This window comes from Ovis aries, chromosome 14 (assembly GCF_016772045.2).
Source record: "Ovis aries strain OAR_USU_Benz2616 breed Rambouillet chromosome 14, ARS-UI_Ramb_v3.0, whole genome shotgun sequence".
NCBI classification, from domain to species: Eukaryota; Metazoa; Chordata; class Mammalia; order Artiodactyla; family Bovidae; genus Ovis; species Ovis aries.
This window is the reverse complement of record NC_056067.1, coordinates 20836426-20908514: the sequence shown is the minus strand read 5'-3', so window position 1 is coordinate 20908514 and position 72089 is coordinate 20836426. Positions and strand designations below refer to the sequence as shown.

The following is a 72089-nucleotide window of genomic DNA, read 5'->3' as shown; positions in this document are numbered from 1 at the left end:
TTCTGCAGTGAACAGAGGGGTACACATATCTCTTCAAATTAATGTTTTCCTTTTCTTTGAATAAATACTCAGGAGTTAAATTGTTAGACTGTGCAGTAGTTTTATTGTTTAATTTCTTGAGGAATTTCCATACAGCTTTCCATAGTGGTTGCACCAATTTACATTTCCACTGACAGAGTATTAGGGTTACTTTTTCTCTGTACTCTTGCTACCACTTGTTTTTTGGTTGTCTCTTTGATAATTGCTCTTCTGATTGGTGTGAGGTGATAGCTAATAGTGGTTTTGATTTGCATTTCCTTGATTATTAGATGTTCAGTATATTTTTAAAATGCTTAAAAAAACCCCTATGAAGCACATCACATATTTCATGTTAATCTATATATTGGGTTGTTGAATTTTTCTTAACTTGTAACAAAACCTCTTATCCTAGACAGAATTACCCCTTTGTCATACGTGGTCACAAACACTTTTTGTTTGTTTGTTTTTACACTTTGTTTACAGTGACCATTTTATTCTAGAGATATTTAAAAATTTTATGAAATCAAATTTTAAACTTTAAAATTAATTTTGTTTGTGACTTTTGGGTTTTATATCAAGTGGCCTTTTCTATTACAAAATTTAAAAAACTAAATTATCCTGTGTTTTCTTTTAGTGTGTTCACTTTTTTTGGTTTGTTTAAATGTTTGATTTAGTTAACATTTATTTTGGTATAAGAAGTGAATTAAAGATCTGGTTTTCTCCCCCACTAAATAGCTAACCAGTTGTCATAATACCTTTTATTAAAAATGTTTTAGTTTTCTCCACGGACTGAAATACTAGCTTTGCCACATAATACATTTCCATAGGTATTTAAACTCATTTCTAGTCTTGCTATTCTTTTCTCTCTGTTTTATGCACTTGGACCAAATTATTTTAATTATTGACGCCTTGCAGCTCCCTAGAATCAGATTTACTCATTTAAGAAATATTCCATTATATTCGTTATTGAGCTTATATAAAATGTATGGGTTGATTTAGGGTGAAGTGACGTCTTTACACTGTGTAATCTTCTTTCCAAGGACAGAGCTGTCTTTTCATTCATTCGAGTTTTCTTTGATGTCCCTCAGTAGTGCCCTAAAGTTTTCTTTTTACAGATTCTGCACCTTTTAAACTTATTCCTTAATATTTTATCTTTTTGAATATAAATGAGATTTTTCCCTTCCATTATGTGTTCTAATTGGGATACTGTATACAAAGAGCTATTGTTATGTGTATATAAAATTTAAAGACTTACTTTATTGAGTTCTCTCTTTTTTCATAGCTTTGTAACTGATCCTCTTGAGTTTCATTGGTATACAAGCACATGATTTTGCCTTCCCATTTCCGATTTTAACCATCACATTTTTGTGGCTTGCTGAAGCATCTGGAGGAATGTTAGATAGCAGTAGTGGCGATGGGTATCTTCCTTTCTTTCTTTAAAAGAATCATTTATTTATTTGCGACTGTGCTCGGTCTTCATGGCTGTGTTCGGGCGTTCTCTAGTGTGGGGAGCGGGGGCTGCTCTTTAGCCGTGCACAGGCTTCTCACTGTGGTGGCTTCTCTTGTTGCAGAGCAAAGGCTCTGAGATGCGTGGGTTCAGCAGCTGTGGTGAGCGGGCTTTGTTGCCAAGAGGCAGGTGAAATCATCCCAGATCAGGGCAGATGGCTTGTTAACCGCTGGACCACCAGGGAGGTCCAGGTACCTTCCTTTATTCCAGAGCTTAATGAGAATGATTTGGTAATTCACCATTACACATGATGATGCCTTTTCCTTACATATATTTCATATACATACTTCTGTGTATATATATATATATGTATATATATATATGCTTAAAATTATATTAAAGATGTATCTATTTCTTCATGCTTTAATAAAGAGTTTAGTTTTTTTCAACCAAGACTGTTTTGTTTTGTTTTTTACCTGATACCTTTCCCAGCATCTTTGAAGATGGTTGGATCATTTCTCTCCATTGACATGTGTCTCTAGTGAGTCCTAATGTTGAACTTTCTTTGCATTTTAAATCTTGTTATAGTATTATTTTAGTATGCTGCCAGATCCTAAGTGCTGATATTTTATTCAGGATTTTTGTATTACTATTCATAAGTGAGATTTACTCTATTTTTTTTATTATACTATTTTTGTCAGGTTTTGGTTTCCAAGTTTTGTTAGCTTTGTAAAAAGAAGTTGGAAATACTCTTTTAAGACTCTAAACAGTTGAAGTAGCACCAGAGTTCTGTGAAGATTTGGTTATTTTTTGAAACTCTCTTCTAGCTAGCTCTTTTATTTCTCTCTGAATTACTACTAAAATTAGTGTATTTTTAAAATACACTATAGCTGTATGCTATATGCATACAGCTGTATAGCTGTATGCAGTGCCAGTTGTGATATAAAAACATTATGATAAATTAATGTGCATAAAAATTAGTGTATTTATATTCTCACCTCTTCCTGGGTCAGCTGTGATATATTTTTCTAGGAAATTATCTATTCCATCCCAGTCTTCAACTTTACAAGGAATTGAAGTCTTTATTATCATTCTTTGAATCCTCTCTTTTATTATTTCCCTGTCATCACTTATATTTCGTGCTCTGCTGTCTTCTTGTTTCTTTATTAGATTAGTTAATGGTACATAACATTTTATTATTTTTTCCCTCAAAAATCTAGCTCTTGGATTCATTCCCTAGTCACTACTTTTCATCTTAAGTCACTAATTTCTGCTTTTGAACCTACTTATTCCTTATTTTTGATTTCCTTAGATTTATTTTGTTATGCTTTAAAAAAACCTTTTGGAAGTCTTGCAGCTTATTTTTATTTTTTCTTATTTAACAATATACATATTTTAAGCTTTGATTTTTCCCTGAATATGGTTTTTGTTTTATTCCACAGGTTCTGATGCACCGTCTTTTCACCTTTGTACATAGTCCAAAATTTTGATTTTGATTTCTTCTTTGGCACAAAATTTACTTAAGATGAGGTTTACCACTTTTTCAGTGGCAATGTGTTTATTGTTTAGTGCATTCTTATTAACTTCTAGCTTTGTTTCTTTGTAATTAGAGTATGTTGTCTGAGTTTTTTTCCTTGTGGTAAAATTTACATAAACATAACATTTATCATTTTGACCATTTGAAATATATAGCCTGTGCCATTAAGTACGTTTACACAGTTGCGCAACCTCCATCAGCATTAATTTCCAGAGCATTGTCATCTTCCCTGTACTCATTAAATAATAACTGCCCTTTTCCCATTTCTCCCACGGAGGTGTTTCTTTTTTTTTTTTCAGCTTTTTTAAAATTTGTTTTTTAATTGGAGGAAAATTGCTCTACAATGTTGTGATGGCCTCTGCCACACAACAGCATGAATTAGCCATAATCATACATGTATCACCTCCCTCTTGAGCCTCCCGTCCCTTCCTCCATCCCACCCTTCCAGACCAGCAGAGCTCCTGGCTGCTGTTGTGCTTGTTGTTTTTAAAACTCATTTGTTTTTAATTGGAGGATAATTGCTTTACTATATTGTGCTTATTTCTGCCATACATCGATGTGAATCAGCCATGGACATATACGTATGTTCCCTCCCTCTTGAACCTCCCTCCCACCTCCCAGCTCATCCACCCGTCTAGCTTGTCATGGAGCACTGGTTTGAGCTCCCTGAGTCATACAGCAAATTCCCACTGGCTATCTATTTCATATGTGGTAGCTTCCCAGGTAGGTATATGAGCTTTCTATATGAGCTTCCCAGGTGGCTCAGTGGTAAAGAATCTGCCTACCAATGAAGGAGGTGCAGGACACATGAGTTCGATCCCTGGGTCAGAAAGATCCCCTGGAAGAGGAAACGGCAATCCTTCTCAGTATTCTTGCCTGGGAAATCCCTTGGACAGAGGAGCCTGGTGGCTGCAGTCCATGGTGGTGTAGTCAGACATGACTGAGTGAGCAGGAGCAGGAGCGTGTGTATGTCTCTGCTACTTTCTGCATTTGTCCCGCTCCTTCCTGCCCTGTGCCTGCAACTCCATTCTCTGACGCTGAGAATTTGCTGATTTGTGGCCTTACTCACACATCACCACTTTCTGTTTGTTTTTACCTGGAACATCTTACTCACTCTTTCACTTCCAATCTTTCTGAGGGATTTTGTTTTAGATATATGTCTTGTGTGTAGCATAGAGTTGAACTTTATATTGTGATCCAATCAATGTATTTTAAAGGGTGTCAATCAGTCAATCAGTTGAGTCACTTAGTCGTGTCCGACTCTGTGACCCCATGCACTGCAGCACGGCAGGCCTTCCTGTCCATCACCAACTCCCAGGAGCTACTCAAACTCATGTCCGCTGAGTTGGTGATGCCAACCATCTCATCCTCTGTCATCCCCTCCTCCTGCCGCTTTCAACTTTCCCAGCATCAAGAAGTGAAGTCACTCAGTCATGTCCGACTCTTTGCAAAGCCATGGACTGTAGCTTACCAGGTTCCTCCATCCATGGGATTTTCCAGGCAAGAATACTGGAGTGGGTTGCCATTTCCTTCTCTAGGAGATTTTCCCGACCCAGGGATTGAAGCCGGGTCTTCCACATTGTAGGCAGATGCTTTACCGTCTTAGCCACCAGGGTCTTTTCAAATGAGTTAGTTCTTTGCATCAGGTGGCCAAAGTATTGGAGTTTCAGCTTCAGCATCAGTCCTTCCAATGAACACCCAGGACTGATCTCCTTTAGGATGGACTGGTTGGATCTCCTTGCTGTCCAAGGGACTCTCAGGGGTTCTCTCCAACACCACACTTCAAAGGCATCAGTTCTTTGGCACTCAGCTTTCTTTATAGTCCAACTCTCACATCCATACATGACTACTGGAAAAACCACAGCTTTGACTAGATGGAATTTTGTTGGCAAAGTAATGTTTCTGCTTTTTAATATGCTGTCTAGGTTGGTCATAACTTTTCTTCCAAGAAGTAAGCATCTTTTAATTTCATGGCTGCAGTCACCATCTGCCGTGATTTTGGAGCCCCCCAAAATAGTCTGTCATTGTTTCCACTGTTTCCCCATCTATTAGCCATGAAGTGATGGGAACAGATGCCATGGTATTAGTTTTCTGAATGTTGAGTTTTAAGTCAACTTTTTCACTCTCCCCTTTTATTTGCAATCAAGAGGCTCTTTAGTTCTTTGGTTTCTATCATTAATTGTAGTGTCATCTGCATATCTGAGGTTATTGATATTTCTCCTGGCAATCTTGATTCCAGCTTGTGCTTCATCCAGCCTGCCATTTTCCATGATGTACTCTGCATATAAGTTAAATAAGCAGGGTGACAATATATAGCCTTGACATATGCCTTTCCTGATTTGGAACCAGTCTGTTGTTCCATGTTCAGTTCTGACTGTTGCTTCCTGACCTGCATACAGATTTCTCAGGAGGCAGGTTAGGTGGTCTCGTATCCCCATCTCTTGAAGAATTTTCCACAGTTTGTTGTAATCAACACAGTCAAAGGATTTGGCATAATCAATAAAGCAGAAGTAGATGTTTTTCTGGAACTCTTTTTTTTTTTTATCATCCAATGGATATTGGCAATTTGATCTCTGGTTCCTCTGCCTTTTCTAAATCCAGCTTGAATATCTGGAATTTCATGGTTCACATACTGTTGAAGCCTGACTTGGAGAATTGCTAGCGTGTGAGATGAGTGCAATTGTGCAGTAGTTTGAGCATTCTTTGGCATTGCCTTTCTTTGGGAATGGAATGAAAACTGACCTTTTCCAGTCCTGGGGCCACTGCTGAGTTTTCCAAATTTGGTGGCATATTGAGTGCAGCACTTTCACAGCATCATCTTTTAGGATTTGAAATAGCTCAACTGGAATTTCATCACTTCCACTAGCTTTATTCGTAGTGATGCTTCCTAAGGCCCACTTGACTTCACATTCCAGGATGTTTGGCTCTAGGTGAGTGATCACACCATTGGGATTATCTGGGTCATGAAGATCTTTTTTGTATCATTCTTCTGTGTCTTCTTGCCACCTCTTCTTAATATCTTCTGCTTCTGTTAGGTCCATACCATTTCTGTCCTTTATTGTGCCCATCTTTGCATGAAATGTTCCCTTGATATCCCTAATTTTCTTGAAGAGATCTCTGGTCTTTCCCATTCTGTTGTTTTCCTCTAATTCTTTGCATTGATCACTGAGGAAGGCTATCTTACCTCTCCTTGCTATTCTTTGGAACTCTGTATTCAAACAGATATATCATTCCTTTTCTCCTTTGTTTTTTTGCTTCTCTTCTTTTCACAGCTATTTGTAAGGCCTCTTCAGACAACCATTTTGGCTTTTTGCATTTCTTTTTCTTGGGGATGGCCTTGATCATTGCCTCCTGTACAATATCATGAACCTCCACCCATAGTTCTTCTGGCACTCTGTCTATCAGATCTAATCCCTTGAATCTCTTTGTCACTTCCACTGTATAATCATGAGGGATTTTATTTAGGTCATATCTGGATGGTCTAGTGGTTTCCCCTACTTTCTTCAATTTAAGTCTGAATTTGGCAATAAGGAGTTCTTGACCTGAGCCACAGTCTGTTCCCGGTCTTGTTTTTGCTCACTGTATAGAACTTCTCCATCTTTGGCTGCAAAGAATATAATCAATCTGACTTTGGTGTTGACCATCTGGTTGTGTCCATGTGTAGAGTCTTCTCTTGTGTTGTTGGAAGAGGGTGTTTGCTATGACCAGTGCGTTCTCTTGGCAAAACTCTGTTAGACTTTGCCCTGCTTCATTCTGTACTCCAAGGCCAAATTTGCCTGTTACTTCAGGTATTTGTTGACTTCCTACTTTTGCATTCCAGTCCCCAATAATGAAAAGGACATCTTTTTTTTGGGTGTTAGTTCTAGAAGGTCTTGTAGGTCTTCATAGAACTGTTTAACTTCAGCTTCTTCAGCATTTACTGGTTGGGGCATAGACTTGGATTGCTGTAATATTGAATGGTTAGGGTGAGCATTTCCCAGATCCTGACCCAAGTATTCCAGAGCAAGCAATTGATTTGGGAGCTGATCCCAGGAGACAATTAGCAGGGAAGAGGGGAAGTGAGACAGGGAAGTGAGGACAGCCAATCCAGGGAGCTGGAATAAGCAGCTTTCTATTCCATCCTACTCGGGATCTCTGGAAGACAGTGCGGTACCCACCTCTGCATTGTCTATGGAAGGGTTAAGGCTCCTGTTCTTCACTGACAGAGGGCTGCTCTCTACCCTGCCCTTCATGTGGGCTGAACATGCTCCTGCAGCCAGAGAAAGCCCTCAGACACAGTCCCGGTGTTTGCAGTAGAAACCATTGGTCCACATGGGAATGATGAGTGCTGAGGGGTTATGAGCGGAGGTTTGACATCATCACTCTGAGAAGTGAGGTTCAATTCACAGAGTGATGGGGTTTCTGAGATGCTCAGAAGCTAGGCTAAGAATATGGTTCAGAGGCCAGAGGCACTGCCTGGTTTTTTTCTTCTTTAAACTGTGTTAGAATGTTGCCCTACCAACCCTAACTTTGGTTGAGAAGTGAAAAGCCTGTGATGTCCATACGTATTTTCCATCAAGGGCACCAACTGTTTATGCACAACTTATAAGTCCCATGTGAAGCAGCAAAAATTGAGCTTCTCAGTTCTCGCCGAGCCTTGGCTTTAGCATCACAGAAGCTGTAGCCCCACTGGGGTTGCAGTTATAGTCCATATGGCCATTCTGCACCTGTGAATTCTCTCTATATTTGGCTAAACAAATCAGGAATTAATCTTACGATGGGCCTGTGCGTCTTTCAGTTTAAAGCTTACCTGCAATACTGCTATCCCATTTTCCCTACTGGGAAGAGACCTCTGCTTTTAGATGGGTCTTATGTTATACTGTCTGTTTTTTAATTCTTCAGTGCACTGAAGGAATACATGTACTTAAGTTCTTTTAATTCTATAACACTTATTTATTGGGCCAGATTGTGTAATGTTGAGCAATCAGTCATATTGGGTTTGAGTTTTGCCTCCTCTGCTCGCTGTGTGACCTTGAATATGTCACCCAAAACTTCCACTTCAGATTATTACATCGAGAGCGAGAATAGAGTATTTTTTAAGCTATGAAGTTAAATCCTATCCAGTGTCTCTTATTCAATAAAAGTTTATTGATAAACCAAAAACTTTCTTTGATTCTGCCTCCTAATTGTATCTTACATTTATCTCTTTTGTTTTGTTAATATCATTATTACTACCATCCTCATCCATGACATACTCAATGCTCACCTGGACCTCTGCAGGAGCCCCTTAAGTGGTTGCCTGATATTTGTTCTTGCATCCTCAGGGTGGACATCCATTCTCATTTTCTTGGTTGCAGAAATGTGATTTTTCTTGGGGGAACATCCAGTTCCATTAGGTATAGTCCTAGTGGGAGGATCAAATGAGATACTCCTTATTCCTTCCAACCCACTCATCTGCCCAGGGGTGAGCATGTGACCTATACGAGGCATTCAGATTCTCTGTCTTAGAAATTTAAGTTTGAGAAGAATGTAATAAAGACTGAAAATGACTGGAGTTATTCGTCCAGTTGGCAGTACAAGAGACTAACCCTTAATTTTTGCTTCCCAGCCAGGCTCTTTAGATTTCCCTTTGATTCTGGGCCCTAGTCCATAACCTTCTAATAAATTGCCTTTTTTTTTTTTTGCCTAAGTTAACCTGAGTGAATTCCTGTTGCTTATGATCAAAGAAATTTAACTAATATTCATGATATTGGTGAGGATAAAGACTAAACTGCTGTATCAGAAGTTTAAAACACAGTGGGCCAAGTTTGTCTGTTAGAAACAAAGATCTAAGTTTGTTTTCTCTTGTATAACAGTCCAGAGTGAGGGAGAAGGTCTGTTCCCTGAGGTCCCATGGCCCCAGGGAGCTTCCTTCCGTCTTGTTGCTCTGCCAGTTCCTGGGGTTCTGTCCTTGCTCTCATGATCGATGCTGGGTCACCGCCACATTCACATTCCAGCCCACAGAAAAGGTGAGTGGAAGCCTGTGGCAAGCCATTCCTGTTAAACAAGCAACTAAAAGTGTTAGCCACTCCATTGTGTCCCACTCTTTGCAGCCCCATGGACTGTATTCTGCCAGGCTTCTCTGTCCGTGGGATTTCCCAGGCAAGAATACTGGAGTGGGAAGCCATTCCCTTCCCAGGGATGGAACCTGGGTTTCCCACACATTGCAGGCAGACTCTTTGCCATCTGAGCCACTAAGTGACTAGAAGTTGTTTACTCTGCTAATGCTCACATAGTTTGGCCATGCCTGGCTGAGAGGGAGGCTGGGAAATGGAGGCTCCAGCTGGGTGAACATGTGCCCAGGAAGAAAGGAAGGAGGATTTGGAGAAAACAGGCAGTTTGCCACATGCCATCTTTCTGATTCATTTCTTCACACTGAGGTGAGGGTGGTCACACACACACACACACACACACACACACACACACACGTGAACATGTCATCTTCCTGCTTACAAGCTTCCCATGGCCTCACGCTGTGGCTGGATTAAGACCAAGACCATCCCACGGCTTCTAAGTTCTGCTCGCTGGGTCCACTCCTTCATTCTCCCAGCCCTGCCAAATCACCCTGGCATCTTCTTAGTTATATGAGTATCACTTAAAAAAAATGCATCCTGGGTGGTTTTATCTGTTTGGAACATTTTTCTCTCCCTGTCCCTTGATTTGTTAATTCCTATTTACCTTTCATTTCTCAGCTTAGTCATCATTCTTTCCAAGGATGCCTTTATAGACCCCCAGATTAGTCCTAATCCTCTGATAAACCCTCTTGTAGTAACCCATACCTTATTTTTCTATTATTTATAAGCTTAAGCCAACATGTAACTGATCAGTACTAGTCTCCTCTCCCAGAACGTCAGTCTGCTGAGGACAGGGAAAACCCCACCCATCACCCTGGGATCCTTAGCACCCAACACAGTGTGTGACATGGGGAAGATTCTCACAGAATACCCAGTGAGTCTGCAAATGAAGGAAGGATGTGGGAGGGTGGTGTAAGAGCATATTTGGGATGAAAGTTTCTTGAAGAAACTGGTGTAGATTCCAAGTGTATGTACGCATGTCCTGATGCAGAATTCTCAGAGATGAGGGATGCGGACAAGGGGTAGGGAGAACCAAAGACCTCGGCTACCACTGGAGATTTTAACTGGGAGTTCTCCCTGCCTGGAAGCAAACCCTAGGGATACTGTTTTTCTTGGCTGAGTCCTTGGCAAAGAGAAAGGGAGGAAGGATGGGGAGAAAGAAAGGAGGAGAGATAGGGAAAGAAAAGAGCAACGTGAGTGATGACATTCCTTGGGTAGCCGCTAAGGTGTTCATGCTGGTTAACAAGCACAGTGACCATCTTTACCTTCTTCTGGGATTCAGCGTTCTCGAAGTGGATTCACAGACGTCATTTCATCTGTCATTTCATCCTTTCACAGCCCTTTGGGGTAGGCAAGACTTCTTATCTGCTTATAAGGTACTTCTTATCTTCATTAAAAATATCTTCAATTGCTCACAAATGACAGATATTTCCTATAGGAATGTTATGGAACACAAACTAGAAGAAGAAAAAAAAATCTTCTCACTCGGAGATAGATACTGTTGACACCTTGATGTATATCTTCCTCCACTTTTCCCCCTGTATATTTACTATTCTCCCTTTAGGGATGATGATGAGGCTGGGGAGGGTGAGTGTTTATGTGTCTATTTCTTTCTTTATTTATATAACTATTTCTTTCTAACAACCTCCCTAGGAAAAGGATTTGAGGCATTGGGCTGGCACAGTCATGGGAGACTGACTCACACTGGGTGCATATATTCAAACTCTTATTTACATTCACATGGCTGTTTCCGCTTCTCCAGCCAATGGAGCTTCAGGAATAAGAATTTGTCTTCTCCTCCCCGGCAGGACTGGCTTGAGCACCAAGAGACACGGGGGCTGGCTCTGGAGAGAGTGGGAAGAAGGCAGGTTGTGGATGGGAAGCAGAAGGAAGGCTGATACAGCCCAGGACAGATGGACAGACTTTCTGATGAGACATTCTGATGCCCGGCCTAACAGATGACAATTAGCAGTCACCAGCTGTACAGTGACTGTAAATGCTGCTTCAAATAAAATGCGTCTTTTTTTTTTTTTCTGACGCATTTAGTGAAACATTTAAAAATCCAGCAATGAATGTTTGTTGGCAGAAGCTGTGTGACACCAGGGAGAGGCTGGATATTTGCTGCAGGTGAAGGTTCCTGTGCTCTTTCTACTTACAGCAAGACACTGTTGCCTAGAAGGAGGGACATGAACCCATTCAGCGGTGCTCCTGTCTTGCTGGTTGACCTTCAGAGAGTTCCCTTCCTCCATCTGTAACGGGTCTCCTTGCTTCCACTCTTGCCCCGCACCAACTCCCACCCCCTACCTTCATTTTTGACATAGTCTCTAGAAGTGATTTGTAAAGATACCAATTCATTTGAATCAATCTCTCTATGAGGATTTGAACTAAATCCTCCCCATGCCAGCCCTTTATAATCCTCGCGTGGCAGCCCTGTATAATCCTCCCATGTCAGCCCAATCTCCTGCTTTAAAACCCTCCTGTGGGAGTGAAACTCAAACTCATGAAATGTAGACCACATAAGAAGGTTCTATGCCAACTAGTGCCCACCTACTTCTCCAGCCACGTGTTTTTTTTTCTGCATTGTGTGGCATGGGGGACCTTAGGTCCCTGACCAGGGATTGACTCTGTCCCCCTTGTAGTGAAAGTGCAGAGTTTTAACCCCTGGACCTCCAGGGAAGTCCCTCCAGCTGCGTCTTTGACCACACTCTCTCTTGATCACTAAGATGCAGCCCCACGCCCAATGAACCAACCCGATTTTCTGGCTTGGGGTCTTTCCACTTACTCTTCCCGCTGCTGGGAACTCTCTTTCCATAGAGACTATGGCAGGATCATGATTGTCCAGGTCTCAGTTCAAATGTTACCTTGTTTCCTGAACATCCCAGCTTAGGAGGCCTCCCTGGTCCGCATTTGTTCCTGACTTAACTCGATTTTATTTCTTTTATTTTATTATATTGTTGTACAACATATCCTTGTCGCTTATTTTATACATAGTAGTTGGTTCCTCTTAATCCCCTACGTTTACCTTACCCCTCCCCTCTTTCCTCTCCCCACCAGTAATTGCTAGTTTGTTCTCCATATCTGTGAGTCTGCTTCTTTTTCTTGTTATATTCACTAGTTTGTTGTATTTTTTAGGTATTCCATGTGTAAGTGCTATCATATATTATTTGTCTTTCCCTGTCTGACTTATGCCTCAGCCAGTGCTCTCCAAGTGCATCTATGTTACTGCAAATGACAAAATTTCATCCTCTTTTCATGGCTGAGTAGTATTCCATTGTATACATCCACTTCCCACTCTTACCTGTGTTTCCTGGGATCCTCTCCCAAATAAACAACTTGAGCTAGAAACCTCTCAGGATTTGTTTCTGGGAGAAAATAAATTGAAATCTGTGTGTTGCCCATTGACAAAAAGGCATTGTACCATGCATTCTACTTGTTCTATGATTTGCTTTTTTCAGCCATCAGTAACCATACTGATGCATAGCAATCAATACAGATTGATCTGCCTCATTTCTTTCATCAGTATGATTCTCTTACTTCTAGTTGGAAGTACAGAGTTTTAAAATGATATATAATATCTTTCGCTGCTTTTCTTGGAAGCTTCAAGGACCCTAAGAGATCATGGCTGGGCTTGTTGGTTGGCTCCAGCTATTGTGACATTTTGGTCTGCACATTTCTTTGCTGTGGGTGACCATACTGTGCATTGTGGGATGTTCAGTGGCATCTCTGGTCTCTACCTACTGGATGCCCATAACACACTCCTAGCTGTGACATCCAAAAATATATTCAGAGTCACCAGATACCCCTTGGGGAAAATATGGTCCCCAGCTGAGACCACAGCTATAGGCACACCCCAGTTTTACCCAAACCTAGAGCTGTATCCGACTTCACTTTCACTTTTCACTTTCATGCATTGGAGAAGGCAATGGCAACCCACTCCAGTGTTCTTGCCTGGAGAATCCCAGGGACGGGGAAGCCTGGTGGGCTGCTGTCTATGGGGTCGCACAGAGTCGGCCACAACTGAAGCGACTTAGCAGCAGCAGCAGAGCTGTATCCAACTGCAGTGGCACTCCCTGGGGGGTCAGGGTACATTCTAACTGAAAAGTTACACCTTCAAAGACTGTTCAAAGGAGCTCAGACGTGCATTTGGGTCTGCTGATTGTTGTCCCCCAGGGATTTGTATCACATTACCTAAGTTGAAGCTACATTTCCCAGAACTCTTCTCCTTGAATTTTTCCGAATTCCTTTCCTTGCGTGGCTCTGTGTTAAGCCTGGCTATGAGAGAAACCCGGGGAAGGTTTGGAAGGTGGAGGTGCGGCCGCTGCCTTGTTTCTGTGGAGGGTGGTGGGAGGCTCAGGTTCTGCTGCAGCTCACATTGGAGGTCTCTGGTCTGATGATCGCATTGCGGCCATGGACCAGCATGCAGGGTGGGGGTGGGGGGATGGGGAGCAGTGCCTCCTCCCGCTCCTGGCAGCTCCTCTCTCAGCTTCTCTGAATTCTCCATCAGGCTCGTGTAGGGCTCTCCAGCAGGTCACCTGTATCAATGATGCTAGTAGGCTTGGAAGTGGTGAGAGACCAATGTGGGTGCCTGTGAGAGCTAGACACCCATTCCCATGACTCCCTGTGATTCCAGAATGTTCTTCTGGTCCGTTTTGGCCTTGTTCACCCTCATGTCACGATTATCTCCCTTTTGCAATGTCTAACCCTGCTAACTTCAGGACTAGACACAGGGCGACAGACTTTCACCAATGACTAACTGGCTTCTGGGTCACAGATGGCCTAAATCCTATAACAAGTCTGTCTTTTCTCTCGTGGTGGCTCTGCATCTCTGATGGCAACCTAGCTGCTAGATACATACCCCTTTAGGTGTTCAGGTACATTCTGACTAAGAAATTGCACATTCAGATTGCTCAAAAGAGCCCTGATGAAACCATTTTATTGCAGTTTTGGAGTTTTGCTCTTTATTGTTCCCTGGGAGCCATCAGAGGAGGGAAAATGAATTCTTTGCTCTCTCTCTCTCTCTCTCTCTCTTTCTTTTTTAAATCTACTGCAACTGTAGTCCTTGGACTTTAGGAGTCCTTAATATTGACTCAACAGAATTGCATGGTGGGAGAATCAAGAGAGGATTCATTACCTGGCAGGCTTTTTCTACAGAAATGCTCTGAAAACTCAACATTTGAAAGTGTCCATCTCATCTGAGACTGTGTGCCCTCTTCTTTCCCCAATTTACTCAGGGCCACGTCTTCCTGCTCATGCAGATGGCTTCTCACCCAGTACACAAGGGGTTAATGTACCCAACTGCCTGTGGACTCTATGGGTGATCCCATATTTATTTCAATTATATAAGTATACTGGGCCAGTGTATTTATTTTAAATCACATTATCTACAGCTTCCCAAGCATGTGTCAACAAAAAGAACGGTTTCAATTTAGTAGACTTTGAAATGGTGTGCAGTTTATCCTCACTTCAATTATACCCTCTCCAGTAAGTCATGGGCAGCTTCAGGATTATTCAGGGCAACGTAATGCTATCTGAAAGCATCGATTTTTCCCTCCTCTTCAAGAACAGTTCACTGAAGGATGCACTGGAGCCTCCTTTAAGGAAACATAAAAATACATTTCTCAGCTGCAGCTTCTGAGAAATCTCAATCTTAGGGGCTCCAGAGGAGACTGCTGGGAAAATGTCTAACCTTTAAAGGAAGTTGTGCAAAGCTGGTTGCAAAGAAGTGACAGTAGCAGGAATCGTGTTTCTTGACTTGAAGGGATGGGAGATAGATGGACCAAGGAAGAAGAGAATCTCAGAGAATTTTTGCACTTTATCTACTTCTAGATACACAAGTATTTATTGGGCACCTGCTATGGGGCATGTATGCAGTGGTAAACCTAAAGACCAGGGCCAGTTCTATGGGCATGAGACTTCTGCTATTGCCCAAGGCTACATGCTTATGAGGTCCCATGCTTGGTTTAATGTTCTACTGATGGTGTCTTGAAATTTTTATTAATTTTGAAACAATGTTTTCATTTTGCCCTGGCCTGTAAGAATATGTAGCTGGTCTTGATAGATACACAATTAGTTCTGCTCTCATGGAGCTTAGAGTTTTGTAGGAGAAACAGACATGAACTAAATACAGAAGTTACTCTTTCAATTGTGACAAGGGCTACGAAGAGACAGGTCCAGGGGCTTAGAGGGTGTGTAACAGAGGGACCTACTAGGCTGGAGTCAGTGGAGTCATCCAGAAGAAGAAGGATTTGAGCAGACATTGGAAAGGTAGATCAGGCAAGCCTGCAGAATTCTCTAGGGAGATCGTTCCAGCTGGAGGGAGTAGCATGGGCAAAGGCCCCCAGGCAGGAAGGAGCTTGGCTCATTAGAGGAGGCGCCAGTGAGAATAAGGCACAGTGGACATAGGAGCAGATTAGTTTCTCTTTAGCAAGAGTAACAAGATCTGGAGGTACCATGGTTAGATTGATAGAATTTCCCTGTTGGTAACTTAAGGTGACCCATAGACATTTTTCTGTTAGTGTCCCATCATTGTTGGCTGATTTATGCATGAATCTGGCCTCCCTTAATATGGCAGTTTTAAAGAAATGGGTAGATATTTCACAAATACCTCAGTCTCTCAAAACACTAACCGTATGAAATTATTTAAATTTAAATAATATGTAAGTAATAATTATGGAGTATTTATTCAAGAATCCAGAATGAAAATGTCAGCTACACCCCTGCCCAAAGCCTTGGCAGCAGATATTTACATACACAGCCTGCACAGTGTTTGTAAGTTCATTATACCACTGGGTGTTGAGCAAATCATTTTATTCCTGTTTGTTCTTTACCTACCTCTTTGACAGTTAAACAAAAATATTTCCCTAGATCTTGGCCCTGTAGAATTTGGCAAACATGCAGATTCAGACAGAATGTAATCTTAAAGAGTTTGTTATTGTTTTATCTATCCTCTTCAAAGCTGTAGAGAACTGGCTCTATTAAAGTCTCTTTGCACATGAGTGGGGAAAGCCACACTATTTGTCTCCTGTGCTCAGTTATGTCTGACTTTTTACAGTGGGAAAAAATTGAAATCCATTGTACATTAGAACGTTTACTTGGAAGAGCAGTATGGAGGTTCCTTAAAAAACTAAAAATAGAATTATCATATGACCTAGCGTATATCCTTAGAGTATATCTGAAAAAGATGAAAACTCTAATGCAGAAAGATACATGCACCCCAATGCTCATTGAAGTACTATTTATAATAGCCAAGACATGAAAGCAACCTAAATGTCCATCAACAAATGAATGGATAAAGAAAATGTGGTATATATACATATATATGGACTCTTTCTTATCCAACAGGCTCTTCTGTCCTGGAAAGGAATTTTCTAGGCAAGAATATTGGAGTGGGTAGCCATTCTCTTCTCCAGGGGATCTGCCTGACTCAGGGGTCGAACCCGAGTCTCTTGCATTGCAAACAGATTCTTCTTTACCCTCTGAGCCACCAGGGAAGCCCTGTCTCCAGTGCCTCTGTCTACATGGGAAGCTTTTGACCTTTGTCATGACAGATGGGCTAGTGCAGTGGTTAAACCTACTTGTAGAATTACATAGCTTTGAGTTCCAATCCTACTTCAATCCCTTCAAAATCAAGGGTCTTTGGCAATCTTCTCAGCCTCTCAAAACATTTGACTGCCTCATTTGTGAAAAGGAGGCTATTAGACCTACTTGGGAGAGTTGCTGCAGGAATTAAGGTCGTGTTGGATAAGCCCTTTGCTCCCTTAGCATGTGTTGAGAGCCTGGCTAAGTAGAGACTCTCAGTAAACAGTGGCTGCTGTTCTCACTGGTGAGAACTACCAATCGGAACACTGTAGGGGCAGAGCTCTTGCCCTTTGATGGTCTCCTTATGAAGCAGGGGCTGCTGGGAAGGGTGCTCCTTGGCTGATGAAAAGACTTAAATGCTTAGAATGTCAAAGCTTGAAAGGAATTTAGTGGGACTCTAAATGTCTAACCTATGGTGTCATGTGGGGGCTGTCATGATGCAGATGTCTGAGTTCCATCCCAGACCTGTGATTTGAAATCTCTAGGGAGAATCCTAAAGGAAATCAACCCTGAATATTCATTGGAAGGACTGATGCTGAAGCTCCAATACTTTGGTCACCTGATGTGAAGAGTTAACTCATTGGAAAAGACCCTGATGCTGGGAAAGATTGAGGGCAGGAGGAGAATGGGGTGGCAGAGGGTGAGATGGTTGGATGGCATCACCCTCTCAATGGACATGAATTCGAGCAAACTCTCAGAGACAGTGGACAACAGGGGAGCCTGGTGTGCTGCAGTCCATGGTGTTGCAAAGAGTTGGACATGACTTAGCAATTGAATAATAACTACAACAAAGAAGAGACTTGGAAATATACCAAAAAGTCTGAGATCATTTTGAGGAGTGGTCAATACTTGGGAACCTCTCTCTTGTCCCTTCCTTTTTTAATACTTTACATGATTCATAAACCACTGATGGACCCATCCAGGCTTCTGTATAAACTGAACCTTTGCTTTGTCTTAATTGAGGAACTGCGGGACTGAGGAAGGAATCATTGATATTTCAGAAACCCATAGCTTTTAGAAAAAGAAATTTTCTCTCCAAAAGTAATTATGGAAATGTCATAAAAAGGTGAAAGATTTTTGAGGAAAGTCAGACATAAAAATTACATTTTGCAAATTGTACTTGGAAAGAATTATTTTAATTGAAGTAGCTATTCCCAAGCCTAAATCCCATATGCTCCTGTAACCTCAGAATGTTCAATTCATTCTTGTCAACTACTTTCTCTTCGATATGGCCTAAATATGCCACTTGAGTAAGAACTACTTAACAGGAGCTACTTGGGGACAATGTGTGTGAATCCAGAGAGGTGAATCTGTGCAGAAAATTTGGTAATCATAGCAGGCCAGTAGGCAGATCATTTTGAGGCCCACAAAATCTTTTTCACTTCCTTCTTTGTGAGAGTCTGTCTTTCCAAAGAGGAGTATCTCTCTCCAGGGTGCTTGAAGGCAGTCCTATGAGTTGGCTTCATTTATTTATTAACTTTTTTGTTCCACAGATATTTATGAAATGCTAGCTGTGTGCCAGGCACTATGGAACTAAGCATGGAATGGTGAATCACACTGACACAATCCCTGAGAAGTCGGAGCTTAACATCACAGGGAAAGACAGAATTTGGGCAGGTAATTACAAGTGTTAATCAAGCAATGATAAGAGAAATAGCAGTTGCTATGGAAGTGTGGCCTAACACCATGAGTGAGCAATGAGGGCACAAAAGGATTTCTACCTAGCTTTTTTAAAAAAATTTATCTATTTTTAATTTGAGGATAATTGCTTTGCAAGATTGTGTTGGTTTTTGCCATACATCAGTGTGAATCAGCCATAGACATACATATGTCCCCTCCTTCTTGAGCCTTCCTCCCACTTCCCACCCGTCCCTCTAGGTTGTCACAGAGCACTGGGTTAGCACTGCTTGTGTCATACAGCAAATCCCCACTGGCGATCTATTTTACATATGGTAGTGTGTATGTTTCAATGTTACTTTCTCTATTAGTCCTGCTGTCTCCTTCCCGGAATGTGTTCACAACTCTGTTCTCTATTTCTGCATTTCCGTTGCTGTCCTGAAGCTAGCTTCATCAGGACCATCTTTCTAGATTCCATATATATGTGTTAATGTATGATATCTGTTTTTATCTTTCTGACTTACTTCCCTCTGTGTAATAGACCCTAGATTCATCATTTCTTGGCCTTTTGGCTAAGATCAAGTATATCTTTCTTTTAAAAAAATAAACTTCATCAAGGTGAATTTTATTAATTAATGTATTTATTTGGCTATACTGGGTCTTAGTTGTGACACTTGAAGTCTTGCAGCATGCAGGATTTGTTTTATTTTTTAAAAAATTGCCACATGTAAACTATTAGCTGTGGTATATGGGATCTGGTTCTCTGACTAGGGATCAAACCCAGGTCCCCTGTATTGGGATTACAGAGTCTTAGCCACTGGGCCACCAGGAAAGTCCCCTACCTAGCATATTTTGAGGGATGAGTCATTGGCATTTGTCTCCTAGTGTTATTGTATTGAAATAGATGAAGAATGAATATGGGCTGTATCTTTGATGCTAATACTCCTGAGTGAGGAGTATTATCTGTCTGATGAGAAATAGTTGATTTGTTCTTTTTGATATTCATTAAATATAACCATATATCTATCATAAATATAACCATATATTTATGTTAACTGTATGCATTAACCATAGATAATAAGTATAACCACATATTTATTATATAATATATAATAAAACTACATATTATTAAATACAGCCAAAGAAAACAAACTACCTCACAATTGCACTGATCTCAGAGGCCAGCAAAGTAATGCTCAAAATTCTCTGGCAAGTCGTCAATAGTACGTGAACCAAGAACTTGAAGATGTTCAAGTTGGATTTAGAAAAGGCAAGGAAACCAGAGATCAAATTGCCAACATCCACTGGATGATCGAAAAAGCTAGAGAGTTCCAGAAAAACATCTACTTCTGCTTTATTGACTACGCCAAAGCCTTTGACTGTGTGGATCACAACAAACTGTGGAAAATTCTTCAAGAGATAGGACTACCAGACCACCTGATCTGCCTCTGGAGAAATCTGTATGCAGGTCAAGAAGCAACAGAACTGGACATGGAACAGCAGACTGGCTCCAAATTGGGAAAGGAGTACATCAAGGCTGTATATTGGCACACTGCTGATTTAACTTATATGCAGAGTACATCATGCGACATGCTGGGCTGGATGAAGCACAGGCTGGAATCAAGATTGTTGGGAGAAATATCAATAACCTCAGATATGCAGATGACACCACGCTTATGGCAGAAGGTGAAGAGGAACTGAAGAGCCTCTTGAAAGCGAAAGAGGAGAGTGAAAAAGTTGGCTTAAAACTCAACATTCAGAAAACAAAGATCATGGCATCTGATCCCATCACTACATGGCAAATAGATGGGGAAATAATGGAAACAGTGACAGACTTTATTTTGGGGGCTCCAATATCACTGCAGATGGTGACTGCAGCCATAAAATTAAAAGACGCTTGCTTCTTGGAAGAAAATCTATGACAAACCTAGACAATATTTTAAAAGCAGAGGCATTACTTTGCTGACAAAGCTCCATCTAGTCAAAGCTATGATTTTTCCAGTAGTCATGTATGGATGTAAGAGTTGGACCATAAAGAAAGCTAAGCACCAAAGAATAGATGCTTTCGAACTGTGGTGTTGGAGAAGACTCTTGCAAGTTCTTTGGACAGCAAGGAGATCCAACCAGTCAGTCCTTAAGGCAATCAGTCCTGAATATTCATTGGAAGTACTAATGCTGAAGCTGCAGCTGCAATACTTTGGCTACCTGTTGCAAAGAACTGACTCATTTGAAAAGCCCTGATGCTGGGAAAGATTGAAGGCAGAAGGAGAAGGGGACGGCAGAGGATGAAATGGTTGGATGGCATCACCAACTCAGTGGACATGAGTTTGAGTAAGCTCTGGGAGTTGGTGATGTACAGGGAAGCCTGGCGTGCTACAGTCCATGGGGCTGCAAAGAGATGGACATGACTGAGCAATTGAAATGAACTGATATATAACCATTGTGTGAATTGACCTGATATGGCTGTTTCCATATGTAAAAATTAATTTTCATCCTGGGACTCAGTGAAGAGAAACTCAGGCGACTCTTGACACAGGCAACCGAGCTCTGAATCTAGAAGAGTGATCAAGGGCTTAGAGAACATGTGATGGTGCAATGTGTAGAAAGTGCTAGAACATTCAGGTATGACCTAAATCAAATCGCTTGCCATTATACAGTGGAAGTGAGAAATAGATTCAAGGGGCTAGATCTGATAGACGGAGTGCCTTGATAAACTAAGGATGGTGGTTTGTGACGTTGTATAGGAGACAGGGATCAAAACCATCCCCAAGAAAAAGAAATGCAAAAAAGCAAAATGGCTGTCTGAGGAGGCCTTACAAATAGCTGTGAAAAGAAGAGAAGTGAAAGGCAAAGGAGAAAAGGAAAGATATACCCATTTGAATGCAGAGTTCCAAAGAACAGCAAGGAGAGATAAGAAAGCCTTCCTCAGTAATCAGTGCAAAGAAATAGAGGGCTAGTGGAGGTGATGGAATTCCAGTTGACCTATTTCAAATCCTGAAAGATGATGCTATGAAAGTGCTGCACTCAATATGCCCGCAAAACTCAGCAGTGGCCACAGGACTGGAAAAGGTCAGTTTTCATTCCAATCCCAAAGAAAGGCAATGCCAAAGAATGCTCAAGCTACCGCACAATTGCACTCATCTCACATGCTAGTAAAGTAATGCTCAAAATTCTCCAAGCCAGGCTTTAGCAATACGAGTACTGTGAACTTCCTGATGTTCAAGCTGGATTTAGAAAAAGCAGAGGAACCAGAGATCCAATTACTAACATCCACTGGATCATGGAAAAAGCAAGAGAGTTCCAGAAAAACATCTATTTATGCTTTATAGACTATGCCAAAGCCTTTGACTATGTGGATCACAATAAACTGGAAAATTCTGAAAGAGATGGTACTACCAGACCACTTGACCTGCCTCTTGAGAAACCTGTATGCAAGTCAGGAAGCAACAGTTAGAACTGGACATGGGAAAATAGACTGGTTCCAAATAGGAAAAGGAGTATGTCAAGGCTGTATATTGTCATCCTGCTTATTTAACTTACATGCAGAGTACATCATGAGAAACGCTGGGCTGGAAGAAGCACAAGCTGGAATCAAGATTGCCGGGAGAAATATCAATAACCTCAGATATGCAGATGACACCACCCTTATGGCAGAAAGTGAAGAAGAACTAAAGAGCCTCCTGATGAAAGTGAAAGAGGAGAGTGAAAATGCTGGCTTAAAGCTCAACATTCAGAAAACTAAGATCACGGTATCCAGTCCCATCACTTCATGGGAAATAGATCGGGAAACAGTGGAAACAGTGTCAGACTTTATTTTGGGGGGCTCCAAAATCACTGCAGATGGTGATTGCAGCCATGAAATTAAGACACTTACTCCTTGGCAGGAAAGTTATGACCAACTTAGAGAGCATATTAAAAAGCAGAGACATTACTTTGTCAACAAAGGTCTGTCTAGTCAAGGCTATGGTTTTTCCAGTAGTCATGTATGGATGTGAGAGTTGGACTATAAAGAAAGGTGAGTGCCGGAGAATTGATGCTTTTAAACTGTGGTGTTCAAGAAGACTCTTGAGAGTCCCTTGGACTGAAAGGAGATCCAACCAGTCCATCCTAAAGGAGATCAGTCCTGGGTGTTCTTTGGAAGGACTGATGCTAAAGCTGAAACTCCAATACTTTGGCTACCTGATGGGAAGAGTTAACTCATCTGAAAAAACCCTGTGATGCTGGGAGGGATTGAAGGTAGGAGGAGAAGGGTACAACAGAGTATGAGATGGTTGGATGGCATCACTGACTCAGTGGACATGAGTTTGGGTGAACTCCAGGAATTGGTGATGGACAGGGAGGCCTGGTAGGCTGCGGTCCATGGGATTTTAAAGAGTCGGACACAACTGAGTGACTGAACTGAACTGAGCCATGGCAGAACAGGCAACCTGGCTCTGGTATTCCTAGAGACCATACTGCTCACCACAATGATACATTGCTTTTCACCCTGTGACTGACTTTTCTTCTGTTTTATCATTGCTATAAGGTCAGTTCTTTAAATGTGAAATTAGTGCCTCAGTAAATAATTTTAACTTCTTAATTTTTTATTATTAAATTCCTCACAAATGTTAATTTTGATCTTTTGTTTGTTTATTTATTTATTTAACTTTACAATACTGTATTGGTTTTGCCATACATTGACATGAATCTGCCACAGTTGTACGTGAGTTCCCAATGCTGATCTTTTGTTTTTTAAAAATTAAAGTATAGTTCATTTACAATGTCTCAGGTGTACTGCAAAGTGATTCAGTTATTCAGATGTGAGTGTATATATATATATATAAAATGTGTGTGTGTGTGTGTTAGTTGCTCAGTCATGTCTGACTCTTTGTGACCCCAAGGACTGTAGCCCACCAGGCTCTTCTGTCCATGGAATTCTCCAGGCAAGAATTTTGGAGTAGTCATATCTATATACATATATATATCCCCCCACACATATATATGTATATATAAGTGAATGGGGTTGCAAAGAGTCGGGCGTGACTGAGCAACTAAGCACACAAGCACATAAGCGCACACACACACATATAAAATCCAATATGTGCCAGGGACTTTACACACAATTGTTGTTGTTCAGTTGTTAAGTCAAGTCAGACTCTTTTGCCATCCCAGGAGATCAGCCCTGGGATTTCTTTGGAAGAAATGATGCTAAAGCTGAAACTCCAGTACTTTGGCCACCTCATGTGAAGAGTTGACTCATTGGAAAAGACTCTGATGCTGGGAGGGATTGAAGGTAGGAGGAGAAGGGGACGACAGAGGATGAGATGGCTGGATGGTGTCACTGACTCGATGGATGTGAGTCTGAGTGAACTCCGGGAGTTGGTGATGGACAGGGAGGCTTGGCTTGCTGCGATTCATGGGGTCGCAAAGAGTCGGACACGACTGAGCGACTGAACTGAACTGAACTGGACTGGACTGTAGCCTGCTAGGTTCCTCTGTCCGTGGGATTCTCCAGACAGGAGTACTGGAATGGGTTGTCATTTCTTTTTCCAGTTCTTCCCAACCCAGGTATGAATCCAAGTCTCCTGCATTGGCAGGAGCGTTTTCTACCACTGAGCCTCCAGGGAAGCCTTGACCACACCTCTGGCAACTGGCAAAGACTCCTCTTGGCTAGTAGCTCCAGTGACCTTGTTTGTGATCTCAAACTAGGCTCTATATAGACAACCCCCTTTCAAGACTTTCAGGACACTCCCAAGTCCTCATGATAGAGGTTAGAGTCCTAGCTTTTTATATACCTTCTAGCCTAGGCCCAGTAAAGTAAGAATATTTGCATTTCAATTGAATTGACTCATTGGAAAAGACTGATGCTGGGAGGGATTGGGGGCAGGAGGAGAAGGGGACGACAGAGGATGAGATGGCTGGATGGCATCACTGACTCGATGGACATGAGTTTGGGTAAACTCCGGGAGTTGATGATGGACAGGGAGGCCTGGCGTGCTGCAATTCATGGGGTTGCAAAGAGTCAGACACGACTGAGTGACTGAACTGAAGTGAACGGAACTGAATTTGCTTTCTATTCAAGAAGTGAGAAAGTTAAAGCTGGAAAATACCTTCAGTTCAGTTCAGTTCATTCGCTCAGTCGTGTCCTTAGGAAAGAAAAGTACCTTAGACATCATCTAATCCAAATTTTTCAGTTTGCAAACAAGGATATTGAGGATCAGGGAAGGGTTCTTGGCTGCCTAAGAACTCCTAGTTCATTTTGCATCTACTACATTTTGGTGAATACTAGAAACTTTTATGAAGACTCTCCAGTGGTACCTTTTACACCCTGCATAATCACATATATTCTAAATTTTAAAAACTATTTTGTGTTTGAGATTTGAAAGCAACTACTGAACAGAAGCTTGCGTGTGCCTATATCTTTATCAATTCATACATATTCGGTAGCATAAAAATGTCAAAAATCTATTTTGGAGTTCTGCAAAAGAGAACTCCTTCCAGAATGACACTTGAACTGTTAAATATCATCTCAAATCTCATTTTGGGGACTATAACCTTCTAAAAGCCTGGCACAAGACTAAAGTGGATTAAGGTTGAAATTTTCCAGAGGCTTTGTCTCAGACCAGTGAAGTACTTCTAATCACTTTCTATCATTATCAAAACCAGAACGGCTTCTGAATCTCATGGGCCACTGTCATTACTGAGAAGAATCGTGTACCAGGGTTGAGAGAATAATTGCTGACCAAAACTCCTGTTATCAAAACACATTTAAAAGAGGGGAAAAAAAATCTGCATCTTTGACTTTATTAGGTTGCTGGATCAGTTTAGTGGGGTGCCATTGCCTTCTCCTTAAAGAAGGATAGGGACTTCTAACTATTTTGTTTTCTAAAAGAAAAAGATAAATTCCAAGAACTCAGGGTTAAAGCTTTCACCTGTTATGTGTTCAGGATCCCAAGCAATATGTCTGACTAGTGGGAAGATACGTGTAATTTTGCAACACTTTTCCCTCCCGCAGGAATGAAATCTCCATTTTTAATAAGGTCCAAGCCTAGGCAGATTATCTATGAGAGGATGTGGCAGGTAAATGCAAAAGCAAGATCATCTCTGCGCCATTCCTTGTGAAATTCCAAGCAGCATGACTAAGTACTCTGGCATAAAAGTTTCGAATCGGTGTCTTTGCGAGAATTTAATCATCTCCATCAGAATCCTTAAGGAATTACAATAACAGTGATTCATTCATAATTCACAATTTCCATTATCTTCTTTCTACATCTAGTGTGTGGGGGGGTGAAATTTATGGCTTCATTTACATTGTGTTCTATGAATAATAGAAGAAATACAGTAAAGACCCATGGAAATGTTCTTGCTGCCGACGCAGCTTGGAGCACATCTGCATCACAATAACCTCCTTGCCTTTGTACAGTGCAGGATCTGCCAGCTTGCAGCTGCAGAGGGAACATTTCAAAGGGGCCATTGTCATTAAGCAGAGTCCTCTCTTTCTTTGAACTTCAAAGCAGAAGAAGGAGACCTTAAATGATATTGGGGTAGGTAAGTGGTGAAATTGTGACTTCAGGTAGAAAATATCTTCCATGATGTGTCTGGGGAAACACAGCCATTATGCAGAGTGACAGCGTTTGTTCAGAGTGATATCTGGCTGGCAGGCAGGAACACAGTTAATCTTGAGGTTTCTTTGAGCTGCTGGGGCCTTGAAGATAATCTAGCTCAAAGCCCTCCTTTTGTGCAAGCGGGAAAACCAAGACATAGAGAAAGACAGTGACTTATTTAAGGTCATACAGTAGAGGGAGGGCCAGGAACACAGACCCCTTACCCTTGGTCCGAGTTCTTTCCAAACACCCCGCTACCTTTGTTTTACACACAAAGCACCTGGCTTTGTGACATTGCAATAAAGCTGGCAGTAATCTTCTTGGTGAGGGATTTTAAAACAGGGAGCAAAGACATTTTCAAGGATTTCCCCCCTAAATAATAATCTCTCTCAATTGAAAATCTTCACTGAAAAACATTCTGAGATTCAAAGAAAGAAATTTGTCATACTTCTGCGATTAAGTAAATCTCATTTTTCTTCTTCCAAGGAATGACAATAAAGCTGATGAAAACCTTAGGACATTCAGCTTTCTCCCCCTGGTGTCTGGTAGGAGCCCGGTGCAATACTTTATTACTTCTCCATCCGCAAAAGAATAAAAACCCACCCATCTATTTACAGAAGTGTCTGTCCTTTGAATCAGTAGTTTTCCATCGACTAAATGGCACATGATCTAGCTAAGCCAAACTCCGTTCATATAGTAGAGGTTTAATGGTTTTTTTGTTGGAAAGATTACATTAAAAAATTTGCATTTACTTGGAGTTTGTTAGAGGCTATAAAGAATTGTTTCTAAAACCTATTATGTCCATCATTCCTTATTCTGTGCAATGCTGGCTACTTCCACATCATCCTTCATCTTTTCCTATTTTGAAGAAAACATGAATCACAGAAAATCAGTATATATATATATATATATATATATATATATATATATGGCATTGGGAAATATCTTTGTTTTTTGCAGAAGACTCACATGGCATGTTCTGACTCTAATTTTATTAAGGTAATTCAGATATCATGTTAATAGGGAGGCCTTTTGTAGCTGGAAAGGCCAGCTGATATTAGCAGGCAAAACACATACAAATTCAACAGGGCCATGATTCACAGATGCATATTCTCTGTGATCCAACATGTCTAATACATTTAGTCATGCACAATAAAAACCAAACAAAGGAATCAACCATTGGCCTTTCACTCTCCTGCTTCCTACCCCAGGCCTGAAGGAATTCCTCCAGTTATGCACACCAAACACAAAATAATGTGTCTACTGTCTCTGCCCACCCTCCCCACATCTCTTCAGAAGGATCACTCAAAGTGCATTTGTTACAGACAGGAAAAAGAAGAAAAAAAGAGAATAGATCACTTTGTTTACCTTCTAAGGGTTACCTTCTAACCTCACTAAGGGTTTACACTGCCTATTCCCAAAGTGTGATTTGGTGGCAAGCTGATCTCATTCCAGAAAGAGAATTCTAGTCTGTCCCGACAGAGAAGTGTTAAACTAACATTAGTCACAAACTGGAACTTCAGTGGCTTATAAAGTAACCAGGATCCAGTCTATTGCCCATTTCAAAAGTGTACCAGCTAAACTAAATTCAGCCTGATTGCGATTCTCCTTCAGTTCTAGGGTAAAAGTGCACTGCCCACCTAACCTGCTTTGTACACACCAGACTTTATTCATTCAGTCAAGAATAAGTTCTGTTTATTAAGCACACGATGAGGAACAGATTTTTGATTTTGACTGGGACAACTCTTGAGAGTGCTAAGAATCTGACAGTCTGCTGGAGTTCTATCATTCCCATAAACTTCCCTCAACACGTCCCTGGCATAATGGGGTGGGGGATGGGGTTGGTGGGAAATTAAATTTACATAAACTTTGTTTCTGGACCTGGGGTCTCTTTCATCTGGTCACAGAGCCTCAAATTTTGCCTGTTTAATTCTACTCTGACAGTTCTCTCCTGAAAGAGACATGTATGTAAAAATAAAACTACTAAATTTATTTTATTGGAGCAAAGAGAGAGACAGAGTTTCTTCTTTGGGGGTCGCAGTGCCACTTTTGCATTTTTCTGGGCAGTTGTCTTTTTATTCTACTTTATTGTATGTGTGTATGTAATTATTTTGGGTGATGTAGTTTAGGGCAAGCAAGATAAAACTTGTAGTTATTGCCTGAGAACTCCATGTAAAGTTGACAATTTGGAGGCTTAAGGGTAGATGTAGAGAGTCCAGACAGAAAACCCTGGCCATCGTGTTGTTTCTAGGTGAGTGGTTTTTAACTCGGCGCCGTTCTGTCTGCCCCCGGACACTGGCAATGTCTAAAGACGTCTTTAATTGTCACAGCTAGAAACCAGGGATGCTGCTTCACGTTATACCGTGCACAGGACAGCCTCCAACACGAAGAATTATCCTGTCCCAAATGTCAGTTGTGTAAGGTTGAGAAACCTTGCTCTAGGTCAAGTCTCACCTAGAATATTGTTATTAGTATCTGCTTCTGAGTCTAGTACTTTAATCAGTATCTTGCCAATCTGGAGCGTGTCCCCAGAGGGTGACTGGAAAGTGGGGTAAGTGAAGTGGTATCAAACATGATTAAGGGGGAAGGGACCAAGACTGCTGAGTCCAGAGGAAAGGAGGCTCAGGAGACCTGCAAGTCTGTTCTGCTCCTTCGTAGATGACATTGGGTGAATTCCATGGGGATAGAGACTTTGGAAGCCATCTCTTTTAAAAAAAATTTATTGAAATATAGTTGGTTTACAGTGTTGTGTTAGTATCAGGTGTACAGCAAAGTGATTCAGTTGTATATACATGTCATATACATATATATTCTTTTTCTTACATTCTCTTCCATTATAGGTTATTAAGAGACATTGAATAGAACTCCCTGTGCTACACAGTAGGTCCTGTTGATTATCTATATTATTCATAACAGTGTGTATATTTTAATTCCAAGCTTCTAATTTATCCCCCCCACCCCTTTCCTTTTGGTAGCAGTAAATTTGTTCTCTATGTCTGTTTGAGTCTGATTCTGCTTTGTAAATAAGTTCATTTGTACCATTTTAAAAAAAGATTCCACAAAATGAGCAAAATCATATATTTATCTTTCTCCGACTGACTTACTTCAGTTAGTATGATAATCTCTTGGTCCATTCATGTTGCTGCAAATGGCATTATTTAATTCTTTTTTTATGGCTGAGTAGGAGGAGAGTGAAAAAGTTGGCTTAAAGCTCAACATTCAGAAAACGAAGATCATGGCATCAGGTCCCATCACTTCATGGGAAATAGATGGGGAAACAGTGGAAACAGTGTCAGGCTTTATTTTTTTGAGCTCCAAAATCACTGCAGATGGTAATTGCAGCCATGAAATTAAATGATGCTTACTCCTTGGAAGAAAAGTTATGACCAACCTAGATAGCATGTTCAAAAGCAGAGACATTACAAAGGTCCAACAAAAGTCCGTCTAGTCAAGGCTATGGTTTTTCCGGTGGTCATGTATGGATGTGAGAGGTGCACTGTGAAGAAAGCTGGGCACTGAAGAATTGATGCTTTTGAACTGTGGTGTTGGAGAAGACTCTTGAGAGTCCCTTAGACTCCAAGGAGATCCAACCAGTCCATTCTAAAGGAGATCAGTCCTGGGTGTTCTTTGGAAGGAATGATGCTAAAGCTGAAACTCCAGTACTTTGGCCACCTCATGCGAAGAGTGAACTCATTGGAAAAGACTTTGATGCTGGGAGGGATTGGGGGCAGGAGGAGAAGGGGATGACCGAGGATGAGATGGCTGGATGGCATCACTGACTCGATGGACACGAGTTTGAGTAAACTCTGGGAGTTGGTGATGGACAGGGAGGCCTGGCGTGCTGTGATTCATGGGGTCGCAAAGAGTCGGACACGACTGAGCGACTGACCTGAACTGAACATTTCATTATGTATATATACCACATATTCTTTATCCATTCATCTGTCGATGGACACTGGGTTTGGAAGCCATTTTTAATAATTAAAGTTACTGGGGGTAGACCTTTCCAACAATGATCTGTCTAATCAATTTTCCAGCAGTCATGTATGGACCTGATAGTTGGACCATAAGAAAGGCTGAGTACCCAAGAATTAATGCTTTTGATCTCCTTGGACTTCAAGGAGATCAAACCAGTCAATCCTAAAGGAAATCCATCCTGAATATTCATTGGAAGGACTGATGCTGAAGCTCCAATAATTTGGCCACATGATGCAAAGAACCAACTCATTGGAAAAGACCATGATGCTGGGAAAAATTGAGGGTAGGAGGACAAAGGGGCAATGGAGAATGAGACAGTTGGATGGCATCACTGTCTCAATGGACATGAATTTGAGCAGACTCTGGGAGACAGTGAAGGACAGGTGAGCCTGGCATGCTGCAGTCCATGGGGTTGCAAAAAGTTGGAAACGACTTAGAGACTGAACACACTAGAACATAAGTTCCCTGAGAGCAGCCAGAGTGCCCATCTTCCTCACCACTGTATCCCCTGGGGACTGGAATGGAACTCTAGGTATAGTAAATACCTAATAAATGGCTATTGAGTGATTTAAGTATTTGTCAGAGATATTGAAGACAGCATTCACAGATAGAAAGACGATCTTTATTTTTGGTTAGGCCTCATATTTAGTAGCTCAACCCCAGGAAAATTATAATCTAAATTTTCAGGCTACCCTTGCCAGAACTGAGAGCTAACAGAAGTCAGTAAAATAATTTAAAGCTACACTTGGGGAATCCCTTTTCAGAGACTCTGAATCCATACATAACCATGTATACCTGCATTGCCATGAAAGGTATGTTCCACTTTCAACAACTCCAACCCAGTAGATAATCTATAGGGTATATATTTCGAGCTTTTTATGGAAGTATAACATATAGATGGAGAGATGCACATGAGGCAAGGCTATAGTTTGTTGAACTCATTGACTCATTTCATTTTTTCCAGCTTTATTGAGATCTGATTGACATATAACATTGTGTAAGTTTAAGGTGTACAATGTGAGGATTTGAGGCACATTTACATCACAAAATGATTAACACTATGAGGTTAGTTAACATGCCTATCCTCTCCTGTAATTGCACAGTTTTTTGGTGGTAATAGCATTTTTTTTCTGTTCCAATAACGGGCATTACTGTCTCTTCCGTTCTTAAGAAGATCCTGGACACTCCAGGTCACACTTTCAGCTGTGAAATGATGAAGGGCTTCCCTGGAGGCTCAGTGGTAGAGAATTCACCTGCCAGTGCAATAGACCTGGGTTTGATCCCTGGGTTGGGAAGATCCCCTGGAGAAGAAAATCGCAACCCACTCCAGTGTTCTTACCTAAGGAATCCCATGGACAGAGAAGCCTGGCAGGCTACAGGCGTGGGAACCCACAGCCAGATGTGACTTAGCAACTAAACAACAACACAAAATAATGAAAGATCTAAAAGTGTCTATTTCACAGAAAAAGTAAAAGAGGAAGAAGGAAGGAAACAGAAAAAGAGGGAAAGAAAGGGTGGAAGGAAAGAAGCTAGGCTTTGAGATTAAAATGCTTGCAGTCCTCAGTCTCTTTGTGTAGCCAGACATGAATATTTGTCCACAAATTCTGATACGGTGGGAAAGGTAAAACTATTTTTCCATAATCCAACATAATTTGCCTATTGAGCTTCTATCCTGAGAGGGATGGAGGAATATGGTGCAAAAAATAATTCAGGGTCCATTCCACTCGACTCTGCGTGATTTTCCTGGGCTATACCTAGTTTCTGTAACTCATGTTACAGTTTTGTAGAAGATGGATAGTGAGTCTCCTGGGCCTGCAAATCACCCTGCTGGCATTTGCTGAGATGGTGCCATATTCTTTATCCACTCATCTATCAATGGACACTTGGGTTTGGAAGCCATTTTTAATAATTAAAGTTACTGGGGGTAGACTTTTCCAACAATGATCTGTCTAACCAATTTTCTGGCCTGGGTCCTTGATCCAAGCTTCTGTGTTGTCCTTCACTTCTGGAAGCCAAGCCTTTCTAGCTTTAATCTTCATCAGCTACTTCTGCATCCCATTGGGGATCATGAGAAACACTGAATTGCTTTCCTGTTCCAACCTGAGGTTGAGGGAAACTTGCTTTGGATTTGCTCAAAGCCCTAAACTGGGTACTCCCACAGTGTTTTCGGCTGCAGGCAACGCCATGGGGACCCCTCTTTGGCCCCTGCGACATTTCTTCTCTGCTGTTGACTTCCTTGGCCACTGTTGCTCCTCAAACCGACTGGACTCAGCCTAGGAAGTGGGGGAAGGGTGAGGTGAATTTGAGAGGCTACAATGGATTGTAACCATTTTTGCATCCTGAGTTCCAAAAATATTGAGAAGGGTAAGCAGATAGAGAAAATCATTCATTCATGCGTTTATTCAAATAACCATTTCTTGAACTATGTGTGAAGGAAAGCTGGTGTCTGAGAAGTGACAGGTCTAAGTCAACAATAAACTTACTATTCTCATGTGTGTGTTATGTGTGTTAGTCGCTCAGTCGTGCCCGACTCTTTGCGACCCCATGGACTGCAATCCACCAGGTTCCTCTGTCTAGTCAGTTTTATGTATCCCCTTGGCTACTCAGTCAAACACCAGTCTAGGTGTTGATGTGAAGGTATTTTGCAGATGTGACCAACATCTGTATCAGTGCACTTTATATAAAGGAGATTATCCTGGATAAACTGAACTAATCAGTTGAAAGTCTTTAAGAGCAAAATAGGTTTCCTTGAGGAAGGACCAATTAAGTCTGTGGATGACAGCATCAGCTTCTGCACCAGAGTTTCCGGCATGCCCCGGTGCTCCTTATGCTCCTTATGGTGCTAATGGTGCTAATGAGCCCACCTGCGAATGCAGGAAACATCAGAGATGTGGGTTCAGTCTCTGGGTAGGGAAGATCCTCTGGAGAAGGAAATGGCAACCCACTCTAGTATTCTTGCCTGGGAAATCCCATGGACAGAGGAGCCTGATGGGCTACAGTCAGTCCATGGGGTCGCAAGGAGTTGGACATAACTGAAGTGACTTAGCACACTAGCCAGCTCTCACAATTTCATAAGCCAGTTCCTTGTAATAAATCTCTTTCTGGTTGGAACCCTGATGAATCCATACACACTAGTTACAGGCAGCCCTGGACCTTAGAACAAGCAGGGAAGATGCTTCTCGTGGACAATCAGCCTATGAAAAGGAAAGAGAGAGAAAGAGAGGGAACCATGCATTTTCAGTCTCTTCTCTTCACTTTCTCTCATCTGGCATGGGTGATGGGGCAGAGGCAGGCCAGGAGTCTTATGCTAAAGCAGATTCCTCCTCATGGAAGAAAGCATTATGAGTCTCTCTTACTCCCTCAAACAGTTGATGAAAAGCAATGATCAGGAGCTGAGAGAGAAAATTTAATTTTGTATGCTCACATGATAAAAAGTTTGAATATTAGATCTACCTTATTTTACCAGCTGAAGTACCTCTGATGAAATTATTAACTTCGATCAAAATATTCACTGAAAGAGCTCAGATTTCAGTCTTTTTCATTCACTCAACAGCATTTTATTTAGAATGTTACTCAGTATATTACAATCCAATATGTTGCCAGTTGGAATCCAAACTTTCAAACAATTGTTTAACTAAACCCAAGATGTCAGAGTACAAATACTTGTGTAATGCATTTTAATTCAAATCTAGTCAAGTTTTCTAATAATGTCTGCTCACCACGTGAGTCTGTGAGTGTGAAAGTCACTCAGTTGTGTCCGACTCTTTGCAACCCTACAGACTATACAGTCCATGGAATTCTCCAGGCCAGAATAGTGGAGTGGGTAGCCTTTCCCTTCTCCAGGGGGTCTTTCCATCCCAGGTATCAAACCCAGGTCTCCCGCATTGCAGGTGGATTCTTTACCAGCTGAGCCACCAGGGAAGCTCACCACAGGGGACTTTAGATTAGAGACTAGAGTCACAACCATATATTTTTCTTCTTAGATCTACGTGATTGCTGTACAACTTCCTAGGTGGCTCAGTGGTAAAGAATGTGCCTGCCAATGCAGGAAATGCAGGAGATGAAGGTTCGAACCCTGGGTCAGGAAGGTCCCTTGGAGGAGGAAGTGGCAACTCATTCCAGTATTCTTGCCTGGGAAATCCTATGGACAGAGGAGCCCGGTGTGGATGAAAATGAGGCTGCAGGCCAGTGGTTAGGACTTCTCCAGGTCTGGGAACTAAGATCTCACATGTCTCTCAGCCAAAAAGCCAAAACATAACACACACACACACACACACACAACAACAACAAGAACAAGAAATGAGGGTCTGGAGTCAGAGCAAATTTTGAATCCGAGTTATACCTTGTATTGGTTGTGCGTCCTTGGGTAAATTAACCCCTCTGAGCTTTGGTTTCCACCTCTGTGAAATGGGGATAACAATTGTACTTTCCTTAGAGGGGGATTGTGAGGAGAAAATCAAGTAATATACATAAAGTGCTTCTTGGAACATCTGAGTAAAGAAAACATTTGGAATCCGTGGATTTTACTCATTTGCTTTCATTCTCTCCAGAAACACCACTAAATAAGATTTTTTTTTTTTTTTAAGATTTATTTATTCATTCATTTATTTATGGCTGTGCTGGGTTCTTGTTGCTGCGTGCGGGCTTTCTCTGGTTGCGGCGAGTGGGAGCTGCTGGTCATCGAGGTGCACAAGCTTCTCATTGCCAAGGCTTCTCCTGTTGCAGAGCCCAGGCTGTAGGCAAGCGGGCTTCAGTCCTTACAGCACGCAGGTCCTAGAGCACAGGCTCGGTAGCTGCGGCGCATAGGCTTAGGCAGGTGCCCTCTGGCACGTGGGATCTTCCCGGAGCACAGATTGAACCCATATTCCCTGCATTGGCAGACAGATTCTTTACCACTGAGCCGCCAGGGAAGCCCTAAATAAGGTGTTTTGTTTTGAATACATGAATGGTTTTTAGAGGCTAATAGGATAGTGTGCAACTTAGCACACTTCAGAAAACGGAATCGCAAGTCTGTGGCGTGGAACGCTAAAAATCAACATGATTGAAGCCACAGACACAAAGCCTTAGGATCACGGGTGGAGTAAAGCAGGGCATCAGAGTCCCCTTTTTAAGTGAACAAGGCATTTAAGTGAGCCAATGCATTCTGGCCGCTAAGGCCTCCCTCTCTTCCTTCGCTCCGTTTCCGGAAGTGACATTCTGGCTTTTTTCCTTCCTAGGAGGTGGTCAGTCTTATCTGGAGAATTTGATCTACTTCGTGGATGTTTTTCAAGGGAATGGTCCAGCAAGATCACCGAGTCCAGTGCATGGTCAGTATCTTCAATCAGAGCTTATAATTGTGTTTTCTCTCCGCACTCCTTTTTTTTTTCCCCCGACACTCTGCATGGCTTGGGTACCTTAGTTCTCCCACCATGGAGTGAACCTGGGCCACCCCAGTGAAAACTTGGAGTCCTAATCGCTGGACTGTTAGAGAATTCCTACCTCCGTACTCTCAAATACAACATATAACTGGACTACCAGACATAAGAGAAAGCTTAAACATTGAAATACAGAAATAAAAATGAGCAACAAAAAAATCAATAACAACAAGACAATCTGGGAAAAAATGGAGCCCATGCAGGGAAAAGAAATTAAGAAAAAAAAATCCTTTTACCATTGTATGCATAAAGCAAGAACAGGATGCTTTAAAAAGGAACATTTAGAAAATAAAATAGAACTCTCAATAATTCCAAGTGAGAACAGAAATGAGATATTCCACAGAAGAGATTGAGGATTAAGCCAGGGAGAAGATGAAATGAAGAATATATCCTGGAAAGCTGAGTAAACAGATGAAATGATAGAGAGGAAGACATTTTAGAGAACCAGCCCAGAAAGTATAAGATCTTAGGGGTTCCAAAAGGAGAACATGGAGGGACAGACAACTGAACATTTCTCAGAAGTGAAGGGTGAATTCCTAGGTAGGGAGGGCCACTGAGATATCAGCACAGTGGACGGAAAATGATTGACACCAGATCCACAGATCTCAAAAAAGAGGGAGAGGAAAAACTAGCCACACACAAAAGGACCAGGAATCAGAATGGTTTCACACTTCTCAACAGCCGCAGTGGATATTGGAAGATGATGGAGAAATGCTTTCAGAATTTGAAAAAAAATTACTCCCACTTGGAATTCCATATGTAGTGAAATCAAGTATGAGCGTAGAGTAAGGATTTTTAAAGATTTTTTTGACATGGACCTTTTAAAAAGTCTTTACTGAATTTGTCACAATATTGCTTCTGCTTCATGTTTTTGGTTTTTGGCCATGAGTCATGCGGGATCTTAGTTCCCTGACCAGGGATAGAACCCATACTCCCTGCATTGAAAGGCGAAGTCTTAACCACTGGACCACCAGGGAAATCCCATAAGGATGTTTTTGATAAGCAGTGTTTAAACAATTTTTATTTATCTGTCCCATGCAAAAGAGGGAGAGGCAGAGGGGATCCACATTTTAAATTTTGTGTTTTTTTTTTAATTAAAAATTTTAATTGGTGTATAGTTGCTTTACAATGTTGTGTTAGTTTTTATTGTACAGCAAAGTGAATCAGCTCTACATATACGTATATCCCCTCTCTCTCTGATTTCCTTCCCATTTATGTCACCACAGTATATTGAGTAGAGTTCCCTGCATCACACAGTATATTATCATGAATTATTTTAACTCCTTAAATACGTGCATTTATATTTTTGATAAACATAACATTTTTAAAAGTCTTAGTGTTGTGCCTGTTGTATAATAAGCCTTCAATATTTAACTCTTTTCATTCATTTTATGGTTCCTAGTATGTCAGTCCTGAGCAGATGTGAAAGGAAGCAAGGAGAAATTTTCTTGATGCAGAACAATTCCATCTTTATGTTAGCTCTAAGCAGTTTTCTTTATGATGTTCTAATTGTTGAATTTCAGTGAGGATATGGAACCCTACAATACTTCGGGAAGTAAAAGGGAGGAAGCAAAATCACGTCTTGGAGTTCTGGCTCTGTGTCTGGGACGGTGTACTTTGACTCCATGATTTCATTTACCCTTGTGTGTGTGCTAAGTCGATTCAGTTGTGTCTGACTTTTTGAGACCCCATGGACTGCAGCCCCTCAGACTCCTCTGTTCAGGGGATTCTCCAAGCAAGAATACTGGAGCAGGTTGCCATGTCCTCCCCCAGGAGATCTTCCTGACCCAGGGATTGAACCCATGTCTCTTATGTCTCCTGCCTTGGCAGACGGGTTCTTTACACTAGCACTACCTGGTAAGCCCTCATTTACCCTTGAGCTGTGCTCTGTAATGCTCAGTCACTTCAGTTGTGTCCGACTCTTTGCGACTTATGGACTGTAGCCCATAGGCTCCTCTGATCATGGGATTCTCCATGCAAGAATACTGGAGTGGGTTGCCGTGCCCTCCTCCAGGGGATTTTTCCGACCCAGGAATTGAACCCATATCTCCAGCGTCTCCTGCATTGCAGGCAGGTTCTTTACCCACTGAGCCACCTGGGAAGCCCCCATTTACCCTTGTGTGTTAGTCGCTCAGTTGTGTCTGACTCTTTGCGATCCCATGGACTGTAGACCGCCAGGCTCCTCTGTCCATGGGATTCTCCAGGCAAGAATACTAGAGTGGGTTGCCATTCCCTTCTGCAGGGCCATTTACCCTTAATACCACACTATTCTAAAAGTGCTGTCATCCCACTTGATGGTTGAGGACAGTTAGTCTCAGAAGTAAAGTAAGTAAAATTTGTCCTTAATCACACAGCAAGAGGGGAGTGGATCTGGGAGTTGACTCCAGGTTTAGGGCCAAAGTCCATACTCCCATCTTTATCATTGCCATTCACAGCATCAATAAAGTATATTTAGGCAAGATCTTGGATGACAGTTTCATAGTAGAATAACAAAGGAAGTATGGATCTTTGGAGCACAGGTCTAACTAGCAAGGTCTAACCATGCCTGTTTGCTTTTGTCTAAAAACCTCTGGGCTGGATACCCTGGAAGCTAACTCAATGTGCTGCCCTTCTGTTCCTGCAGTTTGCAGAGCGCCCAGTCTGGCCAACTCCAGACCCACAGAACCAGTCCACTGTTTGCTTAATTGTCTAGATCCCTCCTGACAGTACACCATGTTCTCCTTGCCTCCTAGTGAGATAGCGGAAGGCTGAATGTAAACAGTCTTTCTTTTTCCTTTTCAAAATGTAGAGAAGCAGTGGAAGCCAGCAGTTGGAATGAGAGAGTGGCAGTTGGCTTAATTTAACCCCTGGAGAATAGGATGGTGGGGCAAGACCCTGAAAACAAAGGCCCCATCTTCTGATTCTTCTGACCTCACCCTAGTCCAAGTGGTCAGAACTGGTGTAATGGGGACAACCAGTAACCTTAGGCATTCCTGTAGTTGCATTGTGATAGAAGCCTATTATGGAAAATTTGAAACAAATGCAAAGTACTGTGTCAGAGGACATGAGGATAAGTGATGACACAATCACAAGGGCTAAGAGGATATGTTTACCACACGGACTTTATACAAATGTGTGGGCAGGATTAAGGGAAAACAATAAAGAAAGGTGAAGTGCCCCAAGCCAGTGACAGGAAGGAGCAACTGTAAGTCTGAAGGGACTCTGGAAGGGGAGGTTCACCAGAGCCTGGAATGGGAAAGGTACATTAGAGAGCTGAGATTTAGGTTGAGGGACATAATCCCTCCCAGCCTGTACTGACAAAGAGGGAGGTCCTGTGTCCCTATCCTCCCACCCTCTGATCACCTGGTGGTGTCTTCCCTTGGTTGAATCCAACTAGAAACCACAGAAATAGGACATAGGGTTTATAGACTCTCTAAAGGTCAGCTTCCAGGACACAGAGCAGCGTGGAGATGAGTGGAGAATGGGTTTGGAGAGGGTGGGAAAAAGAGACCTTCCAACAGGGATAGGAGAAAATGCACCAAGAGCTGCCCATGGTCCCCAGCTTGTGTAACTTGGGCGCCTGCCCTGTGGCTGTGTCTCAGCGATGGCTTTGACAGTCTTCCCCTCTTTGAGTGTCTCTGCCACACTGTGGATCCAGTGCTCCAAACTGTGCCAACTCTTCTCAAGGAGACGAGCACTCCTAGGGAGTATATTTTTATTGTGAAGACATCTGCACCTTCTTGCCAGCCAAAAATAACATATGGAAACATTTCCCACATTTTCACCAGGGGGCACTCACTCCTTTTCCATGGATGGCTAGCAATGTTTTTTTGGAAGTCTTTGCTGGCCAAAACAGAATCTTTTTTGTAGCCACTGTGAATGTTGGAATCGGCTCTGTCCTAAAGTCATTTCTGGCCAAATGATGTTTCTGTTTAAAATAATATGACTGGACTCAGAGTATGTCTTAGTAAATGTTTAGATCCAACTTGCGTGTTCCATTTGGAAAGCACTTTGGGTCTAAACACTGCCTTACTCTTCTCCCACTGAAATGAACAAAACTGAAAAGACATTGAGAAGATAATTCACATGCTTAACTTGCAGGTGTACTTTTCAGAGCCAAAAGCCCAACCAATCAAAGCACGTGAGCAAATCCTCTCTTTGGGGAATTGCCTTTGTCACCCATCTTCATGATTCATCCTGATGGATAAATGGAGGCTTCCTGGGGGAAACATGTTTTCTCAAGTATAGATTCTCTTGAACAGAAAGGCATTTGTTTGGTATCATATCAATCCTACTCAGCTATTAAGTATGAAAGTGACATACTGTTTGTCAAAGGAACTATGCAGATGGTTGAGTAATAAAGCTATGTTTGGGAGTGGGTGGGAGGCCTACGATACTTATTTCCAAGAATCTTCTTTAAAGTGTAGATCATGTTTGAGACAATGAAAATAATTATAGCTCTCTGATTCTTTTTACATGAGCATTATAACCACAGAGAAATATAAATCTATCTTAAAATGTGAAGAATGAACAATGATAGGAAAAATTGGCTATTTCCTTATTGGAGTCTTATTAATAGAGACTATATGGTCTATCACTAAATCAGTCAATCAAAGGGATGGATTAAATTTGGCTTCTTCTGATTAAAAAACAGCTTATCTTTAAATCTGGACACTGTGTGGTGGAACAAATAAGAATGAAAGTTTTGGCAGAAAATCAATTTGGATTTGAGTCCTGGCTCCATCATTGCTTATCTCTGAGACCTTGGGAAGGTATTTAACCCTTGGAGCCTTAGTTTTCTAATATATAAAATGGGGGACATTAAATTCTACTTAATAGATTGATGTCAAGATTAAAAAAAGACACCACCAGTTAAGCGTCTGGCACATAAAAACACTCAGTATTTAATGGATATTGTCATTATTTTTATAATAAAACAATCACATTAGAAATTTAGAGATAACCCGTAATAAAGAAATCACCACATGGGTTGAAATAATTCATTGCTAGACTTTTTTTCCCCCAATTAACTTTAGTAGCCAGCCATGGTAGTGCTAATTAGTTATTTAAAAAACAACAGCTGTTGGAGAGAATTTACTGTCATAAAGCATAGGCTCCCAGAGCTAGGAGGACTAACAGATTCATCTCATCCAAACTTCTTTTAAGATGAAGGGGATTATTTTAAAAATCTTCATAGTAAAACTGGGTTGTCTGCATAGCCATAAATTGGAAGTATAGGCAAATAATTGCATTTCCTTATGGATTTAAAAACTGTGATTTTTGTGTTACCTCTTTCCTGAAAACTCAGTGAGAGGAAGAATGATTTCTTTTTATTTGTTGTATTCCAGCTGACAATTAAGTTTATTTTCATTGCTTTCTGTAGACTTTGGAAACATGCTTGGGATTCTCTTATTTTAGGTTTTAATGGAAACTGAAAAATAAAATTTGATTGAAGAATTCTTTTAGGGAGCTCAGAGAATAAGCTGAGGAGATCAAAATTACCAGGACCATTATTTCTGCCTGATTGATCTGCTTAAATAGTGTTTATTGATTTGAACATACCCTTGTCCTTAGGATCGAGAAGAATAAGGTTTTTTCTGGGGTTTGCCCAACTCATGATCATGCTTTTTTGTGTCTCTGTATGGGACAGGCAAAAGCCCAACCAGCCCAGACATTCTCATCTTAAATAGATATGAATCCTTGTCTTGCTGATTTTTGTACTAACAAAAGCAAAAAGAGAACAACAGACTAGTCTACGGCAGATTTTTTTCTTCAATGTCACCTACTATGTCCAAGGGTTCACCTATTCTAGTCCTATTTGACCTTCCAACTTGGCTGTTTTGCCATGACATGTGTTCTGGAATCTACTCACTGAAAATACATTGCTGCTGGTGGCTCAGACATTAAAGAATCTGCCTGCAATGTGGGAGACCCAGGTTTGATCCCTGGGTCAGGAAGATCCTCTGGAGAAGGGAATGGCTATCCACTCCAGTATTCTTGCCTGGAGAATTCCATGGACACAGGCGTCTTGGCAGGCTACAGTCCATGGGATCCCAAGAGTCAGACATGACTGAGCAACTAACACTTTTCTCATATAGCATCTGTCATTTAGCATCCTGCTAAATGTCAAATAATGAACCAAGTTGAGATTCTAGCATAATCTCACAACTTAGTCCTGGAGAATTTTCTCAGTTCAGTTCAGTCGCTCAGTTGTGTCTGACTCTTTGCAACCCCATGAATCACAGCACACCAGGCCTCCCTGTCCATCACCAACTCCCAGAGTTCACTCAGACTCACGTATATCGAGTCGGTGATGCCATCCAACCATCTCATCCTCTGTCGTCCCCTTCTCCTCCTGCCCCCAATCCCTCCCAGCATCAGAGTCTTTTCCAATGAGTCAACTCTTCGCATGAGGTGGCCAAAGTACTGGAGTTTCAGCTTTAGCATCAGTCCTTCCAAAGAACACCCAGGGCTGATCTTTAGAATGGACTGGTTGAATCTCCTTGCAGTCCAAGTGACTCTCAAGAGTCTTCTCCAACACCACAGTTCAAAAGCATCAAGTCTTTGGTGCTCAGCTTTCTTCACAGTCCAGCTCTCACATCCATACATGACCACAGGAGAAACCATAGCCTTGACTAGATGGATCTTTGTTGGCAAAGTAATGTCTCTGCTTTTCAATATGCTATCTGGGTTTCTCAGTTGAAGATAATTTCTCTCCCTTCTAAGAATCTCTAATAATCCATTTATTCTGCTCTTATGGTATTTTTAGTTTTCTACACACATGATTATAACTTCTTAATAAACACTGATTTGTAACGTTATAGTAGTAAAACATTCTTGTTCTAAAATCTTCAAAAATCCAGATGTAAAATTGGAAAGTAGAATGTCTGTCCACTCCATGACCCTTCTCATAGGTAATCTCTATCGAGGTATGGGGCATAGCCTTCATGAAATTTTCCTGTGCATTTACACTATGGGTGATTAGCCTCACTCTCTATGGGGGCCTGGCAAAATGACACAAATAAGTGATGGAAGTGGGGAGTAAAGCAGCGGGGCAGAGTGGAGGCGGAAGTCCTGGTGACGCATGCGCAGTAGTTACCCAGCAACTCTGGCCAGCTACCGTGGTATGGAGTGATAGACAGGTCCAGTGCGGCAAAAACTTTCTATTTTTCAAGAAAAGACTGAAATACAGATTTTGAAGACGTTCCTAATTTTCAAATACTGACAATTAATTCAAATATGTTTTAGTCACTCTTGAAGTTAAACAGAACATACCTGAGGCTCGATGTGGCGGAGGAGGCTGTGTGTACTGTTTGATTGACATCCTCCCCACTATTTGCATAGTACTGAACTATCTGTGCTACTGCAAGAGCCATTTCCATTATCCCTCTAGGCTAATTGCTTTTTCAAAGGCAAGTCCCTTTCCTTATTCATCTTTGTATCCACTCCACAGACAATCAACACACCTATCTGCAGACTTCAGTTTCCATCTACCCAGTTGTGCCCAAGATGACTTCCAAACTGAAATTAATGAAAAAAGAAAGAACAAAACCCAAACCCAAACAATAGGAACAATTAACAAAACTGAGAATAACAAGCAACAGTAAGTAAACCCAGGGGGAAAAAAGTGTAATTGAAGACCTCATGGTAAAAATCACCTCTAAGGATGTCACTAATATTGGTTAGTATAGGCATATTAATACAGTAACTTGTGTGCGTGCGTGTGCTCAGTCGAGTCCAACTCTTTGCGACCCTTAACGAAGGGGTTAATAGATGATTTTGCCCTCCTGTGGGGTTAATATCTCATCTCCTGCGCTAGGCTCCACTGACAAAACTTCCATCTGTCCTGTAGGTAGATCATGATCTTTCTCATCTCTGGGTCTTAGCACAGGTTGCCTCGAACATCTCTCCCACCTCTCTTGTATCTGGCTGGCTCCTATGTAATTTTCAGGTTTCACGTTGCTCTATAAAACCATCTATGACTTTCTAAACCCACATTAGATGTCTTTACTTCTGTGTTCCTATGCATTTCCCAAGAAACACCACAGAATATTTCTTGCTATGTCCCTAATGGCATTTGCTGGTTTGTAGTTCCCCCTGGACTGTGAACTGCATGAAGGCACTACTGGTGTCTCTGATTACTAGTTCAATGCTTAATAGATACTAGATGTTCATGCTTTGTATACTGCTTTCTAAATTTCAGATACCCAAACTAAACTTTTATACGCGCTTTTGCCGAGCAAGTTAACATACTGAGTTAAATGTCTCAAATGCTTAAAAGTTAAAAACTCGAAGTTTGGTTAATTTATTTATAAATATTCTGTAGACTACCTGTAGACCTATTTTTCTTGACTTATAACTGAGTTACATCCCAACAAGCCCATTGTAAGTGGAAAATATCATGTTGAAATGCATTTAATGCATCTAACTTACCAAGCCAGGCTTTAGCAGTATGTGAACCGTGAACTTCCAGATGTTCAAGCTGGTTTTAGAAAGGGAAGAGGAACCAGAGATCAAATTGCCAACATTCACTAGATCACAGAAAAAGCAAGAGAGTTCCAGAAAAACATCTATTTCTGCTTTATTGACTATGTCAAAGCCTTTGACTGTGTGGATCACAATAACTGTGGAAAATTCTGAAAGAGATGGGAATACCAGACCACCTGACCTTCCTGCTTATTTAACTTTTATGCAGAGTATATCATGAGAAACACTGTGCTGGAGGAAGCGCAAGCTGGAATCAAGATTGCCGGGAGAAATATCAATAACCTCAGATATTCAGATGACACCACCCTTATGGCAGAAAGTGAAGAAGAACTAAAGAGCCTCTTGATGAAAGTGAAAGAGGACAGTGAAAAAGTTAGCTTACAGCTCAACATTCAGAAAACTAAGATCATGGCATTTGGTCCCATCACTTCATGGGAAATAGGTGGGGAAACAGTGGAAACAGTGGCTGACTTTGTTTTTCTGGGCTCCCAAATCACTGCAGATGGTGATTGCAGCCATGAAATTAAAAGACGCTTACTCCTTGGAAGGAAAGTTATGACCAACCTAGACAGCATATTCAAAAGCAGAGACATTACTTTGCCAACAAAGGTTTGTCTAGTCAAGGCTATGGTTTTTCCAGTAGTCATGTATGGATATGAGATTTGGACTGTGAAGAAACCTGGGTGCCAAAGAATTGATGCTTTTGAACTGTGGTGTTGGAGAAGACTCTTGAGAGTCCCTTGGACTCCAAGGAGATCCAACCAGTCTATCCTAAAGGAGATCAGTTCTGGGTGTTCTTTGGAAGGACTGATATTGAAGCTGAAACTCCAATATTTTGGCCATCTGATGTGAAGAGCTGACTCATTTGAAAAGACGCTGATGCTGGGAAGGATTGGGGGCAGGAGGAGAAGGGACGACCGAGGATGAGATGGCTGGATGGCATCACTGACTCAACGGACATGAGTCTGGGTGAACTCCCGGAGATGATGATGGACAGGGAGGCCTGGCGTGCTGCAGCTCATGGGGTCGTGAAGAGTTGGACACAACTGAGCGACTGAACTGAACTGAACTTACTGAATATGTGCTCAAAACACATTAGCCTGCAGGTGGGCGAAATCCTCTTATATGATGTCTGTTTTGTAATAAAGTGCTGAATGTCTTATGTAATTTATTGAATGTTGTACTAACAGTGAAAGCGGAAGTGGTTGTCTGGGTACAGAATCGTCCTGTCAGTTGTTTACCACCATGATTGCATGTCTGACTGGGAGCTATGACTTGCTGCCACTGCCCAGCCTCACAAGAGAAGATTGTACCACATATGGCTAGCCTGGGAAAAGATCCAAATTCAAAATTTGAAGTACGGCTTTTACTGAATTTGTATTGCTTTTGCAACATTGTAAAGTCAAAAAATTATAAGTTGAAACATTGTAAGTTGGGGACCGTCTGTACTTGAAAAATACTGAGTGTAAAAATAAACAGTACAACCTGAGTCAAAGTATTGTCACTTCAACCAAAGTCAGTTTCCTGGTTTCGACGACATTTACGGTTATACAAAATGTAACCTTTGGGTGGAACTGGGTGGAGGGTATGTTCAGTTCAGTTCAGTTCAGTTCAGTTCAGTTCAGTCGCTCAGTCGTGTCCGACTCTTTGCGACCCCAGGAATCGCAGCACGCCAGGCCTACCTGTCATCACCAACTCCCGGAGTTCACTCAGACTCACATCCATTGAGTCCATGATGCCATCGAGCCATCTCATCCTCTGTCGTCCCCTGCTCCTCCTGCTCCCAATCCCTCCCAGCATCAGAGTCTTTTCCAATGAGTCAACTCTTCGCATGAGGTGGCCAAAGTACTGGGGCTTCAGCTTTAGCATCATTCCTTCCAAAGAAATCCCAGGGTTGGTCTCCTTCAGAATGGACTGGTTGGATCTCCTTGCAGTCCAAGGGAGTTTCAAGAGTCTTCTCCAACACCACAGGTCAAAAGCATCAATTCTTTGGCACTTAGCCTTCTTCACAGTCCAAATCTCACATCCATACATGACCACAGGAAAAACCATAGCCTTGACTAGACGGACCTTAGTCGGCAAAGTAATGTCTCTGCTTTTCTATATACTATCTAAGTTGGTCATAACTTTTCTTCCAAGGAGTAAGCGTCTTTTAATTTCACGGCTGCAGTCACCATCTGCAGTGATTTTGGAGCCCCCCCAAATAAAGTCTGACACTGTTTCTACTGTTTCCCCATCTATTTCCCATGAAGTGATAGGACCAGATACACTTTAATATTTTTGTGATTTTGTGTGAGTTTTAAACTCTTTCAAAATAAAAAGTTATTTTTAGAAAGAATCTTCTCAACTTAAACAACTGCAGGTCATCATAAAATTCCACAGCCCCCGAATGATTTTCCTTAGTATTGTAAAAATACTGTGTACTAAGTGCAAAACTATAAAATGAAACAGAAAATATGCGTGGGAGAGGATGTAAATCAGTGGTTCTCCGACTTTGGGGATTCATGGCACACTTTTGAATATTAGAATTTTGGCAGACCTCTTGGAGTGATTAAGAGACTAAAAAACAACTTTTAAATTGCGAATGATTACAATGTCATCAACCATGGTATCACAATATCTTCCAGTGCTTATAAAGCGATTAGTAGTCACTCTTCCACACCACCCTGCTTTTTAAGTAGAGTTGTTTACTGCCTTGATGGTACTCTCTTAAGTACCCCAAAGCTCTTGCCCATTTGACCTTACGCTTGACTCTTCATTCACAGTAGGTTATATGCTGTGCTTAGTTGCTCAGCCATGTCCAACTGTTTGGGACCCCATGGACTGTAGCCCACCAGGCTCCTCTGTCCATGTGGATTCTCCAGGCAAGAGTATGGGAGTGGGTTGCCATACCCTCCTCCAGGGGATCTTCCCAACCCAGAGATCAAACCCAGGTTTCTTGAGTTGCAGGTGGATTCTTTACCATCCGAGCCACAAGAATATTGGAGTTGGTGACTACCCATTGGATACGTTTGCCATACTCTGCTCCAGGGGAGCTTCCCCACCCAGGAATCGAACTGAGATCTTCAACATTGCAGGCGGATTCTTTACCAGCTGAGCTACCAGGGAAGCCCTCACAGTAGGTTGGACCATCTCTATGTTTTCCTGCCTGCTCAGCTAAACTGTTCATCACATAGATGCTACTGCAACTGTATCCTTTTTCAGCTGTGGCCCCATTAAAAAAATGTCACATTCAGCAAAATCTGGTTGTTTCTCTGTGCCAGATTGATGGTTCATTAGTATGCAATATGCAATAGATGAGAGTCACTGGTCTAGATACCATACATAGAAAATCTACTAATGTTCTTGGCTAATGCAAATTATTTTTATAGGGTCCAATTAAAACTTTATGTCTTTTGTGGCTATTTTAGATTCTTTCTTTTCCTTTAACTCAGCCTACACTATGTATTCTAACATGTGATCTGTAAACTATTTGTCATTTTGTAATTCTTCATTAAATCTATGTTTTCTCATTCTGGTAAGAACTTGTAAGTTTCATGAAGACAAGAGAACCATCTGCTACTTCTTTTGTTTCACTTCTCCCTTGACTCTTGAGTGAGTTCAATTCCATTCTATCTGTTGATTCTTAAAAACAAACAAACAAACAAACAAACAACAACCAGTAGGGAGATTTATCTAGATTAGGTGATTTTAAAAAAAGCAAGAAAACTTTTATCTTGCCTATGGCAACCTTGTGATTAAAAAAATTTCCCCAATTGTTATGTAGAAGATACTATCTAGAGAATGAAAAGACAAGCCCCAGACTGGGAGAAAGTACTTGCAAAAGACACATCTGATAAGGGATTGTTTTCCAAAATACACAGATAGCTCTTAAAACTCAACAGTAAGAAAACAGTCCAATTGAAAAATGAGCCAGAGACCTTCACAAATACTTCACCAGAGAAGACCTACAATTGGAAGATAAGCATGGGAAAAGATGCTTCACATCATATATCATCAGGGAAATGCAAATTAGAGCAGTGAGACACCACTACACATCCATCAGAATGGCCAAAATCTAGAACACTGACAATACCAAATGCCGGCAAGGATATGGAGCGATGGGAACTCTCATTCACTGGTGGTGGGAATGTGAAATGGTACAGCCACTTTGAAAGACAGTTTGGGAGTTTCTCACAAAACTAAACACACTCTTAACCATATGATCCAAAAATCTCTCTCCTTAGAATTTACCTAAAGGAGTAAAAAACTGAGAACCACATCAAAACTGGAACACAATATTTATAGAAGCTTTATTCATAGGTACCAAACCTTGGAAGCAACAAAGGTATCTTTCAGTAGGTGAATGAATAAAAGGATATACACAGACCATTGAATATTATTCAGTCCTAAAGGAAATGAGCTATCGAGACATGAAAAGACTTGAGGGAAACTTAAATTTATATTTCTAAGTGAAAGAGGCATATATGAAACGGCCACTTACTATATCAGTCCAACTATATGACCTTCTGGAAAAGGCAAAACTATATGGAGAAGGTAAAAAGATCAGTGGTTGCGAGGAGTTAAGGATGAAGGAGGGATGAACAGGCGGAGCATAAAGGATTTTTGGGCAGTGAAAATGCTCTTATGATACTCTATGTATGATACTCTAATGGTGGATTTGTGTCATTAATGTTGTTGTTTTAGTCACTAAGATGTGTTCAACTCTTTGAGACCCCGTGGACTGTAGTCGACCAGGCTCCTCTGTCCTTGAGATTTCCCAGGCAAAAATACTGGAATGGGTTGCCATTTCCTTCTCCAGGGTATCTTCCCAACCTGGGGGTCCAACCTGCGTCTCCTGCTTGGCAGACAGATTCTTTAGCCTCTGAGCTACCTGGGAAGCCCATGTGTCATTATATACTGGTCCAAACCTGCAGGATATATAGCACCAACAGTAAACTCTCCCCAGTGGAGGGTATTGCTAATGAGCGAGACATATGTGTGGGCAGAGGGTCTGTAAGAAATCTCTGCAACTTCTTCTCGATTTTTCCGTGAATCTAAAGCTGCTCTAAAAAATAGTCTTAAAATGCAGAAAAAATTCTTGTCGATACAGCCACATAACCTTCAAGAAGAGCATTCTGTAGTTATAATATTCACTCATTCCTTCCATAACTGTTTATGGGTCATATACTATAGCGCCTTCCAGTGAGCAGGCTCTGAAGATACCGGAGGAGCAAAAATAGACGAGGTTCTTGCTTTCATGGAGCTTACACAGGGTCTCCTTCCTCAATGGGACCCTGAAACCAACACATTGCAGCCTCAAGAATGTGGGCTATGCATACACAAATGCTTCAGTACATATGTGCTTCCTTAGGGCAATTCACCCATGTACAACTTGAGAAAGATTCATTATTGTGCCTGTTTGATAATAGAGTATATCAAATTCAGAATCTTTAGAACATGTTATGCAGCTGGCTGATCCATGCTTCTGATTTTCTTCATTTTGGATATAGCTTAATTTTTTTTTCTTTTCACATCCATCCCTTCCTGTGAATATATAATAAAGTGGTATCCAATTGCATATGCTGTTCATTAGCTTGCTTCTCAAAAACCCCGTATATTGTGGGCCCGTTTCCAAGTTTACATACACGTTGGAGTCAGAAAGCAGTTCACTCAGGCTCTAAAACCACACTGCTTGGGTTCATGTCCCTACTCCAGAATTACAAGCTGTGCTGATCTTGAGGAATTGAATTATCCTCTTAGTGCCCCTAGTCTGCCAGTTGGGACAGTGGTGGTGGTGGTGGTTTAGTCACTAAGTTGTGTCAGAGTCTTGCAGCTCCATTGACTGTAGCCCTCCAGGCTCCTCTGTCCATGGGATTATCCAGGAAAGAATATTGGAGTGGGTTCCCCTTTGCTTCTCCAGGGGATCTTCCTGACCCAGGGATTTAACTTGCATCTCCTGCACTGCAGGCAGATTCTTTTCCACTGAGCCACCAAGGAAGCATCTAATTGTGATAGTAATATAACCTAATTCATTGTGTTGCTATAGGATTAAATGAGAATGACTGTAAAGTACAGTATAAAGACTCAATAATTTTAACTACCTTTCTATAGGATTATTTTCAAACCTGTTTAAAACAACCTTTTAAGAAAATCTTTTGCAGAGCCCTACCTAGGTGAGGTGGTTCTGGAGAAGACTCTTGAGTTTCCCTTGGACAGCAAAGAGATCAAACAAGTCAGTTCTAAAGGAAATCAACCCTGAATATTCACTGGAAGGACTGACACTGAAGCTGAAGGTACAATACTTTGGCCACCTGATGCAAAGAGCTGAATCATTGGGAAAGACCCTGATGCTGGGAAAGATTGAGGGCAAGTGGAGAAGGGGACAACAGAGGATGAGATTGTTGGATAGCATCACTGACTCAATGGACATGAGTTTGAGCACAGTCCTGGAGATTGTGAAGGACAGGGAAGCCTGGCATGCTGCTGTCCATGGGATTGCAAAGAGTCAGAGTTAACTTAGTGACTGAACAGTAACAAAGTAAAAATACATATCCACAAACACAGTGAGGCTAGGGAGAGGATCCAGAGTGTCCACTGTCTAGAGGTATTCCAGAGTGGTTCTTCTGTTTTAATGTATCTCATCACCAGCTGGAGACCCTGATGGAAATACAGAGGTTCAGATCTGATTTTCCTTCAGTGAACTTGGGCCTCTTTGTTCTTTATTACCTCCCCAGGTGAATCCCCAAGCGGTCCACAAAGAAGTTGACAACCATAGCTCTACACGTCTCTGCAACACTTTCAAAGCCGTTGATCCATATCATAATTTGTAATGGCCACACAAGCTTCATAGAATGAATGCAGACTGATCTAGTGAAACACTCCACTACTGATGGGTATTTACGTTGTTTGCATTCTTTTTTTTTTCAGTTGCAACAGTTGCTGCAGTAAATGTTCTTACACACCCGTATTCTCTGTACATGTGTGAATGTCTGCAAGATAGATTTTTGGAAATGAAATTGCTGGGCCCAGAATATGCATGATTCAAATTTTGATAGATATTGCCCAACTGCCCTCTGAAAGGTTATATTAATTTACTCTCCTGCCAACAACACTGAAGAGGGTACCTCTCTCCTTACCCTGTCATTTTTCTCTTGACTCAGGTTTTAACACTGTTTATTTTAGGGCACTGATGAAATCCACATCACTGACAAATGGATCTGTAAGCACCCAACTGATTACCTTTCAGGAACACATTCAGCAACCCCATTGATACTTCAGAAATTTTCTTATCAGTGGTCTCCTCTATTACACAGCCAAGGCCACTAAATCTATATGCATATCTTGGTATCTCTGGTGTACTCAAACATATAAGGAATTTTGCTGCTTCTCCTGGTTTCAGGCTGAGTTTTCTGTTTTCTGTGAAAGAGGTTATTATTTATAGCCAAGAAATTCTGAAGTCAAAAAATATAATTCTCCCATTGTTGAGTTCCTGGATGCCTTTCTCCGATCAGAGCCGTATCTCTGAGTAACACATCACGGGAGTGACAGCTCTCTGGTGATTTAGGAGCCTGCCAGATCATTAGAGCATTACCAATGTAAGGATGTATTAGTGTAACACATCATCAGCGTGTTATCGCTCTGTGATGAATTGCTTCAAATCAGAACAATGGCCTAAAGAAACTATGAATTCTTTTAGAGTTACAAATGAAATCTTTTTTTTTCAATAAGGAATAAATAAATATGAATGTTCTTTTTTCACAGTGAAGAGGGGTTTAAATCATGTATTTTTGATCTTTTGATTATCCCTTGGTTATTGTCTAGTTTGAGCTAGAGATGGGGTCTCCAGGCCAGATAGGTGGGAGGTTTTGTAGCTATGAAATTAATTACTTGTGCTGAGGGGAGGTGAGCATTGGGAAGAAAAGGTTTTCTTCACTGCAATACTTGGGGGATATTTCCCTCTACATTGTGGGATATCTGTGAATAGGGGGCTTTTCATTTGTGGATTTGCTTTTAAAAAGGATCTCCTTGAAAGCAGAGACCATCTTTTTAGTAACTTGGTCAATCACCACAGTGCCTGAACGCTGTGTATTGAAATCTTAGAGATGGAGAAGAGAATGTATTCCTTCAAAGCCAAATGTTCCCACCATTGGAGTCATTCTTTTGCCTAAAGATAGACCCTTTAGAGGCTTCCCAGGTAACACTAGTGATTGAGAACCAACCTGCCAATGCAGGAGATGTAAGAGATGTAGTTTCGATCCCCGGGTCAGGAAGATCCCCTGGAGGAGGGCACAGCAACCCAGTATTCTTGCCTGGAGAATCCCATGGACAGAGGAGCCTGGTGAGCTACAGTCCATAGGGTTGCACAGAGTCAGACATGACTGAGGCCGCTTAGCACAGCATAGCACAGCACAGTCACTTTAGAGGGCTTCCCAGGTGGCTCAGTGGTAAAGATGTAGATTTGATCCCTACGTTGGGATCCTGGAGCCTGGTGGGCTACAGGGCATGGGTTGCAAAAGAGTTGAACACGACTGAGCATTTAAACACCAATAACAACAGTAGCTTTAGAATGGGCTCCTTGGGGACTTTCCTGGTGGTCCAGTGGTTGGAACTTCACCTTCCAATACAGGGGGTGTGTGTCCAGTCCCTTACTGGAGAGCTAAAATCCTATGCTCCTTAAGGCCAAAACATCAAAACATAAAACAGGAGCAACATTGTACCAAATTCAATAAAGCCTTTAAAAATAGTTCACATTAAAAAAAAAAGCTTTTAAAAAAATGAATGGGCTCCTTAAAGTGGTATTGTGCCAACATGAGGAATGAGAAGGGTCTTGCCCGATGGCTCAGCAGGTAAAGAATTCGCCTGCAATGCAGGAGACATAGGAGGCCACAGGTTCCATCCCTGGGTCGGGAAGATCCGCTAGAGGAGGAAATGGCAACCCATTCCAGTATTCTTGCCCTGGAAATCCTATGGACAGGGGAGCTGGTGGGCTACAGTCCATGGGATCGCAGAGTCAGACACACTGAGCCATTATGCGTGCATGCACGAGGAGTGAGAGGTGCTATGTGAACTCTCCAATGCCAGCAGGAGCAAAAGAGACTTCTAAGGGAAGGAATAGAATGTAAGTGACCACCATCTTATGTTTTTACTTAAGACTGGTTAAAGCCATGGGCTGTAGAAGTAGCCTGACTTGGGTTTGAATCCTTGCTTAATCAGTTCCTAGTTTGGGCAAGTGATTGGACCTCTTTGAGCCAGTTTCTCCATCTGTAAAATGCGGATGCAACTAGTAACTGCCTTGGAGGATTATTGTGATGATTAGATGAGTTATGGCTTGGGAAGGGCTTGGAAAGGGCTTGATACAATGCCTGGCACACAATAAGTGCCTCCCACATACAACCACAGTGGCTGTTGTTATTGTCATGGTTTTGAAATTTGCTGCCAGAAGAGAAAAAGCCTTGGCGTTTTAAGAGCTGTCGGGGTGAGACTCATGGGTACACTAGTATCTTCAGACCATAGCATTCACATTCCATGTTTCCTAGCTAAGTAGTTTACCTTCTCTGAATTAAGATTAGCACTCACATTGAAAGATGTACTTTCAAATGGGACATTCCAAGAAACCACAAGTACCTGGAGCAAACTTCCTTATAACCAAGTTCCAGACACAGTGAGAGAATTTGGAAGTGGCCATTGGCATAAAAGGCAGCCTGTACAATTTAAAAATGATTAAGTTTGAGGTGAATAACACCCGAAAATTTCTGCTGTTGGTATTACTGTGAGGTGGGTCCTGTGCTAAGTGTATTGCCTTTGGTCCCATCAATAATCAGATGAGGTAGGTATTAATAATCCCACTCCGCAGATGAGAAAAGTAAGTCTCAACGTGGTCAGGGAACTTGCCCAAGGACACACGGCCAGAAATATGTGGAACCAGAATCTCATCAAAATTTTCTGATTCAAAAACCCAAGGTCTTAAGTCTTACACGTTTTGGGGAAAACACACATTTCACATTCACTGGGTAGTTCTGCACATTTTGAGGTGTGCAGCCCACCTGGAGACATTCTTTGAAATAAATACAAATGGAAAACACCAAAAAAAAAAAAAAATCAACATCAGCATCACAGTGGATAACAGAAACACTGGTCACCCTGGAGCCAGGCAGTCAGCGTGGCCTGAGTTCACCTAATCCAATGGAGCCTTCCAGGGCAGGCGTTCAAGGCTGACTTGACTTTCGCCACCCTCTGCAACCCGCTGCTCATTGTTCTCAGCCTTTGCAGGAATGACATGCAAGCTGAAGATAAGAAAAGATGGATTGTAAAAAGGGTCCTCCCATTTCTGCCCCCTTCTTCCTCCTTCCTCCTTCCAAGCAAATTGCAAAGAACAGTTCTGTCCCGATCAGGCATCACAGCACAGACTTCTGGTCAACTTAATCCTGCAGCCTGCTGCCAAAGGTTGGTTGCATGCATCAGCACATCAAACATTGGGTTCTGAGAAAGAGCAATGATCTTCTGGGGCTACCGATTTTGTTTAAAAAACACCTTCAAATGGAATAAACACATCAATGCCAGAGACAATGTTACAAATCCCTTCAGTGATTTTTTAATTTCTGGGGGTGGTAGAAAGTAAGTTCGTTAAAATGAGTTTTTCCTAATTGGCAGGAGACCTGTTTTCTTTGGAATGGTTTTGGGAGGCTAAGGAGGCCACTGTTTCCCTTGATTTTTTTAAATTTTATTTTTTGCAGTTGTTTTGGAGGACAATTTTCCTGACACATAGCTGGTTGTTTTATGGCTTTAAGAAATATATTGGTTTATTCATCTGTTGCAACTATAATAATATTGCCATTGGAGTCCAACTCAGTAATAAATCAGGCCATTCCTTTCCACTGTATACAAATAATTAAAATAAAAATCGACTGTGCCAGTGAATTTGTTCTACAAGCAGAATAGAATTGGGTGTTATAAGTCTAGATATTTGGGCTGACACAGGACTGTATATCTTAAAAATAAGAAACCAAAAGGTGGGAAAATAAGACCTTATTTCATTATGTGCCATTTATAACATTTATCTTGAAGATAAAGTTGCCTTCCTCTGTTGCCTATTAACTAGAAGCCAGAACTGGAATACTGTGGAGGGTTCACGGCATCACACGCTCTCCCCACTCCCTCCTCTTCATCCCCTCCCTGCTTTTTTCTTTCCTTGTTTCCTTCATCATTAAAAAAACAAGTTGAGGTTTGTTATTGGAGCTCCAGAAATAAGGGCCTGTTATTTATGCATCCATGCTTGCATGTCATCTACAGTTTTATTCCTATACTACATTTTTTCCTGAAAAGAATTAAGGCAGCTTTCAAAAACACATAATTCAAAATAAAGTAAAAATGAGTGAGTCAGAAAAATTGGTGGAAAGGGGGAAATTGGTTCAGAAGAATAAAATGAAGCCGTGCAATTGACCCACACAAGACATGCTATGAAGTCTGGCATATTTTGAGAGGAAGGCCATGATTTGGCTTGGAGGCTTCTTTTGGGTTAATGGTAATTCCCAGCAAACATTAGATTGAGTGTGTGCTCAGTTGTGTCCAATTCTTTGTGGCCCCGTGGACTGTAGCTCACCAGGCTCCTCTGTCCATGGGATTTTCCACGCAAGAGTACTGGAACAGGTTGACATTTCCTACTCCAGGAGACCTTCCCAACCCAGGGAGTGAACCCACATGTCTTGCATCTCCTGCATTGGCAGGCAGCTTCTTTACTACTGCACCACCTGGGAAGCCCAACCACTAGACTAGAAACACATTAATGACTCAGGAGAAGCTAGACTGAGATTGGTATTGACATCAGAGAGATTTTCCAAGAGGACACTATGATAGAGAGGCAACAGTCTTCAACAACATCCTTAAGAAACCCTACCAAGCAGCTAGGCTTTTTATTATACTTGTACCTCCCTGAAGGACAATGGCACAGCACCAAAGAGCAAAAACATTTCTATGGGAGCCAGATATGAAGGCTAGACAGGCAGTTTCCTCTTGCCCTCCCCTAAGCCAGGAAGAAATCATGGCACGCCCATGTAGTGTTTCTCAAACTTCACTGTGCATAAGATCCACCTAGCAAGTTGTTAAACTTCCCATGCATGAGGGTAAGATAGGTTTTGCTACAGAAGCAAACAGCCCCCAAATCTCATGGGCTTAAAACGACAAAGGTTGATTTCTTGGTCGTACTACACAAGCACTACAGGTCCCCTGGGGAAGTGCGTAGGGTCGGGAGTAGGGGTGTCTCTGCTCTCTTGCTTTTGCACTCAGGAATCCGGGCTTTGGGCGGGTCCGTCTCCATGTTTCTTCCATAACTGTCTGGGCACAAAAGAGATCCCATCGACTGTAGCCCACCAGGTTCCTCTGTTCATGAGATTTTCCAGGCAAGAATCCTGGAATGTGTTGATATGCCTTTCTGAATGGGATCTTCTCAACCTGGGGATCAGAACACGCATCTCTTATGTCTCCTGCATTGGCAGGCAGACTCATCAGACAAGACCCTGGTGGTAGGAAAGATTGAAGGCAGGAGGAGAAGGAGACGTCAGAGGATGAGGTGATTGGATGCCATCACCGACTCAATGGGCATGAGTTTGAGCAAGCTCCAGGAGTTGGGGATGGACAGCAAAGCCTTGCATACTGCGGTCCACTGGGTCACAAAGAGTCAGACACCACTGAGCGACTGAACTGAACTGAGCACCACCTGGGAAGTAGTGTTTAGGAATCTCGATCATCTGCCTTCTGGCTCCGATCACTCTGGGGTCCACGTGCTTGTGCTAAGCCTGAAGTTACCACCTTCTGCGATGAGTGGGAGGGGATCTTACTTTCTGTAGAAGAACTCAGTGATGTGTATCAGATTGCTCCCCACCTCTCCTCTGAGGGGGACCTGGGACCCTGCCCCTTCGCTGGACTATTGCTTCTTGACTGCCTTTCTTTGTTTCTGCATTAAGAGCTATTGTTTATCCCTCAGGAATCTGCCATAAGGATTTCCCTGAGTGGCCTTTAGATATGGCTGAGTGTGCGTGCATTTGCGGTAACACACTGACAATACCTGCCCTGTAGCTATTCTGTGGAAACAGCTGGTCCTAGACCAGAATGTGTTTAACGGTCGTGTATTTCTGAGAGTGGAGAAGGGAATGGCAACCCGCTCCAGTATTCTTGCCTGGAAAGTCCCATGGAAAGAGGAGTGTGGTGGGCTACAGTCCATGGGGTCTAGAAGAAGAGTTGGAGTGGACTTAGTGACTAAACCTCCACAACAGTTCTTGACAGTAGAGCTGAAGAGCCTAATAAGGACCCTTGCGATTTCACGATGCCTCCCCTTCCAAAGGAAAGTAGGTGTGTTACCTATAGAATACTTACAGATTGGGCCAAGATTTTCCTCAACGAGTAATTTTTGTTCTGTTGTGACAACCTAAGGTCCTAGAGTTCCAAGGCATAAACTAGAAGTTCTTAACTAGATGCAAGAGAAGGAATCACCTTGGATCTTAGGGAAAAAGTCACATGCTTGAAAACTCTAGGCTGGTTTCTGGACTTCTGTGTTTTTTTAGTTAAATCTTCACAGGTGACTTTGAAGTGTCCTCCTGGATAAGAAGTAGGCACTGACAAGACTTCCCTGATTGTCAAGTGGCTAAGACTATGCTCCCAATGCAGGAGGCCAGAGTTCAATCCCTGGTCAGGGAACTAGATCCCACACGCCACAAATAAGAGTTCATATCCTGCAACTGAAAAGAAAAAAAGAAAAAGATTCCACATGCTGCAACTAAAGATTCCGAATGCCACAGCTAAGTCCCGGTACAGCCAAATAAATAAATAAATTAATTAAAAAAAAAAAAAACAGTCCAGCCACTGAACTGAAACAAATGGAAGCATATAAATATGAACGAATCCGTCTCTAAAAGGTCTCAGTGCAGCCTCCCTGAAATGCTTAATTATTGCTTCGCTGCTACCTAGATGTTAAAAATTAAGGTGATGCATGAACACAGTTAAAGATAATTTGGATAGTACTGAAATTGTAACATGAGAATGGTCATCCTAGCTTTCTAGAAGCACTCACATTCAACACTTATCCATTTCTTTGGAATTTACCACCATAACTCTAAAAGGCTATTTCTTTATCTGCTGCAGGAAGACATGGCTCAGAGCGGTGCTATCCAATACATAACAAAGCCTGCATACAGAATTTAAACTATTCTAGCAGGCACATTTAAAAAAAAGTAAAAGGAAACATGAAATTAATTTTAATAATACACAGTCTGCCTTCCATATCCGTGGGTTCCTCATCTGCGGATTCAGCCATCCGCTGATGGATTTCCTGATTAGAGTCTGTGGTTGGTTGAATTGCGAATGTGGACGCGGATGAAGAACCCACAAAAGTGAATGGCGGCTGTACTGTGCCATTTAACCTGAGGGACTTGAGAATCCCTGGAATGTGGTACCCCCAGGGGTTCTGAAATCTACTCCCCACAGATACTGAGGGGAATGACCATTTTTATATATTGATATTTTAATAATACATCGTGTTTAACACAATATATCCAAAATACGACCATCTCAAAATGTATTCATTATACGAATTATTAATGAGATAATTCACATTCTTTGACAGCCATCGTGTGTCCTATACCTAGAGCATCTTTCATCCCTCAGTAATCACGTTTCAACTCTTTCACAGACATGTGTGGCTACTCGCCACTGTATTGAGTAGTAGAGACCTAACGATTTCCTATGATGGAAATATTTAGTTTTTATGCAAGTGAAGAACATAATAACTGGTTATTTTGAATAGTTTTCACAGGGCACTGCTAAAATGTAGACTAGTCAACAATAGGGAAATCGCTGTGCTGAAATCAGATGTTTCTTCTGAAGATTACAGGACTGGGAGATAGCCTTGGAATTTGTCAAGAAAGAAATGGGTATAAATTTGAATCTTTGTTTCATTATTCTCTGGTTTTCAGGAATGAGGATTAACATCTAGAAGAAAGATGAGGGCACTGTGGTGCCCAATTTGATAAGACCAAAGCCAACAACTGCAAGGATCAAGGCTTGCTAGTCGGGTGAAGTTTTGAGCAAATCTGGGGACATGATCTCCTCCTCAGAGGATTAGGATTTTTAATCAACTGTTAATATGAAGGGATGTTACCCAAGCCATCAGAAAGCCACTTGCATTTTAGAAATCCTGGGAAATTAATCTTCAATTTGTCATTTCAGCTCCCAACATCTATTTTTCTGTCTTCTAGTAAAGCATCCCCTGGTGACGCATCCTGTCCTCCATTCTCAGCCCTGAGCTTTGGGAGGTACTCTGAATTGTACTGGTGGAACGCCTGATCTGGCCTGACCACTCAGAGAATTTCAGTCCTCTGGTCAGGATGATTGGATCAGGGTGGGCACTCTTAAGTCAAATTAATTAAATTAGAGACATTTTATAGCTTCCCTGGTGGCTGAGACAGTAAAAAATCTGCCTGCAGTGCAGGAGACCCAGGTTCGATCCTTGGGTCAGGAAAGATCCCCTGTAGAAGGGACTGGCAACCCACTCCAATATCTTGGGCTATGTGCTTGAGCAAGTGATTTCCCTGGGCTTGAAACTAGAAGGATGTGATCTTTTTAAAAAATGATCAATGAAATGCATTTTATTTTTTGGCTGTGATGGTTCTTTGCTGCACTGCGCAGGCTTTTCATTGCCATGGCTTCTCTTGTTAAGGAGCACCAGTGCCTAGGCCCGCAGGCTCAGTCATTGCGACACGTGGCCTTAGTTCCTCTGAGGTATGCGCGATCTTTCGAACCTGTGTTCCCTCCATTGGCAGGCAGATTCTTAACCATCGGGACCACCAGGGAAGCCTCTCTTAAAAAAAAAAATTACTTTTTCTGCTCTGATTGCTGTGGCCAAAACTTCCAGAACTATGTTAAATAGTAGCAGTGAAAGTGGACACCCTTGTCTTGTTCCTGAATCCAAATTGGAAAAGAAGAAGTAAAACTCTCACTATTTGCAGATGACATGATCCTCTACACGGAAAACCCTAAAGACTCCACCAGAAAATTACTAGAGCTCATCAATAAATATAGTAAAGTTGCAGGATATAAAATCAACACACAGAAATCCCTCGCATTCCTATACACTAATAATGAGAAAGTAGAAAAATAAATTAAGGAAACAATTCCATTCACCATTGCAACGAAAAGAATAAAATACTTAGGAATATATCTACCTAAAGAAACTAAAGACCTATATATAGAAAACTATAAAACACTGATGAAACAAATCAAAGAGGACACTAATAGATGGAGAAATATACCATGTTCATGGATTGGAAGAATCAATATAGTGAAAATGAGTATACTATCCAAAGCAATTTACAAATTCAATGCAATCCCTATCAAGCTACCAGCCATATTTTTCACAGAACTAGAACAAATAATTTCAAGATTTGTATGGAAATACAAAACACCTCGAATTGCCAAAGCAATCTTGAGAAAGAAGAATGGAACTGGAGGAATCAACTTGCCTGACTTCAGGCTCTACTACAAAGCCATAGTCATCAAAACAGTATGGTACTGGCACAAAGACAGACATATAGATCAATGGAACAAAATAGAAAGCCCAGAGATAAATCCACACACATACGGACACCTTATCTTTGACAAAGGAGGCAAGAATATACAATGGAGTAAAGACAATCTCTTTAACAAGCAGTGCTGGGAAAACTGGTCAACCACTTGTAAAAGAATGAAACTAGATCACTTTCTAACACCGCACACAAAAATAAACTCAAAATGGATTAAAGATCTAAATGTAAGACCAGAAACTATGAAACTCCTAGAGGAGAACATAGGCAAAACACTCTCAGACATAAATCACAGCAGGATCCTCTATGATCCACCTCCCAGAATTCTGGAAATAAAAGCAAAACTAAACAAATGGGATCTAATTAAAATTAAAAGCTTCTGCACAACAAAGGAAAATATAAGCAAGGTGAAAAGACAGCCTTCTGAATGGGAGAAAATAATAGCAAATGAAACAACTGACAAACAACTAATCTCAAAAATATACAAGCAACTTATGCAGCTCAATTCCAGAAAAATAAACGACCCAATCAAAAAATGGGCCAAAGAACTAAATAGACATTTCTCCAAAGAAGACATATGGATGGCTAACAAACACATGAAAAGATGCTCAACATCACTCATTATCAGAGAAATGCAAATCAAAACCACAATGAGGTACCACTTCACACCAGTCAGAATGGCTGCGATCCAAAAATCTGCAAGCAATAAATGCTGAAGAGGGTGTGGAGAAAAGGGAACCCTCCTACACTGTTGGTGGGAATGCAAACTAGTACAGCCGCTATGGAGAACAGTGTGGAGATTCCTTAAAAAATTGCAAATAGAACTACCTTATGACCCAGCAATCCCACTGCTGGGCATACACAACGAGGAAACCAGAATTGAAAGAGACACATGTACCCCAATGTTCATCGCAGCACTGTTTATAATAGCCAGGACATGGAAACAACCTAGATGTCCATCAGTAGATGAATGGATAAGAAAGCTGTGGTACATATACACAATGGAGTATTACTCAGCCGTTAAAAAGAATTCATTTGAATCAGTTCTGATGAGATGGATGAAACTGGAGCCGATTATACAGAGTGAAGTAAGCCAGAAAGAAAAAAAACCAATACAGTATACTAACACATATATATGGAATTTAGAAAGATGGCAATGACGACCCTGTATGCAAGACAGGAAAAAAGACACAGCTGTGTATAACGGACTTTTGGACTCAGAGGGAGAGGGAGAGGGTGGGATGATTTGGGAGAATGGCATTCTAACATGTATACTATCATGTAAGAATTGAATCGCCAGTCTATGTCTGACGCAGGATACAGCATGCTTGGGGCTGGTGCATGGGGATGACCCAGAGAGATGTTATGGGGAGGGAGGTAGGAGGGGGGTTCATTTTCAAATTAAAATTAAAAAAAAAAGAAAAAAAAACCGAAAAAAAATTATTTATTTGGTCGTGCTGAGTCTTAGTTGCTTGTGAACTCAGTTGCGGCATGTGGGATCTAGTTCCCAGGGGTCGAACTAGAGCCCCCTGCTTGGGAGCACAGGGTGTTAACCACTGGCTCACCAAGGAAGCCCCGGAAGCATGTGACCTGGCAGTGATCAGAGCCGGCCTATGAAGCCTGGGAATGGAGCCCATGAAATGGGTGGAGGATGTGGTACATGTAGAGAACAGAATCCTGATCACCATGTGTCAGCCTCCAAACCTGGCTGTGCTTGAAACCAGAGACTTAGTCCTGACAAGAGTGAATCTCCCAGCCCTCTCTTTTTGGCACCAGCAGTTTGTGTTCATAAATTTTTAGTAATTTCCCCCATATTGATGCACTCATCTTTCTCTTTAACAACATTTCCCAGTGTGGATTTCTCAGGCTGATAGTCCTATAAGATTGCTTTAAGAAAGTGCTTCCTGATCAAATGAATTTGGTAAGTCCTGTAGACTAAATTTCTCCACCTGGTCATTCTCAATGCACTTGAGTGCATTAAAAGCCCTCAGAATTTCTTAAGTCAAGAAATTTGATGAGCTCCGCTTCTCTGAAATGTGCTTGGTCATGGTGCTGTTTTGGGCTAACACCTATTCCTGTACTGTGGGACACACTTTGCCAACTTCTGCTCTAGAAAGAAAGTGATTCTCCCAGGTTTCAGGTGATTTCAGGGCCCACCTTCTATCCTGGTACCCCTGGAGGTGTTTATGCACCTGATATTGTAGAGGATCATCCACAAGAGGAGCCATCTGTCTAAATAAACATATTTATCTGACAGGGAAAATGTGAGTATTGTAGATACATATTTAGATTGCTAGGTAACCAAATAAGAATAGACCTGATTTTTAAACCTGGCAGATTGACTTAGATGTTTATTCATCCATTCCATTATTTATTCTTTAACTCAACAAATGTTTATTGAGCAACTACTTTGTTATAGACCCTAATCTTAAGGAAGTAATAATCTAGACATCTTTATTTACAACTTCAACTTGCAATACTCCAATTGTTGCTTGTATGGTGCTTTCCTTACCTTAATGACTATTTGTACTGATCTGGCTTGGGCTGACATGAAATTGTATGCCAGATGAAATTGAGTTACTCATTCTGAAAAGTAGATAGCATGATCATAGAATCTTATATTGATATAACATTTACAATTTTGAGTTCTTGTAAAGATACCATCATTTGCTTGTTTATTTATTTTTGGCTGCGCTGCGTCTTCACTGCTTCATGCAATGGGCTTTCTCTAGTTGCAGTGATCTACTCTGTAGTTGAGGTTCCCTGGCTTCTCACTGTGACGGCTTCTCCTGTTGCGAAGCACAGGCTCCAGGGTTCGTGGGCTTCAGTAACTGTGGCCCTTGGACTCCAGAGCACAGGCTCAGTAGTTATGGCTCATGGGCTTAGATGACTGTGGAATATTAGTTGCATGTAGAGTCTTCTCAGACCAGGGATCAAACCCGTGTCCCCTGCATTGGCAGGTATATTCTTTACCATTGAGCCACAGGGAAGTCCTGAAGATGTCATCTTATTTAACAACAACTTTAGGAGATGGATAACGCAGCTATTTTTCAAAAGCTATTTTTTTATAGAAGTATAATTGAGTAACAATGTTGTGTTAATTACTGCTATACAACAAAGTGACTCAATAATGCATATATATATGCTTTTTCATGTTCTTTTCCATTATGGTTTACCTTATCACAGGATATTGAATATAACCCCCTATGCTATACATTAGGACTTTTTGTTTATACATTCTATAAATACAAGTTTGCCTCTGCTAACACCAAACTCCCAATCCAACCTTCTCCCGTGCCCTACTCCCTTGGAAACCACCGATGTATTCTCTATGTTCCTGATTCTGTTTCTGTTTCATAGATAGGTTCATTTGGGTCATATTTTAGATTCCACGTATAAGTGCTATGATGTGGTGTTTCTCCTTTTCTGACTGACTTCACTTAGTATGACATTAATAATCTCTAGTTGCATCCCTGTTGCTGCGGATGGTGTTATTCCATCCTTTTTATGGCTGAGTAGTACTCCATTGTGTATATGCACCACATCTTCTTTATCCATCCATCTGTCCATGGGCATGTGGGTTGTTTCCATCTTGCCTATGGTGAATAGTGCTGCTACGAATATAGGGGAGCATGTATATTCTTTTAATTATAGTTTTGTCTGGATATATGCCCAGGAGTGGGATTGCTGGATCATATGGTAGTTCTATTTTTAGTTTTTTTTTTTATAGAACTTCCATACTGTTCTCCATAGTGGTTATACCAATTTACATTCTCACCAACAGTGTATGGGATTGGGGGGAGGTTCCCTTTTCTCCACACCCTCCCCAGCATTTGTTATTTGTAGACTTTTAATGATGGCCATTCTGACTGGTGTGAGGTGGCACCTCACTGTACTTTTAATTTCCTATTTCTCTAATAATTAGTGATGTTGAGCATCTTTTCATGTGCCTATTGGCTATCTGTTAGTATATCCAAAAGCAGAGACATTACTTTGCCGACTAGGGTCCATCTAGTCAAGGCTATGGTTTTCCTGTGGTCATGTATGGATGTGAGAGTTGGACTGTGAAGAAGGCTGAGCACTGAAGAACTGATGCTTTTGAACTGTGGTGTTGAAGAAGACTCTTGAGAGTCCCTTGGACTGCAGGGAGATCCAACCAGTCCATGCTGAAGGAGATCAGCCCTGGGATTTCCTTGGAAGGAATGATGCTAAAGCTGAAACTCCAATACTTTGGCCACCTCATGCAAAGAGTTGACTCATTGGAAAAGACTCTGATGCTGGGAGGGATTGGGGGTAGGAGGAGAAGGGGACGACAGAGGATGAGATGGCTGGATGGCATTACTGACTCGATGGATGTGAGTCTGAGTGAACTCTGGGAGATGGTGATGAACAGGGAGGCCTGGCGTGCTGCAATTCATGGGGTCACAAAGAGTCGGACACAACTGAGCAACTGAACTGAACTGAACTGAACTGATTGGCTATCTGTATATCTTCTTTGGAAAAATGTCTCTTTAGATCTTCTGCCCATTTTTTTTTTTTTTTTGCAATTTTAAAATTCTTTTTTATTACTACTTTATTTTTATTTTATTTTTAATTTTTTTAATTTTAAAATCTTTAATTCTTACATGTGTCCCCAAACATGAACCCCCCTCCCACCTCCCTCCCCATAACATCTCTCTGGGTCATCCCCATGCACCAGCCCCAAGCATGCTGTATCCTGCATCAGACATAGACTGGCGATTCAATTCTTACATGATAGTATACATGTCAGAATGCCATTCTCCCAAATCATCCCACCCTCTCCCTCTCCCTCTGAGTCCAAAAGTCCGTTATACACATCTGTGTCTTTTTTCCTGTCTTGCATACAGGGTCGTCATTGCCATCTTTCTAAATTCCATATATATGTTAGTATACTGTATTGGTGTTTTTCTTTCTGGCTTACTTCACTCTGTTTTTTTTTTTTTTTTTAATTTTTAAAATTTTTAAAAATTTTTTAATTTTTTAAATTTTAACATCTTTAATTCTTACATGTGTTCCCAAACATGAACCCCCCTCCCACCTCCCTCCCCATAACATCTCTCTGGGTCATCCCCATGCACCAGCCCCAAGCATGCTGTATCCTGCGTCAGACATAGACTGACGATTCAATTCTTACATGATAGTATACATGATAGGATGCCATTCTCCCAAATCTTCCCACCCTCTCCCTCTCCCTCTGAGTCCAAAAGTCCATTATACACAGCTGTGTCTTTTATCCTGTCTTGCATACAGGGTCGTCATTGCCATCTTTCTAAATTCCATATATATGTGTTAGTATACTGTATTGGTGTTTTTCTTTCTGGCTTACTTCACTCTGTATAATCGGCTCCAGTTTCATCCATCTCATCAGAACTGATTCAAATGAATTCTTTTTAACGGCTGAGTAATACTCCATTGTGTATATGTACCACAGCTTTCTTATCCATTCATCTGCTGATGGACATCTAGGTTGTTTCCTTGTCCTGGCTATTATAAACAGTGCTGCGATGAACATTGGGGTACATGTGTCTCTTTCAATTCTGGTTTCCTCGGTGTGTATGCCCAGCAGTGGGATTGCTGGGTCATAAGGTAGTTCTATTTGCAATTTTTTAAGGAATCTCCACACTGTTCTCCATAGTGGCTGTACTAGTTTGCATTCCCACCAACAGTGTAGGAGGGTTCCCTTTTCTCCACACCCTCTTCAGCATTTATTGCTTGCAGATTTTTGGATCGCAGCCATTCTGACTGGTGTGAAGTGGTACCTCATTGTGGTTTTGATTTGCATTTCTCTGATAATGAGTGATGTTGAGCATCTTTTCATGTGTTTGTTAGCCATCCATATGTCTTCTTTGGAGAAATGTCTATTTAGTTCTTTGGCCCATTTTTTGATTGGGTCGTTTATTTTTCTGGAATTGAGCTGCATAAGTTGCTTGTATATTTTTGAGATTAGTTGTTTGTCAGTTGTTTCATTTGCTATTATTTTCTCCCATTCAGAAGGCTGTCTTTTCACCTTGCTTATATTTTCCTTTGTTGTGCAGAAGCTTTTAATTTTAATTAGATCCCATTTGTTTATTTTTTTGATTGGGTTGTTTGCTTGTTTGGGTATTAGAGTAGTTATTTTAATCCCCATTTTGTATAGGGGAAGAGAGGCTTGGAGAAGTTCAAAGGAGCGCCCAAGGCCACACAGTTTTGAACATTCAAAATCAAACTTGGGACCAGTCCCTGGATTCCCAATGTTTTCCTTTTCTACTCACCCATGCCATTTATCAAGTGCTCAGTTCATTCCAATACCTAGGAAGTGAAAAGCAGAATATAGATTTTTCTTGTCAGTATATAGTAGCCACTAACCTCATGGAGCTAACAAGTACTTGAAATGTAGCTACTGCTGCTAGGGAAATGAATTTTGAATTTATTTAATTTTAGTGAATTTAAACTCAAATTTAAAGACTCAATAAGTATTGGGGAACTTTTAAACATGTTCAACATAGCAGGAATACAGAGGATCTCAATAATCACTTACCTAATAATTATTATTGCTGATCAATTCTTAATATTTATAATTATATAATTATTATTTGTTGAATTGAAGCTATTATAAATATATTAGGTTCAGCAGGGCAGGAATAGAGATGCAGATATAGGGAACAGGATGCGTGGCAACAGGGGATGAGGAAGGGGGGATGGGATGAATCGGGAGATTGGGATCGACATATATACACTACCAAGTGTAACATAGGGAGCTAGTGGGGACCTGCTGTGTAGGGCAGGGCGCTCAGCTCAGTGCTCTGTGATGGGAGGGATGGGATGGGGAGGGGGATGGGAGGGAGGCCCAAGAGGTAGGGGATATATATATATACATGTGGCTGAGTTTCCTCGTTGTACAGCAGAAACTAACATAACATTGTAAGACAACAATACCCTAATTTTAAATATATATGCATATGTAATTAAAGTTAGTTCCACCTGTTTATTTTCCCTGTTTTTGGTTGTGGCTACATACAGACTGGGACTTCCCTGGTGGCTAAGTTGGTAAAGAATCCACCTGCAATGCAGGAGATGTGGGTTCGATCCCTGGGTCCAATGCCTGGATCAAGAAGGTCCCATGGCAGAAGAAAGGGCAACTCACTCCATTATTCTTGCCTGGGAAATCCCATGGACGGAGGAGCCTGATGGACCGCAGACCATGGGATTGCTGAGGCAGACATGAATTAGTGACTAAGCCACTACCACCACATACAGAATATAAACTCACATATGTGACTTGCAGTATATTTCTTCTGGACAGCACTGATTGTAGCACACTGAATACCTAGCTGTAAAATTCTAAATCCCAGTGAAATGGGTGGACATATAGCATAGAACTAGAATTCAGAACATGGGGATTACTCGGGTTTGCTTGTGTATTCTGATTCTAGTATCTCCTAAATTGACTTCTCAAAAACTTTCTCCTTACCTGTAGATCAGGAATGATGTCACCACTCAATTTCATTGGTGTTTTCAGTGATTCAACAAGCTAATACTCATATAACACAGAGCCTAGTATTAGGCAATGTCTAAATGCTCATTACTTTGTTAGTAATAATAATAGTTATAATACTATTGATACAAAATGCAAATAGAATCCTCAGGCTCAGTAAATGATGGTATTTTGTCTGGATTCTTTTTTTGAGGTGTTGTCCTCTGTTGCAATTCATTGCACTGGACCGCATTAATCATACCCTGTTTTGTTCTTAGTGACAGTAATGAATAGTAACTGATAGAAACCAGCCTGCTAGGTCACTGATGAGGTGGCTACAAATGCTCTTTTCCAAGGCAGTTCTTAATTACCTTTTGTATGTGAAATACCATATGCTGTAATTCCTCTAGCTGGAAATCTGCTCTGGGTTAGAATGCCATGTTAGTTTTTAAACAATGTCTCTGGTTGACTTCTCCTCTGTAAATCTCAGAGAGAAGTTTGATTTAGTTGTTACTCCTTATAATTTTATTTTTTAATTGAGTGACTCTCTAATTCTTTTTCCTAGCTCATTTTTTTTCCTATTATTTTTTAAGTCAGTGACTCAAGCTGTGCTTTGAGGGTTGCGATCGTTGCGTGCTCAGTTACTCGAAGGCATCAGAAGTCTGAATAACAGTTAATGTTTATACACCTGGCTTCAGCCTGCAGATAGAGCACCATTGTGTACAAACACTGTCTTTAGGCCATTGTAAACTACTATCAAACATAATGGCATTTTATGACTTTGAGAAGTCTGAGAACTGCTCTCTTACTTAAAGTTCAGATTTTTAGCTTTTTCAACCATCCAGGACTTATCTGGAAACAGGTTTGAACAAAAAGGCCTTTCAAATACTAAGAACACACTGTTGCCAAGTATAGCAACTTCCCCAAAAGAGAGGGCAAGATAGTTTTCCAGAAGGTCCTGACTTATCCATGAATCTAAAAACAAGGGCTAGCAAACTTTATCTCTAAAGAGCAGATAGTGAGGGACTTCCTCTCCAGTGGTTAAGACTTCGCCAGCCAATGCAGGAGACACGGGTTTGATCCATGGTCCTGGAAGATCCTACATGCCGAGGAGCAGCTAAGCCCATGCACCACAGCTACTGCAGCCTATCTGCTCTAGGGCCTATGCTCTGCGATGAGAAGCCACTGCACTGAGAGGACTGTGCAGAGCAAGGAAGAGGAGCCCCCCGCTTGCTGCAAGTGGGGAAAGCCCGCGTACGGCCGTGAAGATCCATCACAGTCTTAAGTAAATATACGTGTGTGTATATATATATATATATATATTTTTTTTAAAGAAGCAGATAGGGACTATTTTAAGCTTTGTAGGATATGCAGTGCAGTCTTGGTTGCAACTACTTAACTTGGGACCTGTTGTAGAAAGAAAGCAGCCACAAACATCATGGAAACAGTAAGCATGGTTGTGTTCCAATAAAACTTTATTTACAAAACAATCAGGGGGCTGGATTTGGCCCACAGGCTGTAGTTTGCCCTCTGATTTACCTTTGATCTAAAATATAGCGGCAGATTAGAAGGAGCAGGGTAGAGGGAAGACAGCAAGAAAGAATAGCTGTTGAACAGAAGGAAGGATAAAATGACATCTTCAAGGTAGACAGAACCTTAGAGAAGGTACAGCCTTCCACGTGGGCAGAAGCTCTTTCCACACGGGCAGAAGTCATTCTGGGAGCATAGGATGATTGATGATGTGATTTCACCTGTGATAACTGAAATTCATAATGATAACTCCACATGATCCAGCAGCTGCTTTTATGATTATTATTTATTTTGCTGCGTCAGGTCTTAGTTGTGGCGTGCAGGCTTTTCTCTGGTTGTGGCTTGGGCTCAGTAGTCGCAGCACATGGGTTTAGCTGTTTTGCAGCATGTGGAATCTTAGTTCCCTGACCAGAGATTGAACTCACATCCCCTCTATTGGAAGGTGGGTTCTTAACCATTGGACCATCAGGGAAGTCCCCTCTAGCAACTGTTAAAATATATTCCATATATTCTGACTACAAAGAGAGAGAATTAGGAAATATATTTGAGACAGTTACACTAAATAGATTTTTAAAAAAGGAATTTTTGTACTTGATATGGTAAGCATCAGCATTCTGAAAGCTCATGGAATTCTCCATTTCTGAAATCTGTGGCTCTTGAAATGATATTTGATTTTTTATTGTTTGCTCTTTAAGCTTGAGACTAGCCAAGGAAACCAACTTTCTGCACAAAGCTTTGGCCCGATTCTCTGTGGGGCTTAGGAGAACATTCAAAGTCTACATTACCCCCTTTTAAAAGCAATCTATGCAGAATGATAAAATGTTCTTTATGTACTCACAATTCATGCTGACTGCTGAAAAACAGTGTTCTCCTGGGACAAAGAGTATCTTGGACCACTCTTGCTAAACTTGGGAAGAAATTGATTGTTTCCAGCTTGGGACCCTGAGACTACATCATTCTCAGTAGTGGGGCTGATGCTGAGTTGATGCCTTTGAGGATTTTTCTAGGACTTTTTTTTTAAATGAAAGAAATTCTGTGACTCTCTATTCAGTAGATTTCAGCTCTTTCTCCCTTTTGCTCTGAATCATTCTATATTTATCATTATTGATAAAGAGCATCAATAATCACTGGGATTTATTCTACTTCTCTCTTAGATAGTTTAGGTTCACGGTATGAAATATGAACTTGTACACACAGGTTAGAAAATTTCCCAGGTTATTTAGAAGACCTCTTGAGTTTTGACCACTAGGGCTTGATCATCAAGGAAAAGTTGAGATTAAAAACATTTTTAAAAGATATCCTGCCTTGGTTGTTTGCAAAAGTGTTTCCTTCCTATCTCCCAGTTTATTCTAACTTTGTAAAAATACTGCAAAGTCTTGCATGAAATTTATACTGGGGGTCTCAGGGCTAGATTTCATAGGTGTGAATCTTGTTTCATAGCTTATGGCTATGTGATGTTGGGTCAATCACTTAACATATTTGTTGACGTATTTCTTTGTTTATAATATGGAGCCTGTAATTCTGCAGAGTTGTTGGGGTTATTAAATGAGATAATACACATGGAATGCTTAGCACAATGTAGGGCTGCTAAGTACAGTTTTGTAGATTGTGAACTGAACAACTCCAGTGGGCACTCCAGTCACATAGACTACAGTGCAATGTGGCAGCCTGGGTACAAAGTCAATGCTTGATATATGAAGCCATTGTTATTGTGGTAATTAATGAGAAATTGATATATGAGAAATTCAAGATGTACAAAAGTTATGAAATCTGTCTATAATTATATATTTTCTGTGCAAAAGCCATCACCATGTGGCAGCAACTACTAGACACGCATTGTTATCAACAATTCTGGTGTATTTAATATTAGATTTCGATTGTTAGATTAAGATAACCAATAATTATCTGGTAAAAGCTTGGACTTATCATCGTGCTTAGCCGCTTAGTTATGTCCAACTCTTTGCGACCTCATGGACTGTAGTCCACCAGGTGTCTCTGTCCGTGGGATTCTCCAGGCAAGAATACTGGAGTGGGTTGCCATTTCCTTCTCCAGGAGATCTTCCTGACCCAGGGATCAAACCTGTGTCTTTTACATTTCCTGCATTGGCAGGTGGATTCTTTACCACTGCAACACGAGGATAGTGGATTTGGTTCATCTGTGACCTGGTTCCAGAGTTTTCTTCAAGATGACTTTTGAGCCCATTTATCGTATGTCTCAGTTCAGTTCAGTTGATCAGTCATGTCTGACTCTTTGCGACCCCATTAACTGCAGCACACCAGGCCTCCCTGTCCATCACCAACTCCTGGAGTTCACCCAAACCCATGTCCATTGAGCCAGTGATGCCATCCAACTATCTCATCCTCTGTCATCCCCTTCTCCTCCTGCCCTCAATCTTTCCCAGCATCAGAGTCTTTTCAAATGAGTCAGCTCTTCGCGTCAGGTGGCCAAAGTGTTGGAGTTTCAGCTTCAATATCAGTCCTACTAATGAACACCCAGGACTGATCTCCTTTAGAATGGACTGGTTGGATCTCCTTGCGGTCCAAGGGACTCTCAAGAGTCTTCTCCAACACCACAGTTCAAAAGCATCAATTCTTCAGTGCTCAGCTTTCTTCACAGTCCAACTCTCACATCCATACATGACTACTGGAAAAACTATAGCCTTGACTAGACGGACCTTTGTTGGCAAAGTAATGTCTCTGCTTTTCAATATGCTGTCTAAGTTGGTCATAACTTTCCTTCCAAGGAGTAAGGATCTTTTAATTTCATGGCTGCAATCACCATCTGCAGTGATTTGGGAGCTCAGA

General features: G+C 41.4%; 1 long non-coding RNA gene across 1 annotated transcript; it reads left to right on the top strand.

Annotated features, from left to right (window-relative positions):
- The first annotated feature begins 16365 nt into the window (after positions 1-16365).
- On the top strand, positions 16366-45219 carry LOC121816480 (uncharacterized). The gene is made up of 4 exons (XR_006056097.2): positions 16366-18289; positions 35067-35156; positions 42697-42846; positions 43939-45219. It is a non-coding gene; the product is annotated as an uncharacterized LOC121816480 (long non-coding RNA).
- The last annotated feature ends 26870 nt before the right edge of the window (positions 45220-72089 follow it).